This window comes from Acinonyx jubatus, chromosome F2, assembly GCF_027475565.1.
Source record: "Acinonyx jubatus isolate Ajub_Pintada_27869175 chromosome F2, VMU_Ajub_asm_v1.0, whole genome shotgun sequence".
In the NCBI taxonomy this organism is placed as follows: domain Eukaryota; kingdom Metazoa; phylum Chordata; class Mammalia; order Carnivora; family Felidae; genus Acinonyx; species Acinonyx jubatus.
In genome coordinates, this window is record NC_069394.1 from 21,944,105 (window position 1) to 22,016,193 (window position 72,089).

At 38.7% G+C, this 72,089-nt stretch overlaps 1 protein-coding gene across 2 annotated transcripts; it reads right to left on the minus strand.

Annotated features, from left to right (window-relative positions):
• Positions 1-5,433: 5,433 nt before the first annotated feature.
• Positions 5,434-53,649, minus strand: SLC30A8 (solute carrier family 30 member 8). 2 transcript variants are annotated; one of them, XM_015072844.3, is made up of 8 exons: positions 53,124-53,649; positions 40,542-40,741; positions 23,935-24,081; positions 21,462-21,615; positions 17,445-17,595; positions 14,887-14,992; positions 9,297-9,431; positions 5,434-7,938 (listed from the first exon to the last, which is right to left on the minus strand). In XM_015072844.3, the coding sequence occupies exons 1-8, from the start codon at positions 53,192-53,194 to the stop codon at positions 7,793-7,795; spliced, it is 1,110 nt and encodes a 369-aa protein (XP_014928330.1). In that variant the 5' UTR covers positions 53,195-53,649; the 3' UTR covers positions 5,434-7,792. The 2 variants fall into 2 exon arrangements, with proteins under 2 accessions (XP_014928330.1, XP_053064237.1); XM_053208262.1 differs by having other exon boundaries at positions 5,434-7,935; positions 53,124-53,472.
• Positions 53,650-72,089: the final 18,440 nt, after the last annotated feature.

Sequence of the window (72,089 nt, forward strand, 5' to 3'; positions counted from 1 at the left end):
CTTTTCAAATACCTGTTGGCTATTTGCATGTCTTCTTTTAAGAAATACCTATTCAGACCCTTTGCTCATTTTTCAATCATGTTATTTGATTTTTGCTATTGAGTTGTTTGAGTTCCATATATATTTTAGATATTAACCCTTTATCAGATTTATGGTTTGCAAATATTTTCCTTTATTCCATATGTTGTCTCTTCATTATGCTGATTGTTTCCTTTGCTGTGCAGGAGCTTTTTAGTTTGATGTAATCCCACTTGTCTATTTTGCTATTGTTGCCTGTGATTCGGGGGTAATATCTAAAAAATCATTGCCCAGGCCAAGGTCAAGAAACTCTTCCCCTATGTTTCTTCAAATAGTTTTAGTGTTCCAAGAGTTACCCTTAAGTCTTTAATCCATTATGAGTTGATTTTTGTACACTGTGTGAGACAGGGGTCCAGTTTCATTCTTCTGCATGTGGATATCCAGTTTTCCCAAAACAATTTGCTGAAAAGACTGTCCATTCCCAATTATGTGTTCTTGGCACCCATGTCAAAGATCATTGGTTATAAATGCGTGGATTTATATTTAAGATCTCTCTTCCATTGGTCTATATGTCTGCTGTTATGCCAATACCATACTGTTTTGATTACTGTACCTTTGTGATATATTTTGAAATCAGGGAGTGTGATGCCTATAGCTCTGTTCTTCTTGCTCAAGATAGCTTTGGCTTTTTAGGATCTTTTATGGTTCCATATGAATTTAGTATTGTTTTTTCTATTTCTGTGAAAAATGTCATTAGAATTTTGGTAGAGGTTGCATTGAATCTGTAGGTCGCCTTAGGTAGTATAAACATTTTAACAATATCGCAATCTCTGAACAGATGGTATCTTACCATTTGTGTGTGTCTTCTTCAATTTCTTTCATCAATGCCATATTGTTTTCAGCATGCACATTATTTCCCTTCTTGTTAATTTTTTTCCTATTTAATCTTACCTGTTCCAGTACTAACATTCCAAGCTCATCTAACCCTCAAGTCATTGCCCAATATTTGCTATTATACAATGAGACACACTGATATCTCAGTAACTGGAGAAAGAAGTGAAGTGAAATACTTCAAGTTCTGGAACAATCAGTAAGATTTCATCAGGAAATGTGACTAATTTCATGACTTGGCTGCACCTGAGAAATACCTTTATGAAATATATTTTCCAGGGGAGAAGCCATGCAGGTGTGTTTACTTCTCAGAGTTCATGTGTAGCATTTGAGTATAAATTTTTTTAGGACCTTCAGCGTTTAGTAATGCAGTCATTTCTTAACTTGTGATAGAAATGGAAGTCTTCTAGAGTAACATAAACATATCTAAAGCAATATTGTACTCTCTGACCTTGTGTCTGACATGTAATTGATCAATAAATACTAGTAAAATGAGTTGGAAAATAAATTGTATGAGTTAAAAATTAATAAAATGAAGTCTCAGGGTAGGAGATTAGTCATATTCTTCAAACTCTGTATATTGAAGTGTCTCTACTATTGTGCAAATGTTTGTACTTAAGTAAAACATTCTCCATCATTGGGGTATAAATGGTAAATTCCAGAGTGTTTAAAAGCTATGAAAATAATAATTATAATAGAGGAGGAGAAAACAGAGGGGAAGAAGAAAGGAGGAAGGGAAAGAAAAGAAGGAGTAAAAGGAGAGGAAGGAAGTAAAAGGAGGAAGAGGAGGAGAAGAGGAGGAGGAGGAGGAGATGTCTTCATCAACTGCATTTGATCATAGTGCCTCCCTCAGAATTTTCCCTTTAGTCAACATTAAAGATGACCTAATCTAAGATCTTAAAAAATCTTCTTTATGTCTTTATGTTTATAAAGGATTAGAGATTGAATAGAAAGAGAATCTGCTTCTTGTTTATGAATTCAGAGCTCATGGAGCCGAGGAAATCTGAACTGTCCTTTCCCCATCCAAATTCATACAAGGTGCTGAACTCTATGAGAAAGTGGAAACTAGAAAAAGACACTTAATCTGTCTAGGCCATTAATTATTCACAGAAAGTATTTCTCTAAAGAAATATCAACATAGGGTACTCATATTTTTTGACTATAGCCTTCTTTCATGTCAAAGACAAATGTGGAGTGGAGAATGGGACAGTAACAGAAATTACTGTTCATCATTTTCCTGTACATGCCAGATAAAATCCACTCTTCATCTCTGAAAAAATAAAAGAGAGGATGGAAAAGAAACAGGGCATTAGCTTCTTAAGTGCCTACAGATTCCCATTTGAAGAATGCTGTTCAACTTTGAACAAGATCCCAAAGTCACATCTGATCCTGATTCTTTTGTACAAGCTAACTCACCGTGGTTTATAATCTCTTCAGTACGGCTGGTGCCCTTTCTTCTTCTGTAATACCCCCAAAACCTTCTAAACTCTACGATCTAGGAAAATAACACTTGAAGGGACCATTGGACTGTGTACAACAACCACATGGTTTCAATGGCTTCAAATAGGATAATTATGTTTTTAGCAAATGGGTATCCCTTTGAAGAAAGGAAATATAGGGCAATTATACTGAAACATTGTCTCCTAGGGCTTGATTGACATACCTGAAAGGAGTGCAATTCAGCTCGACATCTCTCATCGCTTCCTGGCCTTTATGGGTGAAGAAGCACAAGTATGTTTGTTTTTTACAACTGTCAAGGGCTACTACTGTCTCTGACCACCATCCTTTTCCTCACTGGAGTTTCATACCAATGACCAAGATGATTTCAACAGTGCCCACGATTCTTAGATCATCTTCCATCTCCCTTAGACCAATCTGTTTCCTCAATGGGTTCTATCCTCCAATAAAAGATTGAGAGTGGAAGAATATATTCTCATTACAGCCTTGACTGGTGTTATGAGAATCATTTTATGCCATGATTTTAGTGACAAAAAGATGATGACTTAACCAAACTCTCTCATTTTCCTGATTTTTTTTTAAACAACATACATTAACATTTTAAAATAGAATTCAAACAGGTGCCCAATAACAGAATGACAAACGTTAAGTGTGAAATCTGAAAGTTAAGAAACTGAGCTACATATGGTCACCTTTTCTTTTTTTTTTTAAATATCCGCCTGTGCTGGACTGTTAAGTGGTTTTATCACTGTCACATCAAGCAGGACTTGTAAAACTTGGGATGTGGGTATTCAAAGACATTTGCTTGGTGCCTTTAATGATTTCTCTAATTAGTCATTTAAACAGATTGCCCTGTGATCCAACACAGGGAATTCAGGGAGATGAGCTGAGAAAATCATTTCCTGAAGGTACTTTAAACCTAATGGCAGAAAATGAGGCTTGTCTCTGTGTAGGATTCTCTGGCTCATAGTTCACGGGGTGGAGCTATAGCTAGAGAGCTGTGTTCTCCAAGAATCTATAAAATGCACATGCCAGGTGTTTTTTTTGGGACACCTGAGTGCTAAAGGTCTTTGTTGGCTCTGCCAAACTTAACAGGTAAGGAAATGGTGCCTACATGCTAATGACAATTTAGAAACCAAAAGGAGGAAACACACATGGTTAGAGCCAAGTTGTGGCTGGGAGAGAAAAAGAAACCAAGGAAGGGATACATCTCAGGAGCAGGGGAAGAGGGCTGGGAGATCTGTGACTCTGCCTTCTTGAACTGGGCTGGGAGATCTGTGACTCTGCCTTCTTGAACTGGACAGCTGTATTTTATTAATAAATGTACTTTGAGTGACTAATTAGGCGTTTACTTTAAAGATAAAAGTAGAAGTTTTCAGAGTGTGTCAGAAAGGGACTTATTTTAATGACTCCATGCATCCCTCACTAGGCAATGCTGTCAGTAGACACCTTTGTCTCAGCAAGCATCAATTGCTCCATGAGAGAAAGGGCTGTTCAATTCTCACCAATAATTCTGCCACTCTCTTGTGGGAGTTGTGTTGAAGATTCAAAGCCTTTTAAAAGCCAGGATGATATAAATCTGTGTTCATGCACACATTCATATGCACTCCCTTTGTAAATAAGAATAAATAGCAGTTAGTATTTACTGAGTGTTAGCCACATGCTATGCACAAGTCCAATGTCTTTAAGTGTCCTAACTTATTAAATTCTCACACATCTGAATAGCGAGCTTTTACTGATCAGCAAACAGAGGGACAGAGCATTTAAGTAACCAGCTTGAAGCCACAGAGCTAATAATGGGAAGAGCTAGGATTCAAATTCAGGCAATCTAACTACAAACACGATGTTCAAAGTGCAAACATTCTCTCCTTCATGTCCTTCGACATTCCCATTTCCCATCTGTAACCAAACATATGGAACACATCAATTTCTTTTATGGGCCCTAACATCACCATAGAGTCCTAGATAAATCTTGACTGGATGTTGGATGACAGAGAAGCATATTAAAGATGTGGAGGATGGCGGTGAAGTTGGCCTGAAGAATAAAGCGTCTTGCTTTGAATGACTTGAAAGATATTTTGACAGGCAGAGAGAATGCAATGGCATAAAGTAAAGAATTCCACTACACTATTCCAGTAATGTTAGTGGCCTAGAGTTCATGATCCTGAACTGCAGGGAAGAGACAAAGGGGGAAGCAGACTTTCAAAACTGACACATGGCGCATAAAGTCCCTTGGTGTCATCTGCCCTTTCATCTTCAAATCCTTAAAATCCCCATTGCAGATTGTCTTGCACTTTATCCCCAAAACATCTACCATCCAGAGTTTTCAATCTAGCCAACAAAAGAAGTAGAATTTCAGGGAGACAGAATAAATGGCTAGGAGCCATGGGGCAACTCCTTTGGTTGACATACAAATCCCCCTACCTTATGATTACCTGGCATTCAGTGTGTTTCTGACATAAAAGATAAATGAGATTTTGAAAAGAAAGCAGAGTGAACAATTACACCAGAATTTGTGTGTTTGCCAAGTCTTAAGGGCTATGTCCTACACAAAATATGGAAAAGCAAAACCATTCAATGGTCTTTGAGACAGGAGATATGATTTGGCATGAACTATCCCTCAAATTTGGAGAGCCAGCTGAGGCAGGAGACATTAGGAACCTTAGTGGCTCTAATTCTGGTTGCCTAAACGTGCTCACTGAGGTGGGGGACAAGTCTATTTGTCTCCACTGAGCAGGGCGAGCTGTCAGCAGAATGCTAAGTAGCTATTTCAGCAGTGCTGATTGATTTGCAGAGATAGCACAGATGTGACCTCCTCAGTCAAAGTCAATGTTTTCTTGGCCCTCAAATTTCCAGAAAAATACAAATGTAAATGAAAAATAATGACAAGACCCATGAACGGCCCCAGAGTCATTGTCTCGACAATTATTTAATGCCTGTTAGGTTTCCAGCACCCTGCTAGATGCTGACAGTGACATAAAAATCATCAGAGACATAACTCTTGTTCTCTACAATATTAATAATGGTAAAGTGGTAAAAAGTATATAGTTTTGTTTTTTTTTTCAACGTTTATTTATTTTTGGGACAGAGAGAGACAGAGCATGAATGGGCGAGGGGCAGAGAGAGAGGGAGACACAGAATCGGAAACAGGCTCCAGGCTCTGAGCCATCAGTCCAGAGCCCGACGCGGGGCTTGAACTCCCGGACCGCGAGATGGTGACCTGGCTGAAGTCGGACGCTTAACCGACTGCGCCACCCAGGCGCCCCAAAAAGTATATAGTTTTAAAATCAGAGTTGAAAGTTTCCTTTGCCACATATATTCTGCTTTTCAAATTAAAAACTAACAGGTAACCCCGAGTATGCCTTCCATACAGTCTTCTTCCCTTTGTCTAGAATGCCCTTTTCTTCATCTGTCTACAGAAACTCCAGATCTATTCAAAGTCCAACATGACTGTCACCTCAATGACATGAAGCCTCAACAGCCATGCCCACACAGCAATGCCCATCACTTTTTCTGTGCCCCATCCATGTGTTTGCAATTCAAGATATTATTGTAGGTATCCCGGTTATGTGTCTGAATTCCCATACTCAGTGACCTCTTTTGATTGAAGTTCTTCTAGACCCTGGCTGTTCTTTAAAACATCTCTGGGTATGTTTAAAAAAAAAAAAGTACAGAATTTTAAGTTCCAAATCAGATCCATTGATTCAGGATTTCCAGGATGTGGGCTTGCACATCTTTATTTTATTTTACTCTCTACAAGTGATGTTGAGTTACAATCAGGGCTAGAAGCATGGTATTATACAATCAATGACTCAGAATGAGAGAATTTTGCCTTGCCAGCCGGACTTGTCATTCTCTTCTGCTTCATGTCCTCAGTGTTTTTTTAACTCACCCCTCACTTATTACCCTCCAGCCACAATGGCCATCTTCATTTCCTCCCACACACCAAGTACTTTCTTCATGGTATCCATTCATGCTCTTGCTTCATCTAGAATGTTCTTACAATTCGTTTGACTACCACCTACTGTTCAGGTCTCAGCTTGGGTGCTGTTTCTTCAGAGAGGCTCCCCATTGACCTCCACCAACCTAAATCAGCCTCTCTCCTTTCATCATTTGCCACTATTTGTAGTACATTCTTGGTGTTTATTGGTGGAATGCCTGTCTTCCCAACAAAAGGGGAGGAGCTCCATGAACACAAAGGCCATACTGACATAGTTCACCAATGCTTAGCTCATAACCTGTATTGAAAGATTATCTATTGTTTTAAAGTTTATTTATTTATTTTTGAGAGAGAGAGAAGGAGGAGCAGAGAGAAAGGGAGAGAGAATCCCAAGCAGGCTCCAGGATGTCAGCTCAGAGCCCGACCCAGGGCTCCATCTCATGAACCGTAAGATCATGATCTGAACCAAGATCAAGAGTCAGATGTTTAACTGACTGAGCCACCCAGGTGCTCTGAAAAATTGTTTTTGAATGAATGAATAATGATATCGGTTAAATTACTTAACTTCTGTGAGCCTATGTCCTTGTCTATATAACGATGGTATTAATTGCAACTTTCCAAAGTTGTCACTCAAATGAAATGAGGTGACACATCTGAAAAGCCTAGTACAATACCTGGACAATAGTTGGTATTCCATAAATATTGTTTAAGACCTGTGAGTTCTTAATTATTTGACTAAATTATTTTCCATATGATCTGGAATAAGAATTCTGATGCTCTGTGCCTCCTTGTTTTGTTATTAGGTCACACCAAGTGAAAACACTCAAAAAGCAGCAATTTCATCATTTTTCATTTGTCCAGAGCTTTTACACAGAGAAGAAAAATACCATTCAATAGTTTTAGACATGTTAAAACATAATTTGTGAGAAGGAAAGAGGACATTTCTACCCCATTTAGGGAATGGTGATGCTGATAGGGAGTAAAAAGAAACTGCTCCAAATCCTATTATAAACTGACCAGAGAGTCAAGTTCTAGTGGGGTGTTAAGCTTCCAGCATCTCTTTTAACTTAAGCTCCTCCTAGTTTGCTTTTTTCTCCCATTTGAAGAGAATTTTGTGACTTTTCCTGGGCACTGATTCCTAATAAGACTTTCCCAAGTTCAATTTTACCCACTCATCCTCAGGATACATCACTGAAGGGAGATGAACTTTTTATTGCCTGTGGTTACAAACAGCTGTTACTTCAGCCCCAGTCAGGAATAGTCCATACACACATTCCTGTAATTGAACACAGCTACTGGTGAGTTGATAATCCAATTGATTAATGAATCTATATGCATCTTCATTCATGGTGGATAAAATGTGCACTGTACTGTATCACGAATTTCTCAAACTTCTTCCTTTGGTTCTTTATTTCTTATATTCTAGAAACTGCAGAGCAGTGTATAGTGGGCCATTGAACTCTGGAAGTTGACATTGTGACTGAACTAGTCCTGGGGTTCTTCACAGAAAAAACAGTCAGGGTCCTGGTCAGCTGGAGATTCCATCTGAATGGTGAGTGAGTGCACAGTAAAGCTATCGTTGAGGACTTTTACAATATCTCTTCGAACAACCTGGCTGTCCCGGCTGGCTGCTGTTGAAAAAGAACCACAGTGAGATGGGCACTGATTGCACACACATGGGTGATGGCTAAATTTCCAGCCTCAAGCACTTTGTCTGTAACCTGGTGGGGAGGGCCACAGGCAGAGCACTCTGGCTCTGATAATCAGTTATATCCACACAGACAAGACAGGGGGAAATTCTAGTGCAGCAAAGTACCCATCACTATGGAAACTCTTCCTGCCCACAGTTCTCTCTTGGGTCTGGCCGTCCTAGAACCTGACCATGGAAAGGGAGATAAGGCCTGAAAAAAGCCAAGACAAAGCTCTGATTTTTTATACAGCCCTTCCCACCAGTCCCCAGAGATCTTTCCGTTGAAGCTCTTGTATCTAATCAGCATTTATACCAAGACTAGTGATAGGAACAGGGAAGCATTTAGAGCTCCCTACAGACTCTTCTTTGAGCAGGAACCTCACTGCCATCTTCTCTCTCGTCCCAAAAGGTATCAGGAAGCTGTAAGATTCCCTCCATAGTAAACTTATTGTTTACTAGATTCTTCCATCTGCAGTGAAATATTGGTGTAGTAGATGCTATAAATTACCTGTAGCCACATCTAAGCCTCTCAGCAAAGCCGAGGATATCGGAGAAAGCATAGTCCTCAAATGCCTGTCGCCAGTGATCCTGTACCCTGCCTCTAAGTAACTTCTTGAATTATTTTTTTAGCAGCCTAACATATCATTTGGTCTGAGCTGTCTCCTGAAGCAGTGAGAGGCTTCCTCTCTCCCACTGCCTATCTCCCCAGCTCTAGGACACATGGTGCACAAATCACATTCTACTTGAGAAAGTACTTTTTTAGAATAAACCCCAAATCCTAAGAATTATCTCACATGGTTACAGAATTTCTAACCATCCAGTGAGGGAATCACCATTAATTCCTACTAGCACATCTTTTAACCTGTTAGAATCTTAAGTATGGGACCTAGGTCTCCTTCATTTTTTTAATCTTCTGTAATAGGCAGAGCATCTCAGACACAGGAAATAACTCAATGAAGTTTATTGTTGAGCTCATCCCATTATTTAATTCATCGGGCACCAAGTCAAACAGGTGAGATCTAATTTTCCGAGTTGAAGACCTTGAACTTTGGGTGGCATTTTAGCCATTCATTCTACCCACTACCCTCTGCAGTCTGCCTCAAGGGATGTCTTCAGTATCACTGTTGCCATGATAACATTGACAAGGGCTTTTTTCAAAGGGCTTTGGTAATAGGAAACACTCCACGGTTGTTTTGACAGGCAACAGACACGAAGGGCAGCTGTACAGAAAGGAGGGAAATTATTGAGCTTACAGGGCAAGGACTGAATTTTGGCAGGGTGTTTACAAAACTCACTGACCTGCAGCAACATGAGCCGAGAGAATCACTTGGTTCATTGCTAGAGACCAGATGTGCAAGCTGTGCACAGACACCACTCCATCCACCGCTAAGATGAGCTCTTTCACATCATCGTAGTTCAGGTTCTTTGGCACACCTGACAAGTGGAAAGGGAGGGAGGCTCTTTGTTATTTAACTAAATACAGCTCATTAACATGGCTAAGTGGGGCTGCAAAATTTTCCCCAGAATTATCAACTTGTCTTCCGCTTTTCTGGTTTCTTCAGATGTTTACAAATTAAATTCACCTGACTCTTTCAAAGGGTTCAACATGAAAAACTTTATTATGCAAAAACCAACAATAGTAATCATTCTTGGTTTTCAGGGTGTGTTATTAAACCAACTGAGCTTTTTCCAGTTATTTTTGCATACGCTCTAAAAAGCAAAATGAGGGAACGTGGGATTTGGAATCAAATAATTCCTGGTTAGCACTCTGACCACAACTACCATGAATTTACCCAAATCATGGAACTTCTCTGATCCTCAGCACATCTGTAGTAAAAGAGGGGTGATAAGAGCAATATGTACACTAAATTCTTTGAGGAGAAAATGGGAAAATATCTGTTCTTTGTATACTGCAATGCTACATAATAGTAGTTATCTGACAGGTCACTAACTAAACTGAGTTAATAGATGATCCTAACATGGTGGCTAAGGGAAGAAGGATCACTTTCTTCAAACATTACAAGGACTGTCATTTGGAAGATGAGAGGATATGGAAGTGTTAAGGGTCCTTGCCTTGGCTAGAGAGAGGGCAAGTTAATGGGTGGTTAGGATTGGAAAGCACATCAGTTTAACGTAAATTGTTTTTTTTTAATCAACTCAACCAGCATAACGATGATAAAGCTATTTTTTTTAAATCAACTCAACCAGAATGACAATGATAAGGCTATTTGATGCAATAACTAAATCCCTGCCAACTAACCCAAAGAGAATGAAAAGATTATTAAGGATGACCACCTTTTAGCTTCTACTTCAATCATATAGACACGATACAAACACCTGGTGTGTTTGATATATACATACACACACACACACACACACACACACACACACACACACACACACACATATATATATATATATATATGCCTTAGATTCATTCCAGTCCCCCTAAAGAAAATTTCTATGGATGAGCTCTGAAATCGACACTTTCGATATGGTTGATATGGCTCTCCAACTTGAATGTACATTAGTATCATCAGAGGAGATTTTAGAAATCCTGATCACCAGATTACACCCAAGACCAATTAATCAGACCCTCTGGGGATAAGATGAAGCATCAGTATTTTTATAGCTCATTCGGTGATTCTAACATACAACCAAGGTTGAGAACCATTGCACTAACATTAAGAGCCACTGGGCAGCTGTGCCTTGCAGTAGTTCTCAGGTTTGGCTGCATGTTAAAAAACACAAAACCGGCCCCTACCCCAGTCAATTAAATTGGAATCTCTGGGTATGGGGGTCCTAGGCACAAGTATTTTTAAAAAGCTTCCCAAATGATTATAATGAGCAGCTAGTCAACAATAACTTTAAATTTTTGTTAATGTTTATTAATTTTTGAGAGACAGAGTGCAAGCAGGAGAGGGGCAGAGAGAGAGGAGACACAGAATCCGAAGCAGGCTCCAGGCTCTGAACTGTTAGCACAGAGCCTGAAGCGGGGCTTGAACTCACAAGCCACGAAAGCATGACCTGAGCTGAAGTCGGACAGTTAGCCCATTGAGCCACCCAGGTGCCCCAAGAATAACTTTAAAGGACTAAAGGAATAGGGAACCCTTAACCCTCCTTTTTCAGGATTTAAGAACCTTGCTCATGGAGACTTCCTCCTTGAGGCTAATATTAAAATTCTGTACAGTTTGAGTTTAGTTTAATCCCACTTCATATTGTTTCATGGGGTAACAAAGAGCTGGTCAACACGGTTCTTTTATTCTGTGAACTCAGGCATTAGAAACAAATTAAAAGAGTTCTCAGAGTAGCCATAGAATGGATTCGTGGGTGACATTGTTATATTGTAACATTGTTATATTATAATGATAATAACACACCTTTATTGAGAAACTGCCATATGTCAAGGTTTGTGCTAAGTACTGTATTCATAGTGATTATCTTACTTAGTAGTTCTAAGAACTTTAAGAGCTAATTATCAATGTTACAATTCTTATCTCACTGGGGAGAGGAAATTGGGAATCAGAGAGGTTAAGAAGCATTGCTTAGGATATATAGATAAGGGAGATGTCAGACTCTAAAGACCAGGCTGTCAGTGTGAAATGTTACGCAAATAGTAGACTCTAAGTATCCCAACCCAAAGCTGACTAATAGGCCTAATGTGTCACCTCTGAGGAGTTTCATTTGACCCTTTGAAGACCTATTGTCATTCATCTAGGACCCTTGAGATGAAATCGCACTATTTCACTACCCCCTTCTCTCTTGCCTCTATTATCTCTTTACTTTTATGGAGAACACAAGTCCACTGTTACTTATTTTACTCTGTAAAATAATATCAACAAACAAGATATGTTCCCACTGGCTTCAGTGCTTCATCATACACTAGAAACTTTTTTTCCTGAGGGAGAGCCTGCAAAATATCAATGCATCCAGGAAAATAGCTAATTAGTATTTAAAAAATAATTACCCAAGTTAATAAATATATGCAAAATCACTCAATATCTCTCATAATGAAAGAATTGCATATGGAATCAATAAGATATAGTTTTTCACCTATCATATTACAAAAGAATCAACATTTTGATGATACTCAGTGATGGTGAGGATGTGTGGAAATGTCAAATCCTATTGGTGGGAAAGAAATTGATATGGCGTTTTTGGTAGAAATGGCAACATCTATCAAATTTTTAAATGCACATAACTTTTGAAATAGCAAAGCCACTTCTAGGAGTTATGCCGCAGACATACAAGCACTATATATATACATATATATATATATATATATATGCACACACACACACACACATATATATATATGCACATGGTAATTACACCATAATTTGTAATATCATCAATAAGCAAGTACATGCATACAGTGTATGTAATACTTTGTACCATGAAAAGGAATAGGGTGTATCTCTATATATGCTCATATGGAAAGACCTCCAAATAAAGAAAGCAAGGTGCAGAGCAAAATTATGTATCAATGCAAAATTCTGTTTGTATAAAAAAAGACTGTGTGTGTGTGTGTGTGTGTGTGTGTATGTGTGTGTGTGTGAATGCACAGATATTTTGGGATGACTTATCAGTAGGTATTACCTCTGAAGAATGGGACTGAAAATTCAAAGGTAAAAAAATGGAAAGACTTTTTATAATTTTATTCCCTTCTATATTTTTATAAAACTTTATTAAGTACAAGTATTATTGTATGCTAACGTAATTTGAAAACCCAGTTTAAAAAATGGGGTGCCTGGGTGGCTCAGTTAGTTGGTTAAGGTCTGACTTCGGCTCAGGTCATGATCTCACGGTTCATGGGTTCCAGCCCCGTGTGGGGCTCTGTGCTGACAGCTCAGAGCCTGGAGCCTGTTTCGGATTCTGTGTCTCCCTCTCTCTCTGCCCCTCCCCCGTTCATGCTTTGTCTCTCTCTGTCTCAAAAATAAATAAATATTAAAAAAAAAAAAAGCTTCTTCCAGGTAGGAGTTACCTGCCAGCTTCAATAATTAGCTACATTTTCCTGGGGCACCTGGATGGCTCAGTCAGTTAAGCGACTCTTGATTTCAGCTCAGGTCATGATCACACAATTCGTGTGTTGGAGCACTGCACTCAGAGCTCCTGAGGTCTGAGCCAGCTTCAGATCCTCTGTCTTCTGCTCTCTACCCCTCCCCCACTCGCTCTCACACTCTCTTTCAAAAATAAATGTTTACGAAGGTTGTTTTAAGTTAGCTACGTTTTCCTTAAATAAGAAGAGATAATCACCTGAGAAGAGCTATGCTGCGAGACAGGGATGGAAAATACTCATCTCCGATGGATACCCATTTGCCTTTTATCCACCTGTAAGTCAGCAAAGTTCCCTAATAGGAACAACAGCTGCAGCTCAGCGCTTGGCCCTCAGGAAAGGAAATGGATGCATCTGTGACTTGACAAACCAAATATTGTCACCTTCAGAGAGAGGACGTTCATTTGTTAGTGATGCTTGACTCCATCTTGTGATTCACTGTTGTCAGCATCATCATCCTCCAACGTTTATAGTGCCCAAAGGAACAAAACTCTTAAACGTGTACTCAACAGTGAACACTAAGGAAATGTGGGCTTTTGTGAAGGCACGTGCACTCTGAAACTCTGTCTGCCTTATGTCAAAATGTGCTGGACAAAAAAGAAAAGTTCAAGCCAATGTCTGGATATTCTTGATCATCCAACTGCTTGATATGATGCAAACCTCTAATTCTGATGGACTTTTCTAGGTTCCATTCTTGTGCCTTTTGTGTAGTAATCCTTCAGTAGTGTGAAAAGGTCATTCTAGTGGTTTTCGAAGTGTGGTCCCTGGACGAGCAGCATCAGCGTCTTGTTAGAAATTCAAATTCCTAGAGTGCTGTTGCATAGGGGCACTTGTACCCCAATGTTTATAGCAGCACTTTCAACAATAGCCAAATGATGGGAAGAGACTAAATGTCCATCAACTGATGAATGGATAAAGAAGATGTGGTTTATATATACAATGGAATACTACTTGGCCATGAGGAAGAATGAAATCTGGCCATTTGTAGCAACGTGGATGGAACCGAAGAGTGTTATGCTAAATGAAATAAGCCAGGCAGAGAAAGACAGATACCATGTTTTCACTCATATGTGGATCCTGAGAAACTTAACAGAAGACCAGGGGCAGGGGAAAGGGGAGAAAAAAAAGTTACAGAGAGGGAAGGTGACAAACCATAAGAGACTCTTAAATACTGAGAACAAACTGAGGGTTGATGGGGGGTGGGGGGAGGGGAAAGCGGGTGATGGGCACTGAGGAGGGCACCTGTTGGGATGAGCACTGGGTGTTGATGGAAACCAATTTGACAATAAATTTCATTAAAAAAAAAAAAAGAAAAAGAAATTCAAATTCCCAGCTGCTGCCCCAGACCCACCAAGTTCAGGAACTATCAGGATGGGCCCAGAAATCTGTGTTTTAACAGACCCCAAGTGATTCTGATGCCTTGAAGTTTGAGTGCTGGCCTGGTCTAACAAGGGTTTTAGACAAGCCCTTTATAGTAGCTATAATGCTGCCTAAGAGATAGCTTATTCAATTTTTCTTAGGCCTTTTCCATATATCTAGGGAGAAATTTATATTTTCACAATATCTCCCTCAGTGCCTATCCTTATTATTTGTACATATTGTTTTTATCATATGCCATATCATTTAATAGTTGCTGGAGGAAAAGAGAGAAGGCAATTCTTTTTGTTCCCATATGAAGAAAAATCATAATATTTGTTTTCACAAAAAATCCTTATACATTTAGATTTTCCTTATAATGCAAATTAACAGTGGATTTGCCTTGATGCCATTCCCTTCTGTGATTATAGGGAAGAGAAACACCGATCCTGGAAATAATAATAAAATCACTCCTACCTTCCATGAGTAAGATGGAGAAGTCCTTTAAGACAGTGATGGTGCTGGCCAAAACCAGGATGGAAAAGACGAATGTGCAGATTGGGTCAGCCATTTTATAGTCTGGCTAGAAAATATAGGGACTTAGGTTAACTGAATTCAGGTCTTCCATGCAGAAATTCTGATTTATAATAAAATGAGTAAACCTCCCTGCTTCTTTTTCTATCACCCTTTCACCTCCCTGAAACTTGACATCCAACTCAGAGGCAAGATTTTCTGAAGATTCAATCCTTCATTTAAGCTTTAAGCTATCAGTGGCTGAAGAAATTTAAAAATTAAATTTAAGACATAAAGGAGAGGGGCCTTGAGTGTTCTTTCCGAAGGCCTGATTTGACTTTTCTGTTAATAGAAGCACAGAGTATGTGATGAAAATATGCACACATTAATATAATAGTCAATGGCTTTTCAGCCTTCCTTATGATGAGAAGAAAGGGTATCACCTGCCCAGAGGTTGCACATGACCAAGGCCCAGCTGGAGCTTGGTCATGGCAGACTGGGGTTGTTTCCTTTCTTTCCCTCCTCAGGATGGCACATATTCGAGACAGGCATCTTTTTTTTTTTTTTTAATTTACATCCATGTAGTTAGCATATAGTGCAACAATGATTTCAGGAGTAGATTCCCCATACCCATTCAGCCCATCCCCCCTCCCACAACCCCCTCCAGCAACTCTCTGTTGTTCTCCATATTTAAGAGTCTCTTATGTTTTGTCCCCATCCTTGTTTTTATATTATTTTTGCTTCCCTTCCCTTATGTTCATCTTTTTTGTATCTTAAAATCCTCATATGAGTGAAGTCATATGATGTTTGTCTTTCTCTGACTGACTAATTTTGCTTAGCATAATATCCTCTAGTTCCATCCACGTAGTTGCAAATGGCAAGATTTCATTCTTTTTGATTTCTACATAATACTCCATTGTATATATATACCACATCTTCTTTATCTATTCATCCATCGATGGACATTTGGGCTCTTTCCATACTTTGGCTATTGTCAATAGTGCTGCTATAAACATTGGGGTGCATGTGCCCCTTCAAAACAGCATATCTGTATCACTTGGATAAATACCTAATAGTGCAATTGCTGGACCATAGGGTAGTTCTATTTTTAATTTTTTGAGGAACCTCCATACTGTTTTCTAAAGTGGCTGCACCAGTTTGCATTCCCACCAGCAGTTCAAATAGATCCTCTTTCTCCTCATCCTTGGCTACATCTGTTGTTGCCTGAGTTGTTAATGTTAGCCATTCTGACAGGTATGAAGTGGTATCTCATTGTGGTTTTGAATTGCATTGCCCTGATGATGAGTGATGTTGAGCATTTTTTCATGTGTTGGTTGACCATTTGGATGTCTTCTTTGGAGAAATGTTTGAGACAGGCATCTTTGATTAAGTCCTAAGAGTATGAGCTGAGGCCTCATTCTTGCCCTGTCTCACCACTGGAGCCATTAGCTCCAGAAGAGATACGTGTCCTTCTGCCCTTGATGAAGTTTTGTCCCACAGAAAAGTCCATGCCTCATTACCTCTGAGAAACTCTCAAACTCCACTACCCAGGACAAGTGTGAATGATTTTTCCTTAAACTTAAAGCTTTCAGTGAATATTTGCTCAATTGAATTCAGATATGTCTTTATAATTTTTATTTCTGTGTTTTCATTTTTTAGTAAAAATAATAAAGAGTCCTTGATAACTGGACAATCAAGGTGCAAACAACAGAGTTAAATGCTCTTCTCTTCCATTACCCCCACCTACACCCCAACCCACTTCTGTTAGTTCTTGGTACAAGAAACACAGATCTATAGTAAATGTTTGTTTAGGGTCAGAGTTTCATCCAAGATCCATCTCAACTTTCCATTAACACCCTGATTTGTCGGGGGCGGGGGGAGAATTATCTTTCCCCCACTGGGGGGTGATATTGGTGGGACAATCAGGTGCTCTTCCTCCCCAGCCAAGCAGCAGGTACAAGACCCAAGCTAGGTCTGGTGGGCTCTCTTTCCCAGAGAAAGAGAATCTCCAGCAGAATGCCAAGAAATGGAAAAAAATTGGTTGACTCGTAGTCATTTCTGCACTGGTACCTGGGACAGAATTTGGATAGTTTCTGAAATCTAAGATACCTAATGTTGTCCTTATTTCTACCTTGGTTTCTATCCAAGAGTACATCCAATACATTTCAACTAATAAATGTATTTTTGCTTAAGTAAGCTAGACATCCTTTCTGTTGCTTACAACCCAAGAATCCTAAGGTATTCATGGTTCCATTGCTGTTCATCTTAACTCCATGACAAAAGGAACTACTTTCTTGGAAGACTGGCAGCCCTACATTTGGAGACATAGTACTTAGGAATCTGGAAAGTCTAAGGTTTCAGGCTTTGAATATGTGTTGTTTGTTTGTTTAAACCTTGCAAAGTAGTTGGTATAGGTAAATAGAGGCTGGCCACCCTCATTTAGGTTAATACTGGCAGGTCAGCTTCTGCAGTACCTAATCTATAAACTTCCTATGACAGTGAGTAAACTCAAACATACTCACCTTAAAGTAGATAATAAGTGCACTGGTTAACACACTGATACTCTGAAATAGATCTCCGAGGGCATGCACAAAGGCTGCTCTGACACTGGCATTGGCTTGCACTTCCTTGTGATTGTGTCCAGCATGTCTCTGGTGCAGAATCACACTTAGTCTGAAAGAGAAACGGATGTTCTTGGCACACATGAGATTAGCCATTGAAAACCTATGCAGCATAATGAAGCAGTTGACAAGAGCATGTGTTATCCAAGATGGAAGATAGTTGAAATATTAATGCTGTAAAATGTACTATTTTGGACTAATTTTGAAAACAAATGTATCATACAAGTTTTAAATTTTTACACAAGGACAGACAACAAAGGTTCACCTGTTTTCTCTTCCATCTACCTAATGCTACTCTGGTTCACGTTAAAACCTGAAAGCATCACTTCCTAGATGAAACTATTTGACAATAAGGAGGGGAAATATTTATTGAGCATCTACTGAATGTGAGGCACTGAGCTAAGCTTAAAGCTGAGCTTTGGTGGGAGCTTAATTAATGTACTGATTTCAAATACAAAAAGCAGCAGAAAGGGGTAAAACAAAATAAGAAAATTTCATCAAGTTTGGATTTTTAAAAATATTTTATTTTAATTTTGTTTATTTCTATGAGAATTTAAAATTTGAATAATTTTTAATGGCCAATGATGCATTTGTGTATATTAGCTATTAACAAGAGACTAAAATATATTAATGTATCACATATATGTGTGTAAATATATATTAATGTATATATATACAAATGTATATATAAATGTGTATATATATAAACACATATGTGTATACAGTCCTAAGAGTATGAGCTGTGGCCTCATTCTCTCTCTATAGATAACATATTACAAAATTTAACATCTCCTACCCAAGTCAAAGAGATAAGTGTTAGGCATATAAATTATGTACCTGATTTTATTTTGGAACAAAAGTTTTAAAAAAATATTGTTTAGTACTATACATCCCAGTCTATTTGCTGGTAAAGTGTCTGTTAAACCCAAGGTCATTATCCACAAAGTAGAATGACTGCTATCCAGCAATATTTGATCATTACATAATGCACAGTTTTTAGATGGTCAGTGTTTGGACAGAAATTCACCCTTAATTAATAATTACCATTTATGAATCCTCAGACAGCTTAATATGGCTGGCAGTTAACATACTGTCTTTCTAGATCTATCCATTTGTGCTCATCACCTTGTCATTCATTCTTTTACTCATTTTATTAAAAAAAAAAACAACTTAGGGACTCTTGTGTGCCAGCCACTGTTAAATGCTTGGGGTATAAAGGTGAATGAAACAGACATGAACCTTCCCCGGTGTGGCTTTAAGTATGATGGAGATAGCATAGATTTTAAAAAGACACCCATAAGTGGAAAATTCTCATTTTAATAAGTCTAGTAAGAACAGGTACTATAGATAATATAACAGGGAAGTCTGATTTAGTTAAACAAAGTAATTGAGTTGGATTTGAAAGATTATGTTAGATTTAAATTACAGGCTGGAGAGGAGGGAATATTTCAGGCAGAGAAAATTTAGCATGCAATAGTCTTAAGGCTCTGTCAGTAATCTTTATCCTAGAATCCCTTTACAACTTTTGTTAGAACTTTCTGTCCTGATTTGGAGTCTGCAAGGGTTTGATTTATTCCCAAATTATGGTTCTGATATTTCTGTATTCAGACAACACAGCATCTAGCAGCACTTGAAACTATAATCCCAGTTCTAGGAGAAACATTATAGTCACTCAATATCTTTTTCTATAAATAACTACCTACTTGCACAGGGAAGTCACCACTTTTCAATTTCCTTATCTTTCTAAGTAGGAAAAGCACCTGCAATGTTAAGATCAAAGTTCAAAAGCAGTTGCTGTAGGAAGAAAATTTGGATGGCATCTATTTAGAAAGGCAAACTCGATTATCAAGGTTCTAGATTTACGGGGAAGTTATCTAGCTGTATCCTTCATATTCATGTAGCATCGACACAACCTATGTGACATATGCCTCTTGGGAAATTATTAATATTTTCATTGTCCCTGCTGTCTTGGGGACATATTGTTCTCTTTATGCAAAGATGATGTTATTGACCCCAGTCAGCAGCACATGTGCTCTGCCTTATTTGTCTCCTTGTGCTGATAGATTTGCATTGAACTCTACACACTTTTTCTCCCAGTGCCAATATGAAACACATTTTCAAGTTAGCTGGATGGAAATAGGGATCTACTCAGTAAGAGCAGTCAAATACCACTCTTCTAATTGGTTAGCTTAGATATTTCGAGCAACAGTTTGCACACTAAGAGGTGAGGAACTGACGCAGGCAAAAGGTATGGGTATTAGAGTGACCTGAGGAGCATTTTCAAAATGTACACATTCGGATTTTCCTCTAATACCAGGGATTCCATTGTGCCTTCCTTAAAAGACACTGTTTAAAATGTGATTCTTCTTCACTTTCATGTATAAGCCTACCTCATAGCATGTATCATGTTGCATCACAAGATAGATAGATGATACACAGATAGTGTATATGAGTCTCTTTTTGCTGCTATAACAAATCATTACAAAGCTTCTGTGGCTTAGAACAATATAAATATATTGTCTTATAGTTCTAAAATGGGTATGCAGGACTACATTCTTTCTGGAGATTCTGGGAGAGAATTAATTATCTTACCTTTTCCAGCTTCTAGAGGTCACTTAGTTTCCTTAGCTCCAGGATCCTTTCTCTGTCCTCAAAGCCAGCAATACAGCATCTTCCCTTTACTCTGACCTCAAGTGTCCCTCTCACAGGGATCTTTCTGGTTACATTTGGCCTGCCTAGATAACCTAGGATAATCTCCCCATCTCAAGATCCATCCTGAACTTAATCACATTTGCAAAGTTCCTTTACCATGTAAGTTAACATACTCAGAAGTTCCAAGGATTAGAATATGGAAATCTTTGAGGAAATTTTTAAGCCATTATTCTGTTCACCACAGATAATTGATAGGTAGGGTAGGTAGGTAGGTAGATGATGCAGTTTTAAGTCGGGTTGCCCAGAATCAGGCTATCAGATTGGAAGGAGTAAATCAACCAAAAAAGACCAAAGGCCTGGCCTTAACAGCACCCACCCCGCACCCTTGTCATGAACAATCAAGTAGCTTACTTGGGTAAGAGCAGACCAATACAGAAATGATCACATGTCCAGTAACATCACATGTCTCATAAGAATGAATTAAGACTGCCTGGATAAGAGAATGGACCAGAAGGTGGAAACTAAAGACAGCGACTAGCTAATAGAGCTTAAGAAGGAGTTTTCAGGCAGTCTTACAATGATACAAAGATAAGATAGACTGCTTTTGAGAGGAACAAATTCCCTGTTACTAGTTCTGTTAAAATATATGACACTAATGACTATTTATTTTATGGGGATGTTGCAAAAGAGAATTCAAAAGTAGAAAGGGGACTGGAGTAAACAAAATCTAAGATCCCTTCCAACCCAACACTCTGGGAACCCATAATGTGATCATGTAACAAAAACCAAATCGGATGGGGTACCTGGGCGGCTCAGTTAAGTGTCCAACTTCGGCTCAGGTCATGATCTCTCACAGTTTGTGGGTTTGAGCCCCGGATTGGGCTCTGGGGTGACACTTCAGAGCCTGGAGCCTGCTCCAGATTCTGTGTCTCCCTCTCTCTCTGCCCCTCCCCCACTCACGTTCTGTCTCTCTCTCTCTCAAAAATAAATAAAACATTTTTTAAACAAATTTTTAAATAAATAGGAGTAAGTCATTTCCCATATGGAACCATCAATACGTATGAGAGCGCAGACTGGCTAGGAGCTCAATCCTGGGCCTCTTGGGTCTAGATTCAGATCCCGGCCTTTGCACTACCTCATTGGCAGTTTATTCAATTCACCATCTCCACAAATGGAAAAATCAAGCAAAAACGAACATCAAGAAAAACCCCACTGTCTGTGTCCACACAGGGTTAAAGACAAGCTTTTATGGGCGGGGTGACTTACATAATATTGGCTGCCACCGCACAGCCTGAAATGATGATCATCACAGTCGCCTGGATCTGGTAATCAGGGTACAGCAGGCGCTCACATGCCAGGTACACCAACACAGCCGTCACCACCCAGACGCACAGGATGGACAGCAGGGCACCAAGGATCTCTAGGGATTCGAGCACACAGACACCCATACACAAAGAATTTGTGGATCACCTTGATCTCCCAAGAGTCATAAGACATTGATGTTCCTTGCTTCCCCCCAACCTGTCCCCCTGCGAAAAGAGGCTCTAAACTAACTAGTTCCAAATGTGTGGATGGATTTTAGCACTAAGATGATTCACTTTAGTGTTGCATTCATTAAACACCAGCATCTGAGTTCATTATGCTCCATATTAGTAAGTAATTTCTAGCAAATTTTTAAAGCATATTAATTGCTATCTGCCATTGCTATTTTCCTCGGGGATTTTAATTTAAACAGGTGCTAAAATGATTGAAACTTATTAGGAGATGAAATAATGAGAGGCAAAGAGTAAAATGTATTTAGAAACTCTCAATTTCACCATAAAACATTTACAATTTGCCAGTAGCGGTACCTTGTGTGGAATAAAATAGTAACAAGGGAGGGCTTCAGAGGGTACTTGATGAAAATGAGTTTCATTTGCCAACCCAACATATTATAAACACGGAGGCAAGCTCAGAGGTATATCAACATTCTAGCTGCATTTTAAGAGCAACTATATCGAAAAGAAGTATCAGAGCAGAGACATGTATATTAATATTTAAAGATAAGATAGTGTTCAGTCTGCAGGCTGAGTAAAGCACATTTGCTCACTGTGGAGTTCCTTAACACCTCTCCCTGATCTTTAACTCAACCTTGTAGGCAGGTACTAAAAGCCTTCCAGGGCACAGAAGTATTCTGAGAGTCCATTGCCAGGGACTTTCCCTACTTTTGATCTTTCCCCTGTCAAAGCAGAACAATGTAAAGTATTGTTTCCCAGTGTGGGGCTATTGTATCCCAGACTTCAATCATTTACATGCAACCTGTCCACATGACACCTGTCTTATTAGCCACTTAACACTTTTTTTAAATAAATTCACTTTTTATACTTAGCTTCTTCCTAAACAAAGTCATCCATGAAATTACCTATTTGACAAGCTAGTTCATTTTCACCTGTGTGTCTAAGCAGTACTGCCTAAAACAGTAACCATCATCACATGTGGCTGTATCCATTTAAATTAAAAAATTAAAAATCCAGTTCTTCCAGGTGCCTGGGCAGCTCAGTCAGTTAAATGTCTGACTCTTGATTTCAGCTCAGGTCACGATCTCGTGCTCCTGAGATTGAGCTCCACGTCAGGGTCTCTGCACTGAACATGGAGGCTGCTTAAAATTCTCTCTCTCCCCCTCCACCCCTCCCCTGTTCACATGCAGGTATGTGCTCTCTCTAAAATATAATATAATAAAATAGAATAGAATAAAATAATCCAGTTCTTCAGTAACAGTAGCCACATTTAAAGTGCTCTATGGCCACATCATACTCTGTATCATAGAACATTTGTCTTAAAGCAGAGAGTGCTATTGAACAGCCCTGATTTTCTACAGTGTCAATGCTCATGAGCTTCCATCACCAAGATGAGAAAGTACAAGCAGTATTCTAAATTCTGGGTTGTGTCTGTGTTTATAAAACATCCCATGTTTACCAAAGAGCTTTGACCAATAGTACCAGAAAGGGGAGAGTACGTGTAAAAATGCGTACAAATGACAGGCGCTCGGCCAAAAATACATGTTTCCCAAGTGTAGCACTGTTCAGGGACTGAAAAGCATCTTCAGGTCACATTGTCACAAATTCTTTTTATTGATGTTTATTGTCTCATCTCTCTCTCTCCCCCCCACTGCTGAATGTTAAGGGAAAGGCGATCCAAAACACTTGCTATGATAAATTGTTTCGTGTGAAACGAGAACTTCCTACCATTCTAAACTTGAAAAACCACAGCCCACAATTGTCAGTGTGTAAGTTGTGGTCTGTATCTAGAGGCACCAGTGAAGGCTGGCCACCGTGTCAGCATGTTGGCCACCCTTGCTCCGCCCTAAATTCTCCTTCACGTTCTATTCTCGACTTACCTGTGAGAAGTTCTTCAATCTCTCTAGCTCTCTTGGGCTCTCTGTGCCTGACTTTGCAAAATGGTAGATGCTTTATCCCATCCTCCCTCCCAGATGCAGAGTAACTTGATGAGCATTACCCTTGGGCCAGGGCGGTTGCAGAAGTGATACCTGTGTTCCTGTTATTCCACTGAAATAGAGGTAGTGCAATTAACCTGGCTTGTTGCCAAAGCGCCCTTGAGAACACACATCCTTTTTATCCTGAACATCAGACGTGCCTCTAAGGGATTTCTGAACGAGGCTTTGCTTTGTCTCTTCTGTCTTTATCCTTGGTTTGACCTTGCAGCACTACCTTGACATTAATGCTCAGTGGGTGAACTATACCTGCCCGGTGCCATCCAAACGTCAGCTGCTTCGAAGGGGGCTTTGATGACAACCACAAGGAGAAGAGACTGAGCAGGAAACTGGTCAGGTCAATTAAGAGGTGGGCAGCATCTGTGACGACAGCAAGACTCCCAGCAATGTGCCCACCTGGGGGATACAGAACATTACATGGGATTAAGGGCCCCAGAATGCAACTAGATTCACATGCATATCAACCGTAGTTGGTGAAATATGCCACAGACTCACAAAACTTGATCAGAGAAAGGGTCTTAATGTTGATTTAATCCACCTCTTCTTCCCAATTTTATGAGAAACAGATACCCAGAGAGTGGATAGGATTTGAACAAATAGAAATGAAGTTCAAGGTTGCAGCCATTCCAGGGAGATCAAAGGTACAGAGATTGGAAAGTGTGGGTCACATCACATTTAGAGAACATCACAGTTGGACTGGGACATAAGAGTTCAAAAATACAAAAGGATGAGGCTGGAGACGTGAGGGCTGGAGTTGAAGAGTCTTACACTTAAGGCTGAGGACTTGGACTTTTGCCTGTAACCCAGGAGTCACAGCCCACAGCTGTGTTTGTATTTGACTTGCAATTTTACCACAGTTTTTTTTACCACTTCCTTCTGCCCTACTAATTTATATTATTCACCTTATTTCAAGATCCCTATTATGAATAGTAGGGAGCAGTAAAGAAAAGGGCAGGCACCTTCCACTGGGGCCCCTGAGTGTAACAACAATCCAATAAAGCACAGGAAGAGAACCCAAGCCATGGTGGTCCCACCTTGCTTTTCTGTTTGGTTTGCCTTCTCTACTGCCTTTGAGTTCTCCTTAGAGAAAAGACCTCCAGCCTCCAACTACAAGTCAGAAGAAATTCTTGTCTCTTCCTTCCCAAACAGGGCTCATTCTCTGAAAGCAGCCTTTATTGCTCTCACTAGAGCTTCCCCCAAAACAGAGCTGTTGCTGACTGACTGTCTTCCAGCAGCTGTTTATTGCCTGTGTACGACGAGGCAATGGAGCCTATCCGTCAGTAGCCCCTCCATCATCAAACCCACCTTGTCTCAACTAATGATTTTGAAAAGTTATAGATATGGCTCATAATTGCAATAATCCCCACAGACCACTGGCTCTAGCTGTAGTTAATCACTGGTTTGTCAAAGTTTAATGGTCTGAAGCAAAGTAGTCTTCAAGCTTGTTACTGAGCTGTCAGTGCAAAAAATCAGAATGATTCATTAGCCAAAAGGCAACATTTTGCTAACAAATCAGCTTTTCTTCCAATTACCCTCTAGTGTTGCTCTATCTGCCAAACTTGGGTCTGATAATAAAGCCGTGTTAATAATGCATTATTTCTTACACAGAGAATGACTACATATAGATAAATAGTCGGCCGCAATCTCAACAACGAATGGTGGTGATGATTCCATGTGCTGGGCTCAAATTGTAGCCTAAGTCAAGGAAATGAAGTCCTATAGGGGTCCTTCAACAGGCTCAGCTGAATGAGGAGGCAACTGAGAGAGAAAAAGGGCTTACTTTGGAAGAAACATACTTAGATGGCGGCCTGGGAAGTGAGAACTCTTTTGCAACCATCCTTGCTTATATATAAGAATAGTCCAGAAAACTGTGAGCCATCGAGATGAATTCTATGGATAAAACTGTTTGCAAGAGGTAGTTTCTGACTGAACTTGTGTTTGCTTCTGAAAGCATGGGGTATTACCAACAATTAACACAGTCATCCAGCCAGTATTTATTGAGCCCTTGCTGTGCATGGTACAGGGATGGGGTAAACCAAGGTAACCAAAGTTAAATCACAGTCCCTCCCTTCAGTGATCTCACTGTTAACATTCTCTGTATTGAAGACATGTACAAGGGGCCAGAGGATCAGAAAGCTGCCCTCCTTGGCAGCATTGAGGGGCTTTTCAGAGGACAGAAGGGTAAGAATGTGCCAGAAGGGAAGGGTTTTTCAGGAAGAGGTAAGAACAGGAGCAAAAACAGAAAAAAAGAAAATGGCACTTTTGTGGAATAGCAAGAGGTGTGGAATGTTGGAGGAAAAACCAGAAATGAGAGTTGAAAAGTGGGTTGGGGGACGCTCTTATAGGAAATTATGTCCTGCTAAAGAATTTGAATGCTATTCTATGGATAAGGATATGGAATATGGGAATCTAATGTGATATTGAGGCATAAGGTTGTGACATGCTCAGATTTGTATTTAAGAGAGACATCTTTGCCAGCAGTGTGGAGGCTGACCTAGAGGGAGAAGGAACTGGAGGTTAAGACACAACAGTGATAGCCAAGAAAATGCCATGAAGTCATGAAGTAAGACAGGAGCACTCATTTATGGATATGGCAAGATGTAGAAAGCAATGCACTGGTAACAAGATAGAAGAGGCACTAAGGACTACCTTCTAGAAACACATTCTTATTAGCGCCTGTGGGGTGTCAGGACAGGAGGTCATCAGGGGAGCCACTGGGCCTGGGTCTCATATTCACCTCAGCTCCAGAAGGTGTGCATTACATACACATAACATTTTGTGTGGTGAACAGAGACATACTGATGGGATCGAAAGAAGTAAATGTCTCTGACAACATCAGGCTGTGTCCTATTACTGGACAACTACTGTATGCTATTAATTCATGTTTCTAAAATCCTTTAACTATCATATGAATAGCATTATTATACTATATAACGTGGCATATCAAAAACACATGGAGTTATTATTTAACAAGTAATTAAAACACACCACAGTTTACATAGGTGTGTTTTGACACTTCTTAAATTTTTAATACCAAGAACCTCAAAAAATATAAGTAGCCTAAGGCTCTGAGACACCCTGACTATAGTATGAAGCCAGCGCCCTTATCAGTAAAGCTCGTGGGTATCAACCCCCCCAGCCATAGCTTTCTCTAAGAGAATTTTTGTACACCGAGCTACTTACTGTCTTCCCCAGCCAGCCCCCAGCTGTTTTCCAATCTAGCAACGTCGTGCATTCTCCATCACTCTTTGCACTCTAAACAGTCCTGCATCGGGGCATCTCTCTCTGACCATTCCCAATTGCTGCCAGTAATAGCCATACTTGAGCTGATTTCTGTGAGGTCTCAGTGTCTGTACATCTGCCTTTTCAAATAGGGATACATGCGTACATGTGCATGTTAGGGCCTTTCCATGACTAGTAATTTTCACAAGTAGTCAGAAAGAGTCCCAATTCAACAGGCTCAAAGGCCCATTAGGAGTGGACACGCTGATGCCTATGGCCTTCCTTAATTCCTTCCTCCAATCTGGTCCATGGCCAGTTCTCTCTCTAAACACAGCCCTATGACCTGGTTCTCCCCTGTTCTACATGCCAGCTTATTCCACAAGGCCTATAGAATTAATCCGGATTCCCCAGCCAGGCTTCACCCTTTTTCTTGAACCCCCAACTACCAGTCTAGTTTTATTCTCCATTCACTGTGTTTTATCTTACATCGCTGACTTAGATAGATTCTTAGATAGGTTTAATGGTAAATCATAAATGCCTAACTCAAACTAGCTTCAACAACAACAACCAAATGATAATTTATTGGGTCAAATAACTGAGAACAAATCAGGGTGGGATTGGATCTAGTGCAGGCTAATCCTAAGGTTCAAATAATGTTTGAGGGACTCTGCTCTGTCACTATTGTTATTTATTGTCCTACTGAAGATAGACTACTTTACCCTTAGCAAGAAAGGTTGGCCTCTGGAAGCTCCAGGTTTATAGCATTACAGCATAGTATTTGCAGAGGATAGAGAGAGTCCTCCATCTATCCTCCCTATAAAAAGACCCAGAGACGGAATAATCCAGCTTGGAACCTCATACCCAGCCTTGCCTGTGAGCATGAGGTTTTTGGTCCAGGAGGACCAGAAATGGAATTAGCACAGTGAGTAGGAAGAAGCTTCCTGAATAGGCAATATTTACCGCTACAGTGGCATCTAGAATCACTTGAGTTGCTTTCTTTTTTTTTCTTTTGTTTTAAATGTTTATTAATTTTTGAGAGAGAGTGTGTGTGCAAGCGAGCAGTGGAGGGGCAGAGAGAGAGAGAGAGAGAGAGGGAGAGACAGACAGAGAATCTGAAGCAAGCTCCTTTCTGGCAGCACAAAGCACGATGTGGGGTTCAAACCCAAGAACCCTGAGATCATGACCTGAGCCACAGTTGGATGCTCAACTGACTGAGCCACCCAGGTGCCCCTCAGTTGAATTACTTTCTAAGAATACAGATTTCCTGTCCTTTTGAGACCTACCCACTTAAACTCTTTCCAGGCAAGGCCGATATTTACTACCTCCTGGACCACAGCAATAGTCAGGGACCACTCTCTGCAAGGCCTTTTTTTTACCTCCCTCTTTTAGCCACCCCTCAATTCCTACACAAACTTCAAGTCCTGTCTCAAATCCTATATCCTGAATGTGGACATCCTAGATTCCCAAAAGTAACCTGAGAATAACAGTTGCATTCTCTGACCTGATTGAGAATGGCTTTAGGGAGGAGGTGAGGTCTGGTTGGGGTCTTGAATGATGAGCAGGGTTTTGATGATTGTGGGGCATGAGGAGAGGCCTTTTCCATTCAGATAAAAAGACATAAGCAAAAGCTACAGAGACTGTAAGGTGCCACGATTATTTTGCAGCTGAAACAGAAGAGTCATGTAGTGAAGCAGTAAAGGATTAATAGTCAGTTTGGCAGCCACATGGTGGAATGACTTGAAAGTCAAAGTAAGAATTTTTCATTTTGTCCAGGGTGCCAGAGCTTTCGAACATACCGACCTGTTTTCACATGGGGCAGCCAAGTGGGACCTAGCACAGAGGAAGCCTCTGAAGCGGCCTCTTCCTGCTACAACACCCTTGTGGGTGTACCCCAGTCATCAGTAAAATTTCCTGTGCTTGCCAGGATGGGGAGAAGGGTGTGAAGCACTGAATTAGGCAAGAAGGAGCCACTAAAGAATTTTGGAGACAGAATTAACATGACGAGAGCAATGTTTTAGGAAAATCAACCTAAAATCAATGCAGCTCAAACTCCAAATGATTCTGTGAGTATCCATTTAATTCCTTTACTGACAACATCCAGATTAGAACTCATAGATGAATTAATTATTAAGAATGAGAGGGAAGAGAGAGATTGATTTGTTCACTCCAAGTGAATAATTTTTCTTCCCTCCTTTCCTAGAAATATGTCATTTTAAAGCAGAATGCCAGGGCATAGGAAAGGTATGAGGAGAAAAGTGAGTTTTATGAATGGGAGACCATCTCATTTCAGACTGTTGATTAGACATACTGGGAAGAAGATGCCATCTGTTTTCACCATCTACCTGGATTCAGGGGAAAGCAGAGGAAGAAAGTAATGGAGAAAACGAGCCAGTTTATCTAACTGAATTGTGTTTGCATGGGGTGGTGTCAGTACTTTATCTGGAAAGCTATGAATTTCCAGAACATCACCTTTTAAAATCACACTTTTAAAAGTTTATTTATTTTGAAATAGAGAGAGAGAGAGCACCTATGCAATCTGGGGAGGGCACAGAGAGAGGGAAAGAGAGAATCGCAAGCAGGCTCTGCACTGTCAACACAGAGCCTGACGTGGGGCTAAATCCCACAACTCTAGGATCATGACCCAGGCCGAAATCAAGAGTCTCATTCAACCGACTGAGCCACCTAGGTGCCCCTCCAATCACATTTTGAATGGATTCTGTTTTTTAGATTTTCCATTTTGTCCATCTCTTACATGAGCAACAGAGTATTGTCCATGATCTTATGAATTTGAATAATTAAAAAAGAATACACATCTGGCATGAGTGTCAGCGGCTTTTCCAAGTGAATTTTCTAATTGGAACTACTAAAAGTAAATTCTTTGCAACCTCACCAAGCTATTAAGTTGGTTCCTTCAAAAGACTTATTGTGGGTCTAGAAATTGTGTGGTGTCAATTAATTTTATAATCTTTGACTAGAAAATTATTTGCCAACCCTGGATTTGTCTTGGACTGGATGAGTTGAAGTTCTTTTCCAGTTTTCAAAAGTATAAAAGTCTGAAAAAGGGGTGCCTTAGTGGCTCAGTCGGGTAAGCATGCAACTCTTGATTTCAGCTCAGGTCATGGTCTCATGGTTCATGAGTTCAAGCTCTGAGTGGTGCACTGTGCTGACAGCATGGAGCCTGCTTGGGATTCTCTCTCTCCCTTTCTCTCTGCCCCTACCCACTCATGTGCTTGCTCTCTCTCTCTCTCTCTCTCTCTCTCTCTCTCTCAAAATAAATAAATGAAAAAAACAAAACAAAAAAGTCAGAGAAAAAAAAAGTGGTGCCTGGGTGGCTCATTTGGTCCAACTTCAGCTCAGGTCATGATCTCATGGTTCCTGAGTCCAAGTCCCATGTCGGCTCTCTTTTGTCAACACAGAGCCCACATTAGATCCTCTGTTCTGTTGTCTTTCTGCTCCTCTCTGACCTGTGCATGTTCTCTCTCTCTCTCTCCCTGAAAAATAAATAAACATTTAAAAAATAAATAAAAGTCTGAATACGAGTACACAAGCCATTAGACTCCATAGGTTTAAGAAACCAACTAATTCTGGGGGGAGAGAGAGATGGTGGTGATGTAGGAAGACGCTGGGCTCACCTCGTCCTGCTGATCACTTAGATTCCACCCACATCTGCCTGAATAACCCAGAAAACTGCCAGAAGACTAGCAGAATGGACTCTGTGGAGCCAAGCATAGACAAGAGGCCCATGGAAGAGGGTAGGAAGGGCAGAGAGGTGGTATGCGCTACACGGACTGGCTGGAGGGTGCTGGGGCGGTGGAGGGGCAGCCCGCCTGGCAAGGCAGAGCACACGAGTCTGGCTTGCAAAAGCTGAGGGGCCGGACAGCGTGTGTTCTGACAGCCAGCGGGACTTAACATCTGGAATGTTACAAGTCAACAGCTCTGCTCTTGGAGAGCGGGGAGGGTGAGAGGATGAGCCCGGGGAGACAGAACTGAGCTCAAGGGGGAACAAAGGCACTGGCAAGTGCCATCTCCCTCTTCCATTCCCCAGCCAAAATTCCAAAGGGAACCAGTTCCCGTCACTGAACTTGCTTGCACCCCGCAAACGCCCAACACTGCTTCTGTGGCTCCATCCCTCAGACAGGCCTGCCTCCCTCCTGGTGCTGCAGGGCCCCTCCCCCAGAGGACCACCAACAGCAAAGCGAGCTAAGCCTACCCCTCCTGCCCCTGTGCACCTTGCGGATCCACCCCAGCTAATACGCCCTTGGCCAGATCCCATTGAAGCAGCACCACAAGCCTGACAGTGGGCAAGTAGCCCAGACAGGGGCCACACCACTCCACAGTGAGTCCTGCCCCTGGGAGATGGGAAGGTAAGGTACACACCAGTCTGACTGTGGCTCCAGTGGTGGGCTGGGGGCAGACATTGAGTCTGACTGCGTCCCCACCCACCAACACAAGTTACTCTGGACAGCACAGGGGAAGCTCCCTGCAGTTTGGAGCTACTGCAGGGACTACCCAAAATGACAAAACGGAAGAATTCTCAAAAGAAACTCCAGGAAGTAGTGACAGCTAATGAATTGATCAAAAATGATACAAGCAATATAACAGAACAAGAATTTAGAATAATAGTCAAAAAATTAATTGCTGGGAATCAAAAAAGCATAGAGGACAGCAGAGAATCTATTGCTACAGAGATCAAGGGACTAAGATATAGTCATGAGGAGCTAAAAAATGCTATAAATGAGGTGCTAAATAAAATTGTGGTGGCCATAGCATGGATTGAAGAGGCAGAGGAAAGAATAGGTGAATTAGAGGATAAAATTATGGAAAAAGAGGAAGCTGAGAAAAGAGAGATAAAAACTATCCAGGAGTATAAGGGGGGAATTAGAGAACTAAGTGTTGCAATCAAACAGAGAGCAAGAGAAAGGGGCTGAAGGTATACTTGAACAAATCATGGCTGAGAACTTCCCTGATCTGGGGAAGGAAAAAGGCATTGAAATGCAAAAGGCACAGAGAACTCCCTTCAGACGTAACTTGAAATGATATTCTGCACCACATATCATAGTGAAACTGGCAAAATACAAGGATAAAGAGAAAATTCTGAAAGCAGCTAGGGATAAATAGGCCCTGACTTAACAAAGGTAGACACATAAGGGTAGTAGCAGACCTATCTACTGAAACTTGGCAGGCCAGAAAGGAATGGCAGGACATCTTCAATGTGATGAACAGAAAAAATATGCAGCCAAGAATCCTTTATCCAGCAAGTCTGTCATTCAGAATAGAAGGAGAGATAAATGTTTTCCGAAACAAACAAAAACTGAAGGAATTCATCACCACTAAACCAGCCCTACAAGAGATCCTAAGGGGGACTCTGTGAGTGAAATGTTGCAAGGACCACAAAGTACCAGAGATACCACTACAAGCATGAAACCTGCAGATATCACAATGACTCTAAACCCATATCTTTCTATAATAGCACTGAACGTAAATGGACTAAATGCTCCAACCAAAAGACATAGAGTATCAGAATGGATAAAAAAACAAGACCCATCTATTTGCTGTCTACAAGAGACTGATTTTAGACCTGAGGACACCTTCAGATTGAAAGTGAGGGGATGGAGAACTATCTATCATACTACTGGAAGTCAAGAGAAAGCTGAAGTAGCCATACTTATATCAGAGAAACTAGACTTTAAATTAAAGGCTGTAACAAGAGATGAAGAAGGGCATTATATAATAATTATAGGGTCTATCCATCAGGAAGAGCTAACAATTATAAATGTCTATTCACCGAATACAGGGGCCCCCAAATATTTAAAACAATGAATTACAAACATAAGCAACCTTATTGATAAGAATGTGGTAATTGGAGGGGACTTTAATACTCCACCTACAACAATGGATAGATCATCTAGACACACAGTCAATAAAGAAACAAGGGCCCTGAATATTACATTGGATCAGATGGACTTGGCAGATATATTTAGAACTCTGCATCCCAAAGCAACGGAATATACTTTCTTCTCGAGTGCACATGGAACATTCTCCAAGATAGATCACATACTGGGTCACAAAACAGCCCTTCATAAGTAGACAAGAATTGAGATCATACCATGCACACTTTCAGACCACAATGCTATGAAGCTTGAAATCAACCACAGGAAAACGTCTGGAAAACCTCCAAAAGCATGGAGGTTAAAGACCACCCTAGTAAAGAATGAATGGGTCAACTGGGCAATTAGAGAAGAAATTTAAAAATATATGGAAACAAATGAAAATGAAAATACAACAATCCAAACACTTTGGGATGCAGCAAAGGCAGTCCTGAGAGGAAAATACATTGCAATCCAGGCCTATCTCAAGAAACAAGAAAAATCCCAAATATAAAATCTAACAGCACACCTAAAGGAAATAGAAGCAGAACAGCAAAGACACCCCAAACCCAGCAGAAGAAGAGAAATAATAAAGATCAGAGCAGAAATAAACAATATAGAATCTAAAAAAAACTATAGAGCAGATCAATGAAACCAAGAGTTAGTTTTTTGAAATAAATAAATAAAATTGATAAACCTCTAGCCAGGCTTCACAAAAAGAAAAGGGAGATGACCGAAATAGATAAAATCATGAATGAAAATGGAATTATTACAACCAATCCCTCAGAAATACAAGCAATTATCAGGGAATACTATGAAAAATTATATGCTAACAAACTGGACAACCTGGAAGAAATGGACAAATTCCTAAGCACTCACACACTTCCAAAACTCAAACAGGAAGAAATAGAAAATTTGAACAGACCCATAACCAGTGATGAAATTGAACCAGTTATCAAAAATCTCCCAACAAATAAGAGTCCAGGCCCAGATGACTTCTCTGGGGAATTCTACCGGGCATTTAATTTTTTTTTCAACGTTTATTTATTTTTTGGGGGGACAGAGAGAGACAGAGCATGAACGGGGGAGGGGCAGAGAGAGAGGGAGACACAGAATCGGAAACAGGCTCCAGGCTCTGAGTCATCAGCCCAGAGCCCGACGCGGGGCTCGACCTCCCGGACCGCGAGATCGTGACCTGGCTGAAGTCGGACGCTTAACCGACTGCGCCACCCAGGCGCCCCTCTACCAGGCATTTAAAGCAGAGATAATACCTATCCTTCTCAAGCTGTTCCAAAAAATAGAAAGGGAAGGAAAACTTCCAGACTCATTCTATGAAGCCAGCATTACTTTGATTCCTAAACCAGACAGAGACCCAGCAAAAAAGAGAACTACAGGCCAATATCCCTGATGAATATGGATGCAAAAATTCTCAACAAGATACTAGCAAATCGAATTCAACAGCATATGAAAAGAATTATTCACCATGATCAAGTGGGATTCATTCCTGGGATGCAGGGCTGGTTCAACATTCACAAATGAATCTATGTGATACATCACATTAATAAAAAAGATAAGAACCATATGATCCTGTCAGTCGATGCAGAAAAAGGATTTGACAAAATTCAGCATCCCTTCTTAATAACAACCCTCAAGAAAGTCGGGGTAGAAGGAACATACTTAAACATCATAAAAGCCATTTATGAAAAGCCCACAGGTAATATCATCCTCGATGGGGAAAAGCTGAGAGCTTTTTCCCTGAGATCAGGAACACGACAGGGATGTCCACTCTCACCGCTGTTGTTTAGCATAGTGTTAGAAGTTCTAGCATCAGCAGTCAGACAACAGAAGGAAATCAAAGGCATCAAAATTGGCAAAGATGAAGTCAAGCTTTCATTTTTTGCAGATGACATAATATTATACATGGAAAACCTGATAGACTCCACCAAAAGTCTGCTAGAACTGATGCATGAAATCAGCAAAGTTGCAGGATACAAAATCAATGTGCAGAAATCAGTTGCATTCTTATACACTAATAATGAAGCAACAGAAAGACAAATAAAGAAACTGATCCCATTCACAATTGCACCAAGAAGCATCAAATACCTAGGAATAAACGTAACCAAAGATGTCAAAGATCTGTATGCTGAAAATTATAGAAAGCTTATGAAGGAAATTGAAGAAGATACAAAGAAATGGAAAAACATTCCATGCTCACGGATTGGAAAAATACATATGGTTCAAATGTCAACACTACCCAAAGCTATCTACACATTCAATGCAATCCCAATCAAAATTGCACCAGCATTCTTCTCGAAGCTAGAACAAGCAATCCTAAAATTTGTATGGAACCACAAAAGACTTTGAATAGCCAAAGTAATATTGAAGAAGACGAAAGTGGGAAGCATCACAATCCCAGACTTTATCTTCTACTACAAAGCTGTAATCATCAAGACAGCATGGTATTGGCACAAAAACAGACACATAGACCAATGGAATAGAATAGAAACCCCAGAACTATACCCACAAAAGTATGGCCAACTCATCTTTGACAAAGCAGGAAAGAACATCCAATGGAAAAAAGACAGCCTCTTTAACAAATGGTGCTGGGAGAACTGGACAGCAACATGCAGAAGGACAAAACCAGACCACTTTCTTGCACAATTCACAAAAATAAACTCAAAATGGTTGAAGGACCTGAATGTGAGATAGAAAACCATCAAAACCTTAGAGGAGAAAGCAGGAAAAAACCTCTCTGACCTCAGACACAGCAATTTCTTACTTGACACATCTCCAAAGGCAAGGGAATAAAAGCAAAAAATGAACTATTGGGACCTCATGAAGATAAAAAGCTTATACACTGTAAAGAAAATAATCAACAAAACTAAAAGGCAACTGACAGAATGGGAAAAGATATTTGCAAATGACATATTGGATAAAGGGGTAGTATCCAAAATCTATAAACAACTCACCAAGCTCCACACCCAAAAAACGAATAATCCAGTGAAGAAATGGGCAGAAGGCACGAATAGACACTTTTCCAAAGAAGACATCCAGATGGCCAACAGGCACATGAAAAGATGCTCAACATCACTCCTAATCAGGGAAATACAAATCAAAACCACACTCAGATATCACCTCATGCCAGTCAGAGTGGCTAAAATGAACAAAACAGGAGACTATAGGTGTTGGAGAGGATGTGGAGAAACGGGAACCCTCCTGCACTGTTGGTGGGAATGCAAACTGGTGCAGCCACTCTGGAAAACAGTGTGGAGGTTCCTCAAAAAATTAAAAATAGATATACCCTATGACCCAGGAATAGCACTGCTAGGAATTTACCCCAGGGATACAGGAGTGCTGGTGCATAGGGGCACTTGTACCCCAATGTTTATAGCAGCACTTTCAACAATAGCCAAATTATGGAAAGAGCCTAAATGTCCACCAACTGATGAATGGATAAAGAAGTTGTGGTTTATATATACACTAGAATACTACTTGACAATGAGAAAGAATGAAATATGGCCTTTTGTAGCAATGTGGATGGAACTGGAGTGTTGTGCTAAGTGAATTAAGTCATACAGAGAAAGACAGATACCATATGTTTTCACTCTTATGTGGTTCCTAAGAAACTTAACAGAAGACCTTGGGGGAAGGGACAGGGAAAAAAAAATTAGAGAGGCAGGGAGGCAAACCATAAGTGACTCTTAAAGACTGAAAATAAACTGAGGGTTGATGGGGGGTGGGAGGGAGGGGAGGGTGGGTGATGGGCATTGAGGAGGGCACCTGTTGGGATGGGCACTGGGTGTTGTATGGGAACCAATTTGACAATAAATATCATATAAAAAATATAAATGCAAAAAGCAGAAAAAAAGAAACCAATTAATTCTGATTGCTATCTATGATAGTGCAAAAGACAAAAAACAAACACAAATGAGAAAACAAACAAACAAAAAAAGTTAGCAAGTTCTGTTTTCTTCCAGTCTCAAATAATTACTAATTTGGTCCACCTTTTGTGTAATAGAAAATGAAGGCATAAAATTAGTAACAGTATAACGGTAATAGTGATAATAGGGTAGTCATAGCTTATGATACTATATGCCTGGTAGTTGCTGGTATTCCTTTTACATTAAAAAATAAAATAAAATAAACTCAAAAATAATATATAAATTCAAATAATTTAAAATAAATAAATATTAAGTCAAATAAATAACAAAGTCAAAACTTTTAGACTAAGTGCATAGCTAAACATAATTTTATTATTAATAAAAATATGGGATAAAAATAATCAGAGAAGGATATAACCCAAGATATTAAAACATGCAATAAGACTACAACCTTGAAGAAAGATGGAGGAAGTAACAAATATTTTTAAAGGCAAAATTATGAATTAAAAATAAAAGAAAAATTTAGATAATAATATATTCAATAAATAGATATATCAATAAATTAGACATCTACCAAGTTAAATCAAGGAAAAGAAAATATTTAAACAATATTAAAATGAGAAAGTAGAATAAGTTAGAGAGTTTTAGTATTAAATTGTCATGTTCCATTGTATGATAATAAGTTGGAAAATTTCATTGAGATGGCTGACTTTGGAAAACACAAATGACCCAAACTTACTCATGAAGTAGAAATTTTGAGTACATCAATAAATGAGGAAGAAGCAAACAAACATATGTTAAAAATTATTTCCAAGAAAGTCTCCAAAGCTAGACAACTTACCAGGTAGTTCTTAAAAAGGAAGAGATAGTTACAATATTACAAAAATGGTTTCCATTTTCTTATAAAAAGTGTCATTAAAACTAAACTTTTCATTTTCATATGTGTAACTCTAATTCAAAAACTTAGAAAAATAGCCCCATAACAGAAAACTATAGTTAAATTTCAATTATCAATAAAGATAAAAAAAATCCTAAAGATAATATGAGTGGCCCAGATTGAGCGATACATTGAAAGAATGGTCCACCACAGTCCATTTGAGTGGCACTGTAATGAGAGCCTATGAACATGAGCCCCAGAATTCCGACTGCCTGCCCACTTATTTCCGAGCTGTGGTACTCCAGTAGAGACTTTACTCTCTGTGTTTCAGGTTCCTCATCTACATAGTGCAAATAATAATAGACCTACCTTTCAGAGATTTCAACAGGATTAAGTAAAGTAACACGATGGAAAGCATTCATCACAGTTTCTGGCACATAGTAAGCATTAAATAAATATTAGTTATTATCATCATAATGCCAGAAATGCAGAGATTGTACCATATTAGGAAATCTCTGAATATAACACACACCAGCAATGTGTCAAAAAATTTTTTAACAGAATATGTTTAAAAGAAAAGGTACTTGACAAAAGTCAGCAAGCATCCTTGATTATTTGTTTATCGTTTAAAAACTAAGGGGAAAAAAACCCACTTCATTAACATAGTGAAAATACTTAACCTCTCAGGAAGCATTTCACTTAACAGTTAACTAGTTGAACATAAGATTTGACTTAGCATAAGATATTATTTAACATGGTAAAAATATGAAACATATTTTTATTATTGAAAAAAAGAGAAATATAATAAAACAAACACATGCAAATCACCTTGGCAAGAAATAGGCTGTCCCTGTACTATAACAAACAAATAAGCAAACTAAAATTGCAAGATATTGATGAGAGACATAGAGTATTTGGATAAATGGAGAAACGCCATGTTCCTAGAAGAGAAAACTGAGTATTTTTAAAAGATCTTTGTTTCCAAATCAACTTACATACCAGTAAAATCATAATTTGATTTTGGAGGGAACAGAATACAATGGTTCTTGTGTTCAATTAGAATAATAAACAGAAATAAGTAGCCTTTTCCTTTTTTCTATTAAACAAGGAATAATAAGGAAAGAACAGATATTATAACATATAAATGTACATTAATTAAATATGTTACTACTAACAGAGAATAGCAATACAGATTGATGAAACCCACCTTAGAACCAAACCCTGTTCTTTATAAAATATTGATGTGATGAAAAAAACATCAAAAATCAATGGAAGGAGTGATTAATTATTCTATAAATAATGCTGAAAACTTTGTTAACTATTTAGAAAAAGAATCTTTAATCCTTAGAGAATATTTAATCTCACAAAATAATTTGAAATTACATGCAAAAAATTGAACAACAAAATGGTATTTGTCTTCTCAGTAGGCAGGAACCAAAGCACTAAAGTAGTGAGAGCAATAAAAGAAATCAGCTCAAAATGGAATGTTTCATACAATTACATATATAAAACATTAAAACTTACCCACATCAAACCAAAAACTAAAAAGTAAACAAAAAACTAGAAAAGTACTTATAACAAGTATAAAAATTTCAATATCCTAACAGTATAAAGAGCTCTCAGAGATCAGAACAGAACATTATAAATTATCTAAAAAACAAATGATCAGGAGACATTAAGAGGCAAGCAGGAAATGCATCAACAAAGTGAAATACAGATTACTAATGAGCTTGCAAAAAATATTCTAACAGTAACAAAGAAATGAATATTAAAATAAAGCATATTCACCTATACATGAATAAAGATTTTTAAAAGATTAAAATATGGGGAACCAGGGTGGCTCAGTCAGTTAAGCATCCAACCTCATTTTGGCTCAGGTCATGATCTCATGGTTCATAGGATTGAGCCCCATGTCAGGCTCCACGCTGACAGCACAGAGCCTGCTTGGGGTTCTCTCTCCCTTTCTGTATGCCCCAACCCTGCTACTGCATGTTCTCTCCTCCCCCCCACTCAAAACAAATAAACTTTAAAAAACAAATAAATAAAAGATGAAGGGGCACCTGGGTGGCTCAGTCGGTGAAGCATCAGACTCTTGGTTTCAGCTCAGGTCATGACCTCACAGTTTGTGAGTTCGATCCCTACATTGGGCTTCACATTGGCAGTGTGGAGCCTGCTTGGGACTCTTATATTCTCTCTCTCTCTCTCTCTCTCTCTCTCTCTCTCTCTCTCTCTCTTTCTCTCTTTCTCTGTCCCTCTCTCCCTCTCTCCCTCTCTCCCTCTCTCTACTCCTCCTCAGCTTGTGCTCTCTCTCTCAAAGTAAATAAATAAGCTTAAAAAAATAAATAAAAGATTAAAATAAGTTTTGATAAAGATTTGGACAGTAATGCTCATGTACAGCAGGCAGACATATGAATTGTTTTAAGCTTTCTGGGTAGCAGTTTGGCAGTATGAATCAAGAAGTAATAAAAATATTTATATCCTTCAATCAATTTTTCCACTTTTAGGAATCTCTTTCAAGGGATTAATCAGAGAGGCAGGCAGAGTTTTATTCACGAGTTTTCATTGCAGCATTGTTCATAGCAGGGGGAAAAAAAAAACTCCTTAAATTTCTAACAATAGAGACATGGTTATGTAAATTACAGTGGAGCATATTATAGAATATTGTTCAGGCATAAAAATGTTTTTGAAGGATATTTGATGGCATGGTCAAAAGCATTCAGTATGCCCTCAGTTATATTTTAAAAACCGAGTTATGAATAGAAAAATATATTGTATAAAAATACTCCACAATGTTATTAGAGGTTAGTACTCAAATGTGGGATGGTAATGAATTTTATTTTGTTTCTTAATATTTTCCAACTTATCTACAATGAGCATATTGTTACTCCATACTTACAGAAAATATGAAATCTTTCTTTAAAAGAAGAACTTACGTAACCCTCCTGCAATGATGTGGGGTTTTGTCTGTTTGCTAGTTTAATCAGAGAAGTCTTTTTGAATAATACTCACCCACGGCCTCTGCAATCATGAAAACGAAGCATATTCCTGAAGCAGCACAGAGTTTCCACTTGGCATAGACTTGCTCGTTTGCTCTGTTCTCTGTGGCCTTGGAGTTGCTGTGGCAGTGATAGATGGCTCCTGAGTCCAGCTCCTCTGGCTTCTCTCCAGGACATTGATTTTTATTCAAGGATTTCTGCTGGAGTTCCACGCTATGGATGAGTTTGACAGAAGCAAGAAGTGAACACGGTTGCAAACAAATACCTCACTGACAGCCCTACCCATTCTCAGAACTGATAGAAGGACATTTGCTAACTAGACAGGAAGTTACAGTTCACAGCTCCTTCTATAAGAAATATCAAGTGTAAGGAACAAGCAAGAAATTTCCTTCTGAAGTCTCAACTACTAAAGGTTTTGCTTTTTTATTCAGCCAAGCTATACCAGCAGTGATTAAGAGATGTTAAAGGAACAGGAGAAAGGAAGCAGATACATTTTGATGCATTTCCTTACAAATTACTCCACTTTGAAAGGATTTTGGACCCTGTGTTACAAATTTTAAAAAGCAGGGGTGAAGAGCAATGTTAGATATGTGCGTATGAGCCAGTCTGAAGATTCAAATACTATCACATGCCCAAACTCTTCCTTTCTTCTCCGCACCAACACTGTTAATAGATCATAGCACTTTCTCCTGTTGAGTCCCTGTTGACCCCCAGAATCCTTCTTAACACAGCTTTGCACACACTCTCTACCGATCTATCAAAGCTGTATTGTGAGTTGAACCTACTTACACTTCCTAAAGCAGGCAGTATATATCAGTTCTTCTCAAGTATAAAGCATTATTTACAGGCTGGAATAGAATTCTAGCATTTCATAAATGGAAAGATTATAGATACCATTTAGTCAATCCCATAGTTTCTTTTTTTATATATATATAATTTATTGTCAAACTGGCTAACATACAGTGTGTAAAGTGGACTCTTGCTTTTTGGGGTAGATTCCCGTGGCTCATCGCTTGCACCCAGGGCAACAAGCACCCTCCTCAGTGCCCATCACCCATTTTCCCCTCTCCCCCACACCCCATCCACCCTCAGTTTCTTCTCTATATTTAAGAATCTCCTATGGTTTTCCTCCCTCCCTCTCTGTAACCATTTTTTTCCCTTTCCCTTCCCCATGGTCTTCTGTTAAGTTTTTCAAGATCCACATATGAGTGAAAACATATGATATCTGTCCTTCTCTGACTGACTTATTTCACTCAGCACCTTCCAGTTCCATCCACATTGCTGCAAATGGCAGGATTTCAGTCTTTCTCATTGCCAAGTAGTATTCCATTGTATATATAAACCACATCTTCTTTATCCATTCATCAGCTGATGGACATTTGGGCTCTTTTCATAATTTGGCTATTGTTGAAAGTGCTGCTATAAACATTGGGGTACACATGCCCCTATGCATCAGCACTCCTGTATCCCTGGGGTAAATTCCTAGCAGTGCTATTGCTGGGTCATAGGGTAGATCTATTTTTAATTTTTTGAGGAACCTCCACACTGTTTTCCAGAGTGGCTGCACCAGTTTGCACTCCCACCAACAGTGCAAGAGGGTTCCCATTTCTCCACATCCTCGCCAGCATCTGAAATTTCCTGAGTTGTTCATTTTAGCCCCTCTGACTGGTGTGAGGTGATATCTCAGTGTGGTTTTGATTTGTAGTTTTTTAGCTGAAGTAATTAAGGTTCAGAGAGGTTAAGTAATTGCCCAAGGCCAAATAGCCAGCAAACAGCAGAACTGGGATTCTGATGATGTTAATAGCATTCAGGATTTTGAACAGTTCCAAATAATCTCCTTTTTTAGAATAGGAACCATTTGGCAATAGGCACATAGAATATTTATATCTATAAATTTTTGCCTTTGTAATGTGATACATACCCTTAGAATAATAATAAAAAAAAACATGTCATGTAGCAGTGTGGGTCACCAATGGCCATCAACTCAGAGGAGCATGAGAACTAAAAAGGAAGCATGATAGAAGTTTCCCTTCCTTTGTGCAGAGAAGGCAACATGACCAAGACAAGGTCACCAATTGTTCTGGCACTGTTCATATGACCATATGATTTGCTGAAGCCATAGGAAGCTTTGCTTTATTTTATACTTTTCATGAATCTTGTGGTCAGAGAAAACCAGGTGGTGACCAGGAGAAAGAACTTATTCTGGAGCAGTGCAGAAGGCAGACCAAGGCAGGAATCCCACTAAGGATGCAGCCTCTGGGCAATGCCACAAGAAGAAAAGTACAAGAAATCTGGCCAATTTTACTTTTAAACCCTGCTTTGTTGTCCCAGACTCTGAGATTAACCAATATGGATTTACTCTGAGCTGAGATTGCTCTTCGAGGTACTAAGCAGGGGATCCAAAGGTGGGCTTCAGAGGATCGATTGAAATTGGATGCCGTGTGTTCATATGTGTGTCTGTGTGTGTTTTATGGTGGGGGGGGGGGATGCAGGATCCCACAGTCTTCTCTGGGCTCCCAGAAGTGTCCATAATCCTCCCCAAACTTGAAATCCAAAATTAAAATACATTTCTCATCACCTCATTAGAGCAAAATGGCCTGGGTACCTATAGATGCAGAATAGGCTCTTGATATAAAAAATGATGTGAATCCTAAGAATTTTAAGAAGGTTCTAAAAAGCAAATGCTATGATGCATCAAAAAACGAATTGTGAATAAATTACCATAGATTCCCACAAATTCAAAGATGGTTGAAGCTCAGAAGGGTAGGAATAGTAGACCCGAGCAAAGAAATTTACTGTAGTATCAAAGAAAAAAAAGGGGGGAGAAAAACAGGAGAAATAGGGAAATATTCCAAATTTTTCTTGTAATAGCCTACAAATTTGAGTTTATTTCTTAAAATATGAATTAGAAAATGGAGCTTTGTTTTGTAATCTTGGGGAAGCCTCTCTTTTTCTTTTGTATTTCATTTTTGCTTGATGATAGACATTAAACTCCTTTATTCTATGTCTCTAAAAATAGAGCTGGTAATACTTTTCACCCTCTTATTTCATATGTTGACCATATAAAATCAATCCCATTTTGTACTTTCACATCACTTCTCCCAAGAACCTCCAGTCACTATGACTGTTAGAACAGGAGATGAAAGCTTGGGTCCCACCATGCATTTCCCACACTTCATGTATTCATTCATTCATTCATTCATTCATTCATGCATTCATTCAACAGATATGTGCTGCATGCCTGCAACATGCCTCCACTATCAGAGGTGCTAATGACACCATAGTCTTTGAGACTAAGCTCCTGACCTAAAAAGCTTGTATCCTAGCAGAGGGACACAAACTGTAAGCCAGCAGATAGTTTCAGAGGCTGTGTGGTATGATGGGCAGTGACTGGGTGAGGGAAGGTGGGGCTACTTTAAACAGAGTGGTAATGGGGGTGCACTTCTGTAGAGATACTGCCATGGTGAGTTCAAGGGTAACTGGGAGTAGACCTACATGCAAGAGAAACATCAAGTGGAGGGTGTTGCTGGGGCAAGGGCACAAAGGCAAGAAAGAGATTGTCTTGTTCAAAAGCTTGGCTTGATGGAAAGGGAACTACATATGTGGCCACTGTGGTGTGAAGAAAGAGTAACATTGGATGATGTCAGAGAAGTAGGCCGATGTTAGCTCATGCACAACTCTGAGCCATTAAAAAAGGATTCACTTGGACACCTGGGTGGCTCAGTCAGTTAAGCGCCAGACTTCATCTCAGGTCATGATCTCACGGTTAGTGGGTTTGAGCCCCGCGTCGGGCTCTGTGCTGACAGCTCAGAGCCAAGAGCCTGCTTTGGTTTCTGTGTCTCCCTCTCTCTCTGCCCCTTCCCCACTCACGCTTTGTCTCTGTCTCTCCTCTCTCTCTCTCTCTCTCTGAAAAATAAACATTAAAAAATAATAAAAAAGGATTTACTTTTCTTCAAATTCTACAGGAAGGAAGTTGGCAAGTTTTGAGCAGGGAAGTAACATTAGGTGGTTCACATTTCTAAAATGATCACTTTGGGTGATGCTTGGAAGGTTTGAGTATAAAGGGGCAAAACATGGAGACCATGTTTGGCTGAAGCAGAGAGGCTGATGATTTGGACCAGTGCAGTGACAAAGTAAATGGGAAGAAGTAGCCATATTTGAGTGCTATTTGGGACGTAGGATCCACAGGACATACTAATCAATAGCATCAGTTAAGGGGGAATGAGGAAGGGGAGGGACCAGAGGATGGCTCATGGATTTCTGGTTACAGCAGCTAGGATAAGGGCATGCCAGTTTCAGAGATGGGCTGAGTGACTGGCAGCACAGCGAGGGGGCTGTGAATTTGGGCTCTGACATCCCATTGCTAAGTCACCTCCCAGCTTTACCACTCACTAATCATATAACTGTAAGAAAATGACTTAACCTCTCTGTGCCTCAATTTCCTCACTGCAAAATGGTGATAATGATAACACCTCTCTCACAGGGCAGCTGTGATATTTTAGTTAATTCATATAAATATTTCAAAGTGTGTTTGGAACAAGGTAAATGCACCAAAAAATGTGAATTTTTAAGTTAGTTCTACCATTTTCACAAACTACATTATTATCATTGTTCTTGAGAAAGAATAAAACAAGTTTTACTGTGAAATAACTTTTAGGCTAAGCATTTTTATAACAGAGCTTGAATAAACAAAAAGCAGGCTTTTCTTTTGTTGCCCCTTTGTCCACATCTATCATTCTAGATTCTACTCCAATGACAATAAATCATACAAATCATCAGTTTTGTATTAATTGACCCCGGGGCTGGATTCTCTAATCCTAAGGAGAGGATAAATGTCAAAGAAGGAGAAAACAGTCATAAATCCCTTAGCTGTTCCTGGCCCGTTTCCCCTTATCAACCACTGTGCTCTGTCTGCACTAGAAAGAGTCCTAAGTATTCAGCTCCTGGGACCTTGTCTTGAACACAGTAAATATCAGTACATATTTGCTGAGATTATACTTGATTCGATGTTTATGAAATATATGAGTGATGTGAAGAAGTGTTTTGAGGGGAGAGCTAGAGGGAGTGGAGAATAGAAATGTTTGCAGCATCAGATGTAATTTCTTATCCCAGAACAGGAGTTCAGTTTACCCTCTCCTTTTTGAAACAGCTTTATTAAGGTATAATTCATATACCACACATATGACCCACTTATGTATACAACTTAATGGGTTTTAGCATATTTGCAGAGTTGTGCGACCATCACCATAATCTAAGTTAGAACATTTCCATCATCCCAAAAAGAAACCTTGTACCCATTAGCAATATTTCCCCAATGTCCCAATCTCCTTACATACAACCTTACCCTAGGCAAGCACTAATTTGCTTTCTGCCTCCATAAATTTTCCCATTCTGGACATTTCATATAAATGGAATCATACAGCATGTGGTTTTTATAAATGACTTCTTTCACTTAGCATAATGTTTTCAAGGTTTATCCATGTTTTAGAAAGTATCAATACATCAGTACTTTATTGCTTTTTATTTTCAAATAACACTCCATTGCATGGATATACAACATTTTCTTTAATCATTTGATGGGTATTTAGGTGGTTTTGATTTGGGGTTTTTATTTTATTCATAATAATGAATAATGCTGCTATGAAAATTTGTATACAAGCTTTTTTAGAAGTATGTTTTCATTTTTATTGAAAAAATACCTAGCAGTAGAATTCCTGGGTCATAAGGAAACTCTATATTTAACATTTTGTAGAAATTGCCAGAATGTTTTTCAAAACACTATGCTATTATACATTCCCACATTCAATACTTGAGAGCTATCATTTCTCTGTATCCTCACCAACACTTGTTTTTGGTTTTTTGACTATAGCCATCCTAGTGGGTATGAAGTACTATCTCATTGTGGTCTTGACATGCATTTCCCCTGATGGCTAATGATGTTAAACATCTTTCATGTGTTTATTACACATTTGTATATTTTCTTGGAGAAGTGTCTATCCAAAGCCTATTTTTAAATTGGCCAATTTATCTTTTTATTATTGAGTTGTAATTGTCCTTTATATATTCTGATATATTTAATTTGCAAATATTTCCTCTCAATTTGTGGCTTGTATTTTCATTTTCTTCGTTGTATTGTTTTCAGAACAAAAGATTTTAATTTTGATGCTCTGTAATTTATCTATTTTTTTTATCACTTATGCTTTTGGTGCCATATTAAGAAACCATAGCCTAACCCAAGGTCATAAGGTTTTATGCCTGTGTTTTCTTTTAAGAGTTTTTTAGTTTTAGCTCTTACATTTAGCTGTCATTTGTTGTAGCTTTATATTAACTTTTGAAATCAGGAAATGATTTCAAATATTTTTTTTCAAGTGTGTTTCACTTTTTCTAGGCCCCTTTTATTTCTATATGAATTGTGGGATTATCTTGTCAATTTCTTCAGAAGGCAGATGAGATTTTAGTACTGATTGCACTGAAACTCTACATTACATTGGAGAATATTGCCATCTTAAAATTGTCTTTCAATACACAAACATGGGATATCTTTGCATTGATCTAAATAAAGATCTAAATCTTCTTTAATTTCAGTGTTTTGTTATTTTCAGTGTACAAGTTTTGTACTTTGTTAAATTTATTCCTAAGTATTTTATTCTTGTTCATGCTATTATAAACTGAATTGTTGTCTTAATTGTATTTTCAGATTAGTCATTGCTACCATATAAAAATACAATTTATTATTTGGATATTATCTTGCTACCTGAAGCCTTACTGAACCTGTTCATTAGCTCTAAAGATTTTTAGTGGATCCCTTAGGATTTTTATATACTAGTTGATGTTATCTGCACGTGGTGTTAAGTTTTATGTCTTCCTTTCCAATCTGGATGGCTTTTATTTTCATTTTTATTTCTGTCTTGCCTGTTTGCCTTGGCTAGAACACTCAATAAATTGCTGAGTAGAAATGGTGACAATGGGCACCCTTGTCTTGTTCCTGATATTAGGGGAAAGCTTTCAGGCCTTACCACTAAGTATATGTTAGCTTCAGATTTTCCATAAATGCTTTTTATCAAGTTGAAGAAGTTACCTTCTATTCCTTGTTTGGTGAACACTGTAATGAAAGGCTGTTGAATTTTGTTGAATGCTTTTTCTGCATCTAATGAGATAATCATATGGTGGTTTTTGTCCTTTATTCTATTAATATGGTATATTACTTTGATTATATTTCAAGTGTTAAATCAAGAATTCATTACTGGGATAAATCTGACTTTGCCATGGTTTATAATTTTTTTATATCTTGCTGTGTTCAGTTTGTTAGTAGTAGGAGCAGGGATTTTTGAATCTATATTTATAAGGTATATTGACCTGTAGTTTTATTTTCCTGTGATAGTTTTGTGTTTTGCTATTGGTGAAATATTGAAATATAAAATGAATTGGAAAATGCTCATTCTTTTTTATTTGTTGGAAGAATTTGTGAAGAATTGGTATTAATTCTACTTTTTATGTTGGTAAAAACCACCAGTGAAGACAGCTGGGTTTGGGATTTTCTTTGCATGAAATCTCCTTATTACTAATTCGTTATTTTATTTATTATAGATCCACACAGAGTTTCTATTTTCTCTTGAGTTAGTTTGGTAGTTTGTATCTTTGTATAAATTTTCCATTTCATCTAATATTATATACATTTTATATATGCAATTTATTATCAGTTAAGAGAAGAAAGAAAAGTAAATACACTATCTTTTATAATTACATTTACTGATGCTATTTGGTTTTTATGTGTTGATTCAAATTAATGTCTGGTGTCTTATTTTCAGCTTGAAAATTTTTCTTTACTATTTATTGAAATGTGAGTCTACAAGCAAAAAAACATCTGTTTTTGTTCACCTGGGAATGTCTTCATTTCACCTTCATTTTAGAAGATAGTTTTGCTAGATATAAGATGATTGGTTGACAGCCCTTTTTGTCATTTTCTTTTAGCCCTTTCTTTTAGCCCTTTAAATATGACATTCTACCACCTTCCAGCTCCTTTGTTTCTGCTAGAAGTCAGCTGTGAATCTTACTGAGATGCTCTTGAACATGATGAATCTTTTTCTTCTCTCTTGCTGCTTTCAAGATTTTCTCTTTGTGTTTTCCTTTCAGCATTTTCACTGTGATATGTCAGAGTAGATCCATTTTTCCTTAATTTTTCTTAGAATCTGTTGACCATTGTGGATGTGTGGATTAATATTGTCACCAAATTTTGGGAGATTCCAGCCACTATTTCTTCAAATATTTTTCTCCTCCTTTTTTTCCCCCTCTCCTTCTGGTACTCCCATTATGCTTATGTTAGGGCACTTAATGATTTCCACATTTCCCTGAGGTTCTGTTACATTTCCTTCCTTATTTTTTCTCTGTGTTCTTTATATTGCATATCTATTGATCTATCCTCAAGCTCACCCATTCTTCTGCCAGCTCATATCTACTGCTGAGCCCCTTTAACAATTTTTTTATTCTACTTACTGTCCTTTTCTTTTTTTTTAATATGTAATATATTGTCAAGTTAGCTAACAGTGTATATAGTGTGCTCTTGGCTTCGGGAGTAGATTCCCATGATTCATCGCCTACATACAACACCCAGTGCACATCCCAACAAGTGCCCCCTCAGTGCCCATCACCCATTTTCCCCTCTCTCCCACCCCTCCATCAATCTTCAGTTTGTTCTCTGTATTTAAGAGTCTCTTATGGTTTGCCTCCCTCTGTTTGAAATTAGTTTTTCACCTTCCCTTCCCCTATGGTCTTCTGTTAGGTTTCTCAATGAGTGAAAATATATGGTATCTGTCTGTCTCTGACTGACTTATTCTATTTAACATAATGCCCTCCAGTTCCATCCACATTGTTTCATATGGCAAGATTTTATTCTTTCTCATTGCCGAGTAGTATTCTATTGTACTCACACACCACATCTTCTTTATTCATTCACCAGTTGATGGACATTTGGTCTCTTTCCATAATTTGGCTATTGTTGGTAATGCTGTCTTTTCAACTTCAGAATTTCCATTTGGTTCTTTTTCTTTTTTATGATTTCTGTCTCTTTATTGACATTCTCTCCTTGATGAAGCATTGCATCATACCTCTCTTTAATTCTTTAAACATGATTTCATTTAGTTCTTTAATCATATTTATAATGACTGCTCTGAAATCTTTGAATTCTAATTTCCATTTCTGGGCCCTTTCAAAGGAAGTTTCTGTTACCTGCTCTTTTATGGATTATTCTTCACTGTTTCTTTGCATGTCTTAAAATATTTTGCCTAAAATTGGATGTTTTAGATAATGCACTATAGCAGTTCTGGATATTGATCTCCTGTGGGCCTGTTGTTGCTGCTGTTTACTTTTTTATTTGTTTAGCAATGACTTGTCTACTTAAGTGGAATCTATTTCCTCTGACATCCCCTACATGTACAGCTTCTGTTATCATTTGCAAAAGGGTGCAGCCTTGGGGATGCACACAGTCATCTTTACCTCCTACCCCCACCCCAGCCCAGGGATGCTGATCTTTTTTAATCATGTTTGCTGTGATTCTCTCTTTCCATGGTCTCATTGTTAAGCTTCTAGATGCTCTGTTTAAATGGGTATCATATCTAACAGTTGACCTATGTAATCATTTATTGATTAGTGTTTTCAACAATGCCCTGAGGCATAAATCTCTCCACAATCCCATCCAATTAAAGCTGGACCATTTGTTAGTCTGCTTAAGCTGCTATAACAAAATAACACAGACTGGGTAGCTTAAACAACAGAAATTTATTTTCTCATGGTCTGAAAGTCCATGATCAAAGTGCTGGAAAATTCAGTTTCTGGCAAAAGCTCTCTTCCTAGTCTATAGATAGCTGCCTTGCTACATCCTCACGTGGTGGAGAGAGAGAGAGAGATCTCTGGTGTCTCTTCCTCTTCTATGAGGGCAGCAGTTCTACCATATCAGGGCTCTATCCTAATGACTTCATTTAACCTTAATCACCTTTTAAAAGTGCTGTCTCCAGGAAAGTCACATGGGAGTTCAGGCTTCAACATATGAATTTGGGGGATGGGGGAGATACAAATATCCAGTCCACAGCAGGCTCCGTTACAGGGAGGGGATATTTAAGGCCATAGGAAGGAGAATAAAGACTAACCAAAAGCTGACACAAAGCTCTCAGACATGTGAGCAAAGCCATCTTGTATATTTTGGCACAGTTCAGACACCAGCAGAATGCACCCTCATGAGCAAACCTCACTGACCTCATATGGGGCCTTGAGGAAATCCTGACCCACAGAACTACGAATAATAAAATGACTGTTGAGGAAATCAAAGTCTATGTGACCTCAGGAGGAAATAGATTAAGGATTCAGGAGGGCACAAGATGAAAGTGTGTGTGCAGGAGATATGGAGGAGGTAGCAGACACTGAATTCACAAACAGGAGGCATGGATCCAGACCCCAACTCTGTCATAATTAGATATCTGACCTTAGGAAAGGCAGTTTTTCTCTTTGGCATTCAGGTTCCTAACAGATAAATCAGGAATCAGGATAAATCATCTCTCCCAGGTTTAACTGTTTTTATATGAAAACAAAATTAAAATGAGTTTGACAGTTTTTATCATCACCATATCCTGAAAATCATACCCATTTAGGAAGTGAAAGAGACCCTGTAACTATAAATGATTGGCTTTATTTGTGTAACAGAGTGTTAATGGTCTATTTTAATGAGAAGGGAAATAGTGTTATTTTAATAACATAGAGATGCTTTATTAATAGTGTCCATAGTGTTAACAATTGGTTTCTAAAATTTCTGCCTGGGCGCCTGGGTGGCTCAGTCTGTTGGGCGTCCAACTTTGGTCAGGTCATGATCTCACAGTTCATGAGTTCAAGCCCTGCGTTGGGCTCTGTGCTGACAGCTCGGAGCCTGGGGCCTGCTTCGGATTCTGTGTCTCCCTCTCTTTCTGCTCCTTCCCCGCTCATGCTCTGTCTCTGTCTGTCTCTCAAAAATGAATAAAGTTAAAAAAAAATTAATTTCTGCCTGACCTAAAATGAGGTTTGGTTATTTATGGTCTTAATATATCACATCTAATATTATTTTTCTAAGAAAAATAATTTTTATAATGTGAGATAATAGATGTGCTAGAATCTATCATATATTTTTAAACCAAAATGATAAATGTCCTATAAAAAGTCCCTTTACTGTTGTTCAAACATTTGATGCTCTCAAACACAATGTTATTACTCTTTAGAATATTAATTTGGTTCCACGAAACAAACAAAAACATTATACATACTATTAGTGGGTATGTATTCTCTTAAGCTCTGCTCCTAACATGAATTCATTTCAGATTTCCATTCATTCATCCATATGTACTAAGCATGTTTCTCTTTGCTCTTAATTCAGGTTGAACTCCCCAAACACACCAAACTCTTATTCTTGTATGTCTCTGTTTTTTTCCAGGCAATTATCTCAGTCTGGAAAATGTCCCCTAACCTTATTTTCTCTCTCTCTCTCTCTTTTGTGTTTGTGTGTGTTTCAAATTTTTATTTAGATTCTAGCTGGTTAGCAAATACTATAATACTGGTCTTAGGAGTAGAATTTAGTGATTCATCACATACATATAACACCCAATGCTCATCACAAGTGCCTTTCTTAATGCCCATCACCCATTTAGCCCATCCCCCACCCACCTCCCCTCCAGTAACCCTCAGTTTGTTCTCTATAGTTAAAAGTTTCTTATGGTTTGCCTCCCTCTCTCTAACCCTATTTTCTCTGTGGAGTTTTCCTAACCTTACTCTCTAACTCCTTTTCATTTTTCAGTTCTTACTCTAGCACTTCTGAAAAGCTTTCTCTGACCCTTAAAGTCTAGCTAATACCTTTTCTTTGAGATATTCTCATTAAACACCACCAGAATGACACTTGCATGATGTTTTGTAATTGCCTATTCCCTATGTAGGTTCCACATTAGACTCAAAATTTCAAGAGGACAGAGATCTGAGAGTAGGAATATCTTCTTCCTGTTATATATCCAGGTGTATTTAATCAATAGTAGTTAAATAAGGGGAAAATGAATGAATATATTGCATGTAGTAATGTGGAGATATTAAATGGAGCTAGAACTATATATCACATTAAATTCAGCTATATTTATTATAGTTGTATATATTTGATTATGTTATTTTGTGATTAAGAAAATAGCAATTAATTTAAAGATCAGTATAATCACAATTCAGTCACATAGTTTAAAAGCCTTAATTTTTTTCTAAATGCAATTTAGTAAAATTTACCTAGGACTATAAAAATGGAATAACTTGAAGAAAAGAAAGGTAAACACATTGGATCGTATATATGCCTATTTTCTGGAAGATAAACTACAGATGAAAAATATATGAATAAAATGTATCCTTTGTGCACTTAGGATATTTAAGGAATTAAATCTTGAATTCTTCAGGATTTGAATTATACAAGTCAGTCAAAAGTTTACCAAATTTTACAAAATGCCTCTGAGATGCACAGCAAAAGTTCTCAATTTTGAAGCAGTGGGACGCAAGGGTTTACTGATTAGTCAAGACAGAAAATTGTGAAGCAGAAACAGATGTCTGTTACCTGTCTAGGGTGAAGGCATACATCTTAGTGGCTTTGTCATTCACAAGATAAGTTCTTTCAAGAAACTCCATGGTGGTCAGGATGACAGCTTCTGCTCCTCACTGTTGTGGCTGCTCTTGTTTACCTCGCTGTCCAGTTTGGGGAGCAAAGCAGCATTACAACCCTTCACGTGCTTTCCAACGAAAAAATAAAAAGGCTTCCGGGATTTAGAATAACAAGCCTCCTGCATCAATGTTCTTGGTAGGTCTGCTAAAATTACGGCCTCCTTGGACTGTCAGCTGGTCTCATTCTCTCTCCCCCAGAAACTCCTTTCCTACGGAGACCGGCAGGTAGAATCAGGTGAAGTGTGTGTGTGTGTGTGTGTGTGTGTGTGTGTGTGCGCGCGCGCCCACGCTTCCCATGCTATCTGATTCCATCGTGCTTCCTCAGAGGTAGAAGAGCTCAAAGGTTTCCTGCTAATTGCTGATGTGGGGGTTTGGTCTTTAGAACACACCTGGGTGAACTGCAGACACCTTTCTGTACAATAGTCTCAGGTTTCCCCTTTCTTTTCCTTTCCTTTTTTTGAGGGGGCCCTCTCTCTCTCTCAACCTAAAGGCATTTCTCTTGAGATTTAGTTCTAAGATGACCTCTCAGCAGCCATCAGGATTTACTTCTCCTCTCCTAGGACCATTTTGGGATTTTACGACTGAAGGGAGGTCATGGGTCATTAGTTACCGAAGTCTGTGATCTGAAACAGTTCCTGGTGCAGCAGCTTTGAAGCCCATTTGACAGGCAGGTAAAGGGCAGACTCAGCTTCTAAATACACAACAGCCCTCAATCATACCTACAAGAACTGGAATGATCCATATTCTCCCTGGCCAGGGTATCCTCTGCTAAGGATAAAAGACTCACTCAAGGAAACTCTATCAGGCAAACAAATGACAACTCAGGAATGGCATCTTCTGAGTTAATCCCAAGAGAACTTCAACCCCCAAACTCCTAGGAATTCACATTTTATTTCATTATACAGCACTTTCCTTTCCAGGTAAGAGAAGTGACTGTAGCCCAAGGGCAATAGCCCTTTGTGGTAGCATTTGTGTGGGGGCCAAAGCACATCCTGGTCCAGAACAGATGCACGCGAGGGGTGAGGGTGAGTGCAGACTGGAGGAGAGGGAATAAATCTCCAACCACTGAGTCTTCATTTCCTTTTCCTTCTGTCAACACTCACTTTCTAGTAAGAAAACTCAGAGTAGGGTAGTCATAGAATAGCCCAGTTGCCCAGCGTCTTGGGAATCTGCCCACCATACCGAGCAGAAATCTGCCACAAGGGCCTAGTAAAATAAATATTGTCTCTGGAAACGAACATGGGATTCAGTGGCAGTTGCAGTAGCAGGGAGGGACAGTCATCTTTGGCTGACAGGGAGAGCATCAGGTCTCCTAGCACATCTTCAGTGAAGCTGTACATCTTTAAGATTTCAAACAGTGTCATCCATAACATAAATTCTAAGGTCTTTTCATATGACTCCATTGCCTAACCAATCATGAACTTGGTTCTGACAGGTGGAAACCAGATAAATGGCTGGAGGAAGACATTTTTCCTTGCAGGAGAAATTCTGGGTCTAGGGTCAGTAGAATAATCCAAAGCATTTCTTTGTCATTTTTCCTTACTCTTTACTTTACAAAGTAACAGGTTATTCTGTGGATGCAAAGCCGGAAACCAGAAAATAATTACTAATCCATCTGTGCGACATGTTACCACATTTTGCCGCTTGAGTCGTTTGTGAGCTGTTGCTACCACGTATGAGAGAAATAGAATTCAAGTGAATGAATGTCAAAAGTGAAGAAACTACTTAAAATTAGGCTGAGATTCATTAAGAATAAGTGCAAGGAAGAGAAGATAAGCAGTATTCAAATACAGGAAAGAGAATATTTAGCTATAAACATCAATGGGAAAAAATTAATCTGGAAGCCTGAGATTCTACACCGCAAGTTTTTGTCACTAACACATACATAGATGCACAGACATATTTGCACCTGGTCATGATTCTGTGAGCCCAGAGATGTATACTAGGTTATTCATGTGAGGCAAGAATAGGGCGAGGATATATGAGAAGGGTAGGGTAGCACTGATATGGGGTAGGGGTAAGGTGGAGATGAAAAAAGAGGGAATGGGGACCCAAGCAAAGAAGGACAAGAAAAAAAAATACCTTCTGTGATCTCTGCTATTTATTTATAAGTTGAAATATATAAAATTGTCATTTTTATAGACCCAATATAGGCTAAAATCAGCAATTTCATGATTTACTTAAATAGTGTGCACACATATACACACTTATAAAATGTATATGTGTACATGTGTGATACATTTAAAAACAAAAAATTAAATATGCATATTTTTAAAATATTAAGAAATTATTTTCATCAAATATTTGTGAATTTCCAAGTGCTACCCTTGTAAATAACTACTCCCTTGTAAACCAAAATTTCTGGTGTAAGTAGCATAAAAGCAGCAAAGAGTGGGTTACAGCAAACAAAACTTTTATGTTAAAAAAAAAAGTAAGTTTTCACTGCTATAAATTTAGATGTAAATTATGACTAAGAATTGCTTGCATGTCACATTGTGTGAAATATTCACCTGTTGATAACTTTGTCATCTTATAAACTCATTTGAACTACACCATTATCTCTTCCCCCTCAGTATTCTGTCAGCACAATATTTATAAAGAATTTCCCGTCCTTTCTGACTAACCTTTGTCCCGCTTGGCATGCACTGCCCACCAAGGACCAATGGCCCTACAAAAGTCACAAAATACGTATTTGGAAAGCAACATGGATCAAAAAAAAAAAAATCTTTTCTCCTGTTGACAGTATTGGTGTGCATGATGTTACTTTTCCCAGTTTCCTAGGCAACCAGCTTCCAAACCATCCTGAATTACAGGTTGTCCTCTCCGCCTACTCACCATCACAAGCTTGTAGCAACTGAAGGGGCAAAATGCAATTTATAGCAGTTACCTCTGGGAATAAATATTCTGTCAGCTACAAGAACATCACTGACATGACTAAAGAACTGGTTCAGCTCCCCAGTGCTAGCTGTTGTTGGCAACAATTTCTTAATAGGATTTTACAAATAGTAGCTAATACCTGTGCAAAAATAATCTACACATGTGTCTTACACATCATTTGATATTTTACCTGCAGATAGGGTGTATTTATGTAAAACCACCATGATCATCCCTAGACACTAAAGTACTGAGTTCTCAGGGCGCCTGGGTGGCTCAGTCGATTGGGCGTCTGACCTCGGCTCAGGTCATGATCTCAAACAGTTCATGAGTTCAAGCCCCCTGTCAGGCTCTGTGCTGACAGCTCAGAGCCTGGAGCCTGCTTTGGATTCTGTGTCTCCCTCTCCCTCTGCCTCTCCCCTGCTAATTCTCTGTCTCTCTCTCTCTGTCTGTCTCTCTCTCCCTCTCCTCCACTTCTCTGTCTCAAAAATAAATAAGCATTAAAGAAAAAAAATTTTAATAAATAAAGTACTGAGTTCTTGAGATTTGCATTCCCAAAATTTGAACTCATATTTCAGAAACACTTCATATTGCCATTGTTCACATGTACCTGTCTTTTAAAAATAGACATGAAAATGTGCTTGTTTTAAAATAATAATGTGTATTTTCATTCTGTTTGGCATGTTCTTGTTTGTGTGGAAAGGCAATGTAGTAAAGTGGTTTAATGCATGGGCTTTCAAATCAGAATGACTTAGTTTCAGTTTCTGCTTTGACCACTTCCATACGTGTGTGACTTTGAACAAGTTATCTGGCCTCTGTGGTTTTCAGTTTCTCATCTGTAAAATGGTACACTAGTGGAGTCCCTCTTTACAGAGTGCTTATGAAGAGTAAAAGAGATAATGTCTATAAAAGTTCTTAGGGGCGCCTGGGTGGCGCAGTCGGTTAAGCGTCCGACTTCAGCCAGGTCACGATCTCGCGGTCCGTGAGTTCGAGCCCCGCGTCAGGCTCTGGGCTGATGGCTCGGAGCCTGGAGCCTGTTTCCGATTCTGTGTCTCCCTCTCTCTCTGCCCCTCCCCCGTTCATGCTCTGTCTCTCTCTGTCCCAAAAATAAATAAACGTTGAAAAAAGTTCTTAGCATGATATCTGCCATATAACCAGTGTCATATAGAAGTGAGTTGCTATGGACTTGACCATGTCTAAGTAAAATGTCTTGGCTGTCCCTGAAAAACTGGCCCCAGTCTTAGCAGAAGGCTAAGAATTACCCACGAACAGAAGAAATCATCAAGGAAGTAGAAGTTACTGCAAAGAAGACCTGGGGACTTGAACCTGTTGTCAGCTCTTTGATTTGGGGAAAATCCCTCAAACTCTCTAGGCTCAATATTCTCAAATAATCTGTGATTTGTGATTTCTCAAATAGATTCATGCTTCCCTCATTCTACCCACTTAGCAGCCAAGTGCAATTCCGAATGTGTCCTCCATAAAAAAGGACACGACAGGAAGGAAATGAGAACTCAATCAGTGTAATCACCTGCTGAAGATTCTAGACTTCTGTATTCCCACACAGACTATAAAGATATTATTTCTAAGCTTGGTAGCATTTCCTTAGCAAGGTGGTTTTATGGTTATTACTACAATGTGGGCTTTTCAAAAGCTCCATCCAGGAATGTGAAAACAGAGACATTGAAAATTTAATTGGATTGTATTTTAAAGAACATTGTGAAAATTTCATTTTAATATAAAGTAAACATGTATAAAACACAAGCCATTTCCTGATATTTCATACTTTACGTGATAATAGACTGAAAGCCATCTGAGTTTTATTTTCTTCTTGATAAATTGGGACTATATAACTCTTTCTTTTGCCATTTTTATTTTTAAAAAGATTGAGCTATAGAAATGTTTCAGTGCAAATGCAATTTGTATTTGCTGAAAAAAGAAAAACTTGATAAAATATTGATACTGAAACAATAAAAGAAGTACTTTATTAAACCTGATAGATGCAAATAAATAATACAAAAATAAACTAGCACTGTTTTGGTAGAGAGGAGTACTGGGACTAGGTGATTAAAATATTTATGAAATATATATTTTATTGATTAGCCTCCATGTACCACAATGCCTTTTACAAGCACTCTTCAGTCTTAAACTAATTAACCCTTAAATGCACTGTCCAGAATAGGTATGGTTTATTTTGTCTTGCAAACTCCAAAGTTGTTGTCTGCTGGCTTCACATTCTCACAACTGTATATGTCTCTCTTTTTTATTTTATTTACTTTGGCAAGCAAGAGAGGCTTCCAAGGACCCAAGCCATGATTTTAAGGCATTAGAATAAGAAAGGTACAAGAAAGAATAAGAAAGGGAAAATCATGATTATTTCAATAGATGCAGAAAAAGCATTTGACAAAATACAACATCTATTTATGATTAAAAATTCCCAAAAAAGCAGATATGGAGGGAGTGTATCTAAACATAATAAAGGTCATTTATTATAAGCCTGTTAATGATGAAAAGCTGAAAGCTATTCCTCTACAATCAGGGGCAAGACAAGGATGTTCAGTCTGCCACTTCTATTCAGCATAGTGTTGGAAGTCCTAGCGAGAGCAATCAGGTAAGAAAAAATGAATAAAAGGCATTTAAATTGTAAAAGAAGAAGTAAAACTGTCACCATTTGCCGAGAACATGACATTATATACAGAAAATTCTAAAGAGCCCGGCAAAAAACTGTTAGAACTAATAAAAAAAATTCAGTAAAGGTGTACAATACATAATCACTACACAAAAATCTGTTGTATTCCTATATAGCGATAATGAACTATCAGAAAACTAAATGTAAAAAAAAAATCCCATTCTTGCATCAACAAGAATAAAATACCTAGGAATAAATTTAACCAAGGAGGTGAGAGACAAGTATATTGAAAACTATAAGACATTAATTGAAGGAGACACAAATAAATGAAAAAATATCCCATGCTCATGGATTAGAAGAATTACTATTGCTAAACTGTCCATACTACCTAGTGAATCTAGTCAACATAATCCCTATCAAAATTCCAACGGCATTTTTCACAAAAATAGAACAAAAAACCCTAAAATCTGTATGGAACCACAAAAGACTCCAGGTAGCTTTTTTGCCACATGCAAAAGAATGAAACTGGACCACTATCTGACTCGATACATAAAATTAATTCAAAATAGATTAAAGACTTGAACAAATGACCTGCAACCATAAAATCCTGGAAGAACATATAGGCAGTAAGCTCCTTGACATAGGTGTTAGTGATGATATTTTGAATCTGACACCAAAAGCAAAAAAACAAAAGTAAAAATGAACAAGTGGGACTACATCACACTTAAAACCTACTGCACAGCAAAGAAACCCATTAACAAAATGAAAAGGCAACCTACTGAATGGGAGAAGATATTTGCAAACCATGTATCGGACAGGGGGCTAGTACCCAAAATATATAAAGAAATCATGCAATTCAATAGCAAAAACTATGATAATAATCATTAAAAAATGGGCAGAAGGTCTTAATAGACATTTTCCCATAGAAGATATACAGATGGCCAATAGGTACATGAAAAGATGTTCTGTATCATTAATCATCAGGAAAATGCAAATCAAAGCCACAATGAGGTATCGCCTCACACGTATTAGGATGGTTATTATCAAAAAGATTGGAAATATCAAATTTGGCAAGAATGTAGAGAAAAGGGAACCTTTGTGCACTGTTCATGGGAATGTAAATTGGTGGAGCCACCATGGAATAAAGTAGAAATTTAACTAGAACTATGGTATCATCCAGCAATTTGTTTATCCAAAGAAAATAGGAAAATTAATTCAAAAAGATATATGAACCCCCATGCTTTTTGCAGCATTGTTTAAGATAGCCAAAATATGAAAAAAAAACCAAGTGTCCACCAATGGATGAATACGTAAAGAAATTGTGGTATGTGTAAATAATGAAATATTATTCAGCCATTAAAAAAAGAAGGAAATATTGCCATTTGCAACAATGTGGATGGTCCTCAGGGGCATTATGCTAAGTGAAATAAGTCAGAAAAAAATAAATCCCATATGGCCTATCTCATATATAAAATTTAAAATATTTAATTAAATTAAATTTAATTAAAAATTAAAATACTTAAATTTTGTATATATAAATATATATACAAAAATCTAAGTTCTCTCGTGGGAGAGAGGGAGTGGTGGGAAAAATGGGTGAGCTATTTTTATTTTTTAGTTTAAATAAATTTTAAATTTTTTAAAAAAGTGTCAATATTCCTCCTGATTCTTATCACCTAGTTCCTTAGAAGCTAAAAATATATATAATTTATTTTTTAAAATGGCAAAGAAAAAACAATGATGTTAGCAATCATTTTGGCCTATGTGTACTGGCCTTCTCTATTTGAGAAGGTCAAAGATTAGCTGTCTAGTTAGATTGCAGATGAATTAAAGATAATTTAGGATGTTGATGACAAAACTGGTATATATCCTTATTCAGTCAGCTTGAATAAAGGTGATCATCATTGTATGAGAAAAAGTTAACCAGACAAAAACAACCAGAAAGAAAAAAGTGTAATTGAAATACTTGAGAAAAGATTTTTCAAACTATCATTTCAAACTTCTATGAGGTAGAAGATTATTTTGTTCTTTTGGGGCTACCAGAGGGGGAAAAAACCCATCAATTGACTGCCTTTTGCAAGAGATCTAAATAAATTTGAAACAAACAAAATCAGAGCTTTATAATGATTCAAAGTCCGATTTTACTTAGAAGGTATCGAGTGATTGCTATGAGCCAGGCATCTCACTAAACTCTAGAGAGCCTATATATGTATAAGCTCTGTGTGTGTGTGTGTGTGTGTGTGTGTGTGTGTGTCTGTCTGTCTGTGTGTGTATTTGTTAATTCATTTAGCTAGACTCTGTGCCAAGCACTGATGGAATTAATAAACTTGACAGAGTCTCTTCCCTAGAGTCATTACAGGAAACAATTCACTGCAACAAACTTCTTTGACAGTAGGGAGACCAGGACTGACAGCTTTAATCCCAGGGGATTGTGCATGAAGGAAAGTACTCAAGGCTACCAGGGGAGGCTGCCCTTAGGTGGTGAGCTTGCAAGCTCTTGAGGATGCTGGTCCTTAAGAGCTCTGCATTGAGAGGAGGACCCTCGTGCATGGCTGGCCAGGGACCTTGGTTTCCAGAAGGATCACTTCTCTGTCGTCTCTATGGGTCCTTTTCATCCGATTAGTTTTTCTTTCCCTTGCTGATTGCTTCTTACATCCAGTGGAGACAAACAAAGTGTCACCTAGAGGTTGTTTCTGCCCATCCAGCCCACTGCTTTCAGGTGTCTGGCAGATTAAGTTTTGCAAAAGGTTTTTAGGAGACTTTGTCTCTCTTACCCATCTGCATTTTGTTTTCCCTGGTCCCATCTCTACTCTTTTAGAAGGGAAGGTAGAGTTTGGAACTGCAATCTCTAATTTTCTTTATTTTCTTAATTTTGATGTTTATTTTTGAGAGAGGGAGAGAGAGAGAGAGACATAGTGTGAGTGGGGCATGGGCAGAGAGAGAGGGAGACACAATATCCGAAGCAAGCTGCAAGCTCTGAGCTGTCAGCACAGAGCCTGACGTGGGGCTTGAACTCACGAACCACAAGATCATGACGTGAGCCAAAGTCAGAAGCTTAACCAGCTGAGCCACCAGGTGCCCCAGCATAGTATCTAGTTTTCAAGGAAAGAGCTTTATGGAGGATTACTCCTCAGAGTGGCTGAGTATTTGTCTATGACACCACTTCAGAAAGCCAGTCTATCTCTCAGTTTACATAGAAAATTTCAACCAATCTAAGTTTTATTCTGTTTCTGGCTTCAGGACAACAATCCCATTGGTCTGTTTCGTCTAATCACCAGAATTTTATTTCTGTTGTTACTGCTTTTGGACATTTCTTGGATGTTTGATACTATTATCTGAGCATTTTTATTGTGGCTGACAAACACTTGTATTGGTCTGTCTGGAAAAGTATTTCCCTATTTGAATCATAAAAAAAAAGTAGACAAAAACATACTTTCTGATATTTTAGCTCCTTGATCTATATATGCACAGAGCATCACTAAAACCTAAAGCATTGAATTCCTGAATTAAACGAGAGAGAGAGAGAGAGAGAGACCCCTTTGTCATTATCTGGAATGCTACCATTTAATTTTTATGAGTACCGTTTACTTTCCTTTAGTGAAAGACCTTGAGGGGCCTTTCGTCTTATGAGAAGGATTTTCACACAAGTCCCCAGATGAATGCCAAGAGAGCAAAGACATAGCTCATCTTCTCCTCTGAATCTCGAAGTCTGGATTTATTTGACTCGAGGCTGACAAGACTGCCTCTCAGGAGATAGTCCAGAAGACAAGACAAAAGCCGCCTGGAAACTTTCCCCTGAAAGACTGAGCCATTGCTTTTCACATCAAACCCAAAATGCATCAAGGGACGGCAGGTGGGTTTTCTGCTTGGAAGCACAACCACAAGGCACTGCTTACTAATTCATCTCTTCTTTTGGTGTTAGTGAATTTGCATCCAGTGAGTCAACATTTTCAAATGCTGCTAATCCAATTGTAACAGGTCTCTCCACCACCATCAGGGGATGTGTTCTTTGAATTTGCATCGAGTGCACGCACGTGAGATATCATATTACCTTTTGCAATCCTAAATTCCCGACTTGATCACCCAGATATTGGCCACTGAGCAGGTGATGGGAGCCTGTGTCTCCCTCACGGTCAGCTAACTCCAAAAGAGAACAGAAATATGTATTTAATTGTAACAGGCAAGTTATGGAAAAATATTGCATTTTGTAACAGCTTATTTTAAGCTTTAAGTACCTAGGGTAATAATCGCCTTTACCCTTCAGAATTTAAAACTAAGATTTTTCTCTTAGTCTTCAACAGAATTGTGATAATTCATCATTTGCAGAATAAAAATTTCGTTTTAAACATTATTAATGCCCAGATTAAACTGCCACAAAAACTAATATCCAAGGCACAATGACAATGTCCTCATATTTTCGGTATTATTTATGCGACAAAAATCCATACGACAAAACACTAGGAAGAGTTTTTGATAGAAGTTGGTTACTTAGAGTGGGGTTTGGCCTATCCTGCACGTTCTAGTCACAAGTTAGTTTCCAGGGAAGCTGGTAAGTAATGTCAGGTGCCTTTTGGCCATTTTCTACTGAAGGAAGAAGGAGAAATCGATTCTATGATTAATGTAATGTCCCAAAGAACACTAATTCTTCACTACTTCTTAGAATCATCATTATTATGGATGCTGCTGTCAGCAAATGAAGAATGGTTCTTCATCTGCTTTCTACCACACAGCCATTTCTACCTTAGCTTATTAATAAAGACCAGCCCTCCAGCTGAAATGAAGTATACTGATCAGTCTTAAGATTTGAACGCGTTGGATTCATTGTCTGTTCACATATATCCTTTCCGCTGTTGACAGGCAAGATCACAGGCCTCTCAGTGTACCATTCTAACCCCTTGATCACTCGCTGCTCATTCAAAGTCTTTGCTGGGTAGAAGAGGTTATTTATTTCTACCCAAGAGCTTAGACAACAGGGTATATTTCCACATATTAAACTCTTCTCTGAAGGTATGTCTTCTCAGAACTATCATGTTTGACACCTGAATCCAGCCCAGCCACCCATTTTAACTGATACTATTCGGGAGAGCATGCTACCATACCGAATGTACCCAGTCAGTAAATTTGGGGGCTGCAAGATCTCAGTCTGTTCCTTTTGCTGATTTTCAGTATGTCAATCAATAAATAAGTTTGCTTCTTTCTGCCCCCAATTTCCTAACCAGAAAACTTTGAATGACAGTTACTGGGTCACCTTAGAAGACTCTTATGAGTAAAAATAATCCTCTTCCTCCTACAAAGGTAACAAAACAATTTCCAAGTACTTAATATTATTAAATACATTAAAATTTGAAAAGTTATTTGTAGATAAAATAAGCAAAATGTACCAGAAGGTAAATACCATGTAAATAAAATTTAAACATACTTTTAGTTTAAAAAGTAAAATATAAGTTTAAGTTTAAGTTTAAGATTAAGTTTAGCAAAATAAGTTTAAGATTCAAAAAGATAGGCAATGGACAATTTGTCCTCCAGCTAAGATTGTAGGCCAGGATTCAGGGAATAAATCAGTTTTAAGATTAAACTGAAGGGGCTCCTGGGTGGCTCAGTTGGTTGAGCGTGAGACTTTGGCTCAAGTCATGATCTCGTGGTTTGTGTGTTCCAGCCCTGTGTCAGGCTCTATGCTGACAGTTCAGAGCCTGGAGCCTGCTTTGGATTCTGTGACTCCCTCTCTCTGCCCCTCCCTCACTCAGGCTCTGTCTCTGTCTTTCAAACATTAATAAGTGTTTTAAAAAAAATTTTTTAAAGGATAAACTAAATATCTTCATGGAATCCTTTGTGCACTTATAGATACACACATACACACACTTTTTTTCTTTTGTAGTCCAACTCAATGTACATTTTAGAAATAATTTAAAATCCTGTCCACAGTTAATTACATACATGTCATTTTTAATTATTAATAGACTGTATTTTCTACAACAGTTTTAGGTTTACAGAAAAATTAAGTGAAAGGCACAGAGATTTCCCACATACCCCATGTCTCCACACATGCATAGCCTCCTCCATTATTAACATCGGGACCAGATTGGTACATTTGTTACAAGTGATGACCCTACATCGGCACAACATTATCATCCAATGTCTGTAGTTTACATTAGGGTTCACTCTTGGTGCTGTATATTCCATGGTCTGGACCAATGTATAATGACATGCATCTACCATTGTAGTGTCACACACCGTGGTTTCGCTGCCCTGAAATTCACTCACACACACTTTCTTAAGCCAGATTTGTCCGGTTTTTATGAGGCTGCTGTTTGGTGAATGTTAAAGTAACATCAATAATGAAGCTATTTCTTTCCTTTTGCTTTTGCTGGGAGACTCCCAGCCTGTCCTCTACCTACTGGACCACTAAGATTTGATAGCTGTCACTGTTCCATGACTCCCCCATGAGCCAACAGCACATACAATTCTGCATCCACCTCATGACTTGTTTACTAGCAAACTGAACAGGCTGAAATTCACAGCAGTCGCTTTCATTGGGAAAGAAATGAAGAAGAAAGCAAGAAGCTCTAGGAGAGAATTCAGCTCTGTTGCTCAACTCAGCAATTGGTCCATCCATCGATCCTCCTCTTCCTCTCAAGCCTTGATAACATTCCCATTTCTACTAGCTAAGCTCTAAATTTATGCTAAGCGCTAGTGATTTAGACAAGCATTATTCCTGCTGTCGGAGAATTTATAATCTAAAGGAGAACTGGCTTTGAAAAGCAGTCCATTTGGTACCGGGTGACATATCATAGTAATCACAAACTGTCATCACAAACTAGCACACATGTCACAGTACTGCCAACATATTTATACTTAAAATGTATAGCGTTCATTCACAAAACCTGAGCAGAGTGAGGATAAAAGTGACTATCACCAACCCAGTTTACCTTCTAATGCCAACACTAGAAATTAGAAGCTCCTGTCTTAGACCCTTGGGTTATTAGATCCGGCTCTGTCGATCAAAAACAATATTACACATCACACATTATCTTATAGTTTCTCACGGCTTTTAAAAGAAAATCGCACTCTCCAGGGCCTGAAATTACAGACACTGAAGATTTAATATCGCCCTGTAGATTCAGGCAATTCAAACTGAAACATTTACTTTGTCACATGAATCCAAATATTTTCCTGTCGTTCAGGGAAATGTCACGGAAGGTGAATCTTTTCTGGCTTCGTCTAATTGTGAAAGTAATGACAGTGCACAAGAAATAATATCTCTTCCAACACCCTAAGGGCAAAATTATCGCTCCGCTTTGCCTATCTTTTTTATGGAGAGTTTGTGTTATTGCTCTTCAGCATGGTGTTTACAAACACCCAGAAACTTATTATTCAGTAGATGAGAAGCAATGGGAAGGCTACCAAAAAAAAGTAATTTAACTAAGACATTAAGTAATGTGAAAAGACTAATTAGAAGTGTGACTTGCCCATCATTTTCCCTAAGAACTTCCACAGGAGACTTCTTTCTCCTAGGTTTCCAAAATAAATGTGGTATGTTTGATAAACAGACTTCAGAGTTGTTTATCTAAAATGAACACCTGAGGATGTGATAATGGTCTTATTGTAATCAACAAAACCAGAGGACAGGTCCAGTGGCCTCTCTTCTAGAAAGTAGCATGTGCGTAACTCATTGTGGATAGTTCCCACTGAACTGGTTACCTCATTTTTAAAATTGGCATTCCAAAAAGTAAGCTTACCCCACCTGGAAATGGCCCTTTTAGACACCTCCCCAACACTGCTTCCTCTTCCTGGAACACTCCCTCCCTCTCTGGCTGTGCACAAGGATGCTACCTTCTCATCTTAAGGTCTCAGCTCAGATATCACCACCTCAGAAAGCCCTTCTCAGATCTTCCTGTGAAAAGCAGTGTGATCTCAGCCACAACCAGTTTCCCTCCACATTGCACTTTTCATTTCCTTCAGAGATCTTATCACTCTCTCTGTTTTACCCTCACAATGTTTTTGTTTCTGGTCTCATCCACTCCTATGAGAATGTAAGCTCTTGGAGGGAACGAGTTCTGTTTCACACTGTTCTATCCCCGGTGCTCAGTATAGAGTGTGTGGTATATCATGGGTTAATAATACAATGTTTTAATCAGTGAATGGAGGAATGAATGGCTGGCTGGCTGGCTGGCTGGATGGATAGAACATACTGGTGAGAAATATTACATAGGGATTGAGGGTAAACTATTTGAAGTCATGAAGACTTTGGGTATCACTCTACTCACCAGGTGGATCATCATAACCTTTCTCAATCTGTTTTCTTGTCTGTAAAATAGGAATAATTAGATTTTTTTCATAGGATGTGTGTGTGTGGGGGGGTGGGAATTATGAAATGGGACTGTAGGCATCATCATTCCAAAAAGATACATATACATATGTGTGTGTGTATCCCCTATGAAAAAATATAGATATACACATATAGATATACATATATATAGTTATAAAGATGAACAGCAGTAATTTTTTTAAATTTCTTTTAATGTTTATTTATTTCTGAGACAGAGCATGAGTCGGGGAAGGACAGAGAGAGAGGGAGACACAGAATCAGAAGCACGCTCCAGGCTCTGAGCTTGCAGCACAGAGCCCGACGCAGGTCTGGAACTCACAAACCGTGAGATCATGACCTGAGCCAAAGTCGTTCGCTCAACCCACTGAGCCACCCAGGCCCCCCTAACTGCAGTAATTTATATAAGATTCATTTCACATATAAACTGAATAGTAACTACTTAATAAATAAAGAATAGCCATATTAATACTTCATGTATGAAGCCAGCCTGTAATCGTGCAATTCTGACTGATCAAATATGAAAAAAATCACAAAGTACTTTCAGATCTAGTTGTTAAGTCAACTTATAAGGAGAAAAGGCTATCATAGATTGGGCTTTTTGCCCTTTTAAAAAAATTTGAAGTTGGCAGGAGTATTAAGCTTGAATGGTTAACTGGCATGTCTTAGCTTTATCTATGCTTCCTTGAAGGGGGGAAAAAAGATAGTAAGAGAGAGGGGATCATGCAAACTGACACATTATGGAAACAAAAAGGACAACTCTGACATTTACTAGTTAAAATATAACACAACTAGATGCTATTTTAATTAATTTTTTCTTCTTAAAATACAGAAACCTTTTTGCTTACTTCTTTTACTAAACTTGCAAGGTATACTTCATTCTAGTTCTATTCAAACTTCTAAGTACGTTTGGACAGTATATATGCATTTAAAAATGTATGTGGAGAGAGCCAATTCATTTTAGGCCATGAGGAGTTCTGCCCTGTTTCTCATTGGTGCAAAACTAATTGGGTTTTCCCAGTCATCACACAAATATTTATTTTTCCATTTTATAATCCTCATAATTGCAGCTGAAATTAGAAGAGGGCACAACCACCTGGCAAGTCTTTGAATTTCCAAGCATCCTAGCCACATTGGTTTCCCAAGCCTCAAAAGCCATTGCTAAAGAGAAGTCCCTTCCTGTCCACAATGCCACCCATTGATGGCACCAATTTCCCATGCACATCTCTATTTATAACCACATTTGGTGTTTTTTTCCCTTGAGCTAAGAAGAAATTCCTAACATATTCATGTTTCCTAAGGCTCCAGAAGTAGGAATGAAAATTGGTGGCATAAATTCCTGGTTCCTCCACTGACCACACTGGACTTACACAAATCTGAGCTGGTGTCTCTTTGTGTGAAATGAAGAAGCAATGATGAAAAGTATAAGAACATGGAAAAATTAAAAAGAAAAGAGTCAAAAGCCATAAGATAAAGTTGTATTTCCAGTTTGGGGGGCTAGATTCAAATATCTCTGTATATGCAACAAAGAACTTTCTTAAACACCCAGATTTCTTAGCCTGCTAAGAATCTTAAATATATGCTGATATAACTAACTTGGGGGCTCCTGGCCCCCTAAGATATTTGGCTTTGACCCTGAATTCAATGGCCTATGGAAATCCAAAATCTTCCCTTTATTCTGGCAGTTTGGGGGGGGGGTAACTGAAAGGACACAGCAGTAGGAAGATATCTGGCTCAAAGTTCTGCTTCCATGTAAACTGTCTTCACTTAGCAATGTATTATACCAGAAAAGAAACTCTCCTCCACTTTTTTCCACAGAAGAAATCTATACACACAGTGCACTAATTAATGTAGAATATTTACTGAAGATGGAGGCCAAGGGTGAAGGAAGAAGTTAAATTGCAGCCATTGGAAATTATGAAATGGGACTGTAGGCATCACCATTCCAAAAAGATACTTCAGTCACTTTACTAACAGGGTTAAAGATTTTCACCCATCTTTCATTCATCTTGTCTCAGTCTCTCCATCTTGCTGATTTGTCACTTCATTCTTTTCTGTTCTTTTCTCTTCTTCCTCTTAATATCATAGCAAATTCTTAAACGTATCACCTTCAGAGTAATTCAAGGATAATCTTCTGTTGTCAGATTATGTAGTTCTCTACCCTCACATTAAAATGTGTCTTGAGATATTTTCCCAAATGAGAAGAGTTCTTTCACTAAAAGGAGTTCTAATGCTAGAATTTTTGGTATCTTGACCTTCTTTTCCCTCATTTCATTAAACAGTACTATATACATGGTAATCATTCCTGCCATTCATTGATTTTCAATTGTCCTCTCTTTCTGGACATAGGGGAGAACTTCCCCGCCCTCTTGAAATTGGATGTGGTCATGTTGCTAATTACCAGTGGGTTAAGGATGAAAGTTACATAAATTACTGCCTGGTAATGAGATATGTCATCTGAGGAGAAACATGTTGCTTTGTTTCTGTAAACATCTGAGATCTGTGGCTTGTTTGTTTTGTAGCATAATCTAGCTTCTTCTAACACAGTATTCTTATCACAAAGGTTTGGCACAACCCCTTGCTTCTTATGGCAAAAGACTGCATTTTCTTAGACTAGCTTTTACTATCAGGGAATGAGCACATAAAACAAGTTCTACCCTTTGATAAGGTTCTCTGTAAGTCTCAAAGCCTGAAAAGGTATCATTTGGGGAAATTTGCCCATCCATTCCCCCCCCTCCCCCACCTAGTTTTGCCTCGGCTTGGACATTGCCTATCAAGGTCCTATCAAATGAAACTAAACAAACATTGCAAACAAAAAAATGATAGAAGGGAAGCTTTACCACAACAAGTCAATATATTGGTTATACTAGCTAATACCCAGTGCTGGATCTTTGTTCAGTTTCTTCATCAGTAGTTTCCAATATCTTCAGTGTCCTCTTTGTGGTTTGTAGCACGGCATTCGAAAATGAATTGAGGAATTAAAATAAGCAACTATCTCATATGGGAAGTACATTCATAATGACATGTTGTGTTCTGAAACTAGAATGCGCTAATATTTCACAACTGTGTAAATTTACTAAAAAGCCTTGAAGTGTACCATAAAACAAGTGAATTTTATAGTAAGTAAATCATACCTTAAAATGCTATTAAAAATTACCAAATTAAGTATGTGATTGCTTTAAATAAAGCATAAATTCAAAAGTCAACTATTGCCTTATGTTATGAAATTTTCATATTACTCTGCACACACACACAAAAAAATACCACAAACTTTCATTTCAGCATTTCAGGAAATAGGATGATGTCCTCAGGGTACTAATGGCTAATAATAAAATTAGTTCAGGTTCCTAATTAATGTTACATTTAAAGGTTCCATCATGTTAGTTTAATATTGATAGACTATTTATGTAAATGTCATTGTTCGTCTCATTCTGATGCCTGTTTATGCCTTGCATAAAGTCAGGGAGATCCCATGTTTAAAACATGAAGGCATCTGGTCAGGAGAGGAGACCTTTAGTCTCTATATCATCCGAGTAAATGGGAAGGTTTCAATGTTGGCACATTCTGTCTGTTGTCATATATTAAAACTTAGGTCCAAGAGAAGATAATTAATTGCCCAGTGGTAAGGAGCAAATAGTGAAGGTGAAACAGATGGAGCCTGGCCTGAGGTACACCGTTTAAGGTGAGACAGAAGATAGAGAAAGTTGCCATTAATTCATTCCGCTATAAATGTTTGCCGCGCGCCTACTCTGTGCCAGGCAGTGTGCTCCATGCTGAAGCTGTAACGCGATTGAGCCGAACAGGTCCCTCTCCGAGGGAGTGTGTTTTCTTATGGTCTAAAGGAATGCCCAATTCAATGTCAGAGCTAATGAAAAGTTCAGTCGTGATCTGGGGAGAAATCAGCTCAAGGGTTTTCATATGGAGGTGGAGAGCCCCATGGAGGGGAACAGAGACTGGGGTCCTCTGTGGGAGAAAGGGCAGAGTGTGGCCATCAACACGGATGCAACACTGCAAGGCTCTGGGGTCCTCACTTCCGGGAAAGGAGACTAGGGCTTCAGTGAGAGGTCAGGCAGCTCAGGGGGTCTTCAGTGGACACCCAGAGGTCATTCGTGGTGTGGAAGTTAATAAAGCTAGCAATGAGTCTTATTAAATGAGAGTATGAGAATGTTTAAAATTGCCTGCCTTGGGGGGCCTGGGTGGCTCAGTCGGTTAAGCGTCCGACTTCAGCTCAGGTCACAATCTCGCGGTCCATGAGTTCGAGCCCCGCATCCGGCTCTGGGCTGATGGCTCAGAGCCTGGAGCCTGCTTCCGATTCTGTGTCTCCCTCTCTCTCTGCCCCTACCCTGTTCATGCTCTGTCTCTCTCTGTCTCAAAAATAAATAAACGTTAAAAAAAAAAAAAGAAATTTGCTTAAAAAAATAATAAAAAATAAAATAAAATTGCCTGCCTCCACTGCGGGTTCATCTGGAACCCACAGGGGACATCTGCCCTCAGATGCAGAGTTCTCGTAGACAGTGAGCCCTGCTGCTGGAAGCTGTGATGAGTACAGTTGAGGCGATTAAGGAGAGGCTGTATGGCAGTGGTTAGGGGACAGTCCCTGAGAGCAGGAAACCTGGGTTTGAATTGCGGCTCTGCCATTCGGGAGCTAGGGGACTGGGACTGTAGTAAAAGGACAATGATTAGAATGGTACCTATGTCATAGGATTTCAGTGATCATTAAAAGAGACAAAGTATGAACAGCACTTGGAAGACTGCCTACCTCTCCTCAAACTCAAGACATGTTACCTATTATTAAAGGATGACTCTGCAGCTGCCAATAGGTCTTTTAATCTCATTTTCCCACAGAGGATCCAACTATAAACCAGTTAGAGTGAGACTACAGGCCATACAAAAGCCAGTCTTGGTACTGCTTCTAAAACTTTGTTACTAGTAAGTCATTAGCTTGAATGTAAACACCCAATAAAGCAGTTAGATGTAAATAACGTCTCTACTACCCTGGTTTCCATGTCTATGGAAGTCCATATACCAGAGACAATACT

Coding starts and splice junctions, on each gene's coding strand:
- SLC30A8 (XM_015072844.3), bottom strand. CDS start 53,194: ATGGAGTTTCTTGAAAGAACTTATCTTGTGAATGACAAAGCCACTAAG. Junction 21,616..23,934: donor GTTTGGATGGCACCGGGCAG/GTATAGTTCACC, acceptor TCGAATCCCTAG/AGATCCTTGGTGCCCTGCTG. Junction 9,432..14,886: donor CTCCATCTTACTCATGGAAG/GTAGGAGTGATT, acceptor TCCACTTGTCAG/GTGTGCCAAAGAACCTGAAC.